Source organism: Polypterus senegalus, chromosome 13 (genome assembly GCF_016835505.1).
Source record: "Polypterus senegalus isolate Bchr_013 chromosome 13, ASM1683550v1, whole genome shotgun sequence".
NCBI lineage: Eukaryota > Metazoa > Chordata > Cladistia > Polypteriformes > Polypteridae > Polypterus > Polypterus senegalus.
This window is the reverse complement of record NC_053166.1, coordinates 20,089,644-20,161,732: the sequence shown is the minus strand read 5'-3', so window position 1 is coordinate 20,161,732 and position 72,089 is coordinate 20,089,644. Positions and strand designations below refer to the sequence as shown.

The 72,089-nt window shown below is 41.8% G+C and overlaps 1 protein-coding gene across 4 annotated transcripts; it reads right to left on the bottom strand.

Annotated features, from left to right (window-relative positions):
- Positions 1-18,592: 18,592 nt before the first annotated feature.
- LOC120542369 (toll-like receptor 2 type-2) lies at positions 18,593-62,862 on the bottom strand. Of its 4 annotated transcripts, none has more exons than XM_039774774.1 (2): positions 62,280-62,862; positions 18,593-20,814 (listed from the first exon to the last, which is right to left on the bottom strand). In XM_039774774.1, exons 1-2 carry the CDS (start codon positions 62,282-62,284, stop codon positions 18,978-18,980), a joined length of 1,842 nt encoding a protein of 613 aa, XP_039630708.1. In that variant the 5' UTR covers positions 62,285-62,862; the 3' UTR covers positions 18,593-18,977. The 4 variants fall into 4 exon arrangements, with proteins under 4 accessions (XP_039630708.1, XP_039630710.1, XP_039630707.1 ...); XM_039774776.1 differs by having other exon boundaries at positions 62,294-62,862; XM_039774773.1 differs by lacking the exon at positions 18,593-20,814 and adding an exon at positions 39,830-42,273 and having other exon boundaries at positions 62,280-62,463.
- Positions 62,863-72,089: the final 9,227 nt, after the last annotated feature.

Sequence of the window (72,089 nt, the reverse complement as noted above, 5' to 3'; positions counted from 1 at the left end):
TTTTCTTTCACAATGAGGATGATTTAATTGGAGCCCAGCAATATAAATTAGATTAATAGTATTATTCAAAAACAAGGACTACAGTTTTGTAGTCATAGTAAAGTGTTTTGTTACCACAAAAAACATTTCACCGTATATTACTGCAAAAAAATAATGTCAATGCACAACTTGGAAAATCTGAACCCACTGTGTGATTTTGTCTAAGTTCTCTTCTGAATTTCAAAAGAAGACACTTGTGAGGACACTGAGACATTTTATCGTATCTCAGGAGAGAAATCTGAGAAGCATGAGACAAAATAACAAGTCTCCATTTTCTTTTTTTCTGATATTATTGTTGTCCAGGAGAAAAAATATATTAAGATTTTTTATTTCTACCGTTGGTTATATGGACAGATATTGTTGTTAATTATTTTGATTAATTAGTTTCTACTTTGATTTTGATGTATTTGAATACATCTCTATTCTCATATGTGATAGCTCTCTATTGTATATTGTGGGTTCAAATCCCACTACTGACACCTGTGTGACCACGAGAAAGTAACTTCATCTGCCTGTGCTCCAGTTAGAAAAAAAAAACAAAAAAACAATCGTATCTCAGATCTTGTATGTCACATTAAATAAAGACATTGGTCCAAAAATAATAAAGAACATGAGGTCTTGAAAGAGATTATAACAAGACTAGAAAGAGATCTCCCAAAACATACCATGCTCTTCAAACCAAATTTTTAATTTTGGTTTAACCTCAGTTGTATCTTATGTTTTCAACACCCGTTGCACGCCCTACCTACCTGGAAAGGGGGCAGGCGGGATGGGGGATCATTTCTCCGAATTGCCTTTCACAATATTTCTCCCATTTTTTCCCTACAATGGCTTTTTTAGCCGTTTTTTTGTGTCTTCTTAGGGAGTCAAGACTAGGGGGACTGTCAAACAAACAGGGCCTGTTAAAGCCCACTGGGCATTCCTTGTATGGTTCTGGGTTATACAAGAAATAAAATGTTGATGTTAAATTAAAATAAGAGTCACCAAAACCTTCTGTAATTAATTAATTGAAGCCTTCTTGTATCTTTAGCTTATTTCGCACTTTTGTTTTATTAAGGAGTGAAAAAAGGGGCATGGTACACACACACTGAACCACTCAACAGTCGCTCTAACCAGCCTGGCTTACACAATACAGAGACAAGGCCAGGAACTGAAGCCAAACGCTAACCATTGTGCCGTCATTCAGCCTTCAGTCCATTTTGAAATGTTATTGTATAGTGTCTTACAAAATAGACTGGCCTTGAATACAGAACCCACATACTAATTTAATACAGATATATGGGTCTCCAACTGCAGTCCTGAAGAGCTACTATGGCTGCAAGTTTTCATTCTGACCCTTTTCTTAATTGGTGACCATTTTTTACTGCTAATTAACTTCTTTTGCCTTCATTTTAATTGACTTGCAAATTTGGACTCAGACCCCATAATTGCTTCATTTTTCCTTAGATTTTAGCCAATCAATAATGACATATAAAACGAGCCAACACACGATCACTAACCTGTGTCCATCATACAAGATCTGAAAATAAAGAAAGGTGATGGTCTCAGCAATATTGATCTGCACAGATCCATAAAACATTTTGACATTGCTCTTATTAGAAAGAAAATCAGCAATTTCAAAAATGTCAGCTTTGGCCTGAATGAGAACAGCAACAAACCATGGAATAAACTAACAAGTTAAATGGACAACAAGACTCAGTTTCTAATTAAGAAACTGGCTGGAGTTTGAGGCCCCAACTTATCCGGTCACCTGCTGGCCACCTTCACATGTCATCTCTCTTTGTGTGACGTTTAAGGAAAAAATAAAGCAATGTAGAAGGTTGAACCTTAACCCTTAAATACTGTTCATATTTTATGCTTTCACAGTCAGTTTTGACCCGGGCCAAGGATTCCCTCATAATAAGTGTCTATACCGAATTTTGAACTGCAGATCTGTTTAGAATGCATAAATAGCCTATCTGACATTAATAAATGGATGATTAATCCATAATGATTTAGAGATCAAGGAGAGAGTATGTTTTAGTTTTTTTGTAGAAGAACATCTACTACCACACAATATCATGTCCTGTTTTACCTGGCCACTTTAACAAGGCCAGTCCACCATATCTTTGCATTTTGGGAGGAAACACATGAAGGCACGGGGAGAACATGCACACTCTATGCAAGGAGCACCCAGGACGTGAACCTCAGCCCTCTTGTTGTGCTACCACTGTGACTCCTGCATTTTAGGATCATGTGAAAAACTAGTGTGGCATACAGCCAGGGCCCTTGCCTGGCTAGGTCACCTCCACGCTGGAAAGACCGGGCGAGGGAGCAGATCCAGAATATTACCTGCCCCGGAGCGCTAGGTGGCAACCCCCCTTGGGTAGCAAAGGTGCCTCGGACTCCCTCAGGGCTCCATGAGACCTGGAGTTTGAAACAGCTCAATTGGGACCCATTGGCGACGCCAGCTGCTGCTGAGCCCTTATTGGCAGCTCTTCCGTCACACCCAAAAGTGCTACCGGAAATGCGTCAACGAGCACCTGGAGTACTTCTGGGTGTGGCAGAAGAGCTGCCCCTAAGGACTCAGCAGTAGCGCAGCACCCACTGGATATGCTCTCTCCCTCAGTCCTCCCAGCCAGGCAAGGGTCACAGCTGTACGCCACAGTAGCTACACCTCATGAATGTTATTTCTTTTTTTAACACATGTGGACATAGCAAAATTTGATTTTCATTAAAACAGTAGCTACCGATATAACAAACATCATGACACATTTACGTAGTCCATTGCATCATCTAAATTAACATAAATATAAAGTTCACATGTGAAAACAGAAAGCCCACTGGCATAAGCACTGAGAAAGCACATACTGTATGTGCAGTACAGAAGAAAGCCCAAATAGGAATTCATCTGATATCTAATACCTTGTCCACTTAACTCAGTGTCACACATGGGCACCTTCCAGGATCAAATAAGGTACACAATACCCTCTGCTCTTTTAATCTTTCCTCATAACTAATCCCCTGTAGCACTGGAATCAGCCTAGTCGCTCTTCTCTGGACCTTTTCTAGCGCTGCTATGTCCTTTTAGTAGCCTGGAGACCAAAAATGCACCCAGTACTGATGAGGCCTCACCAGTGTGTTATAAAGCTTGACCAGACCCTCCTGTGACTTGTACTTCACACATCAAGGCGCTATATAACCTGTCATTATGTTAGCCTTCTTAGTGGCTTCTGAACACTGTCAGGATGTCGATAGCTTAGAGTCCACTACGACTCCTAACTCCTTCTCATAAGGTGTACTCTCGATTTTCAGACCTCCAATTGTGTATCCGAACCTCACATTTTTGCTTACTGTGTGTAACTTTACATTTACTGAACATTAAATGTCATCTGCCACAAATCAGCCCAAGCCTGTATGCTATCCAAGTCCTTCTATAAACCCAGACAGCATCAGGTTCAAGGCAGGAACCAGCTCAGGACAGTCTGTCACAGAGTCCGCTTACGGAAAAGTCAGTTAACTTCACAAGCTTTGAGGATGTTGGTAGGAGAAGCCACAGAGCAGCAGGGAAAACATGCAGACTCCACACAGATAAGACCACCTGCAGGATTCAAATCTAGGAAACTAGACCTGTGAAGCAGCAGTTGCCCGAATGCAGTTGTGCTGAGTGGATATCACACTCCGAGCTAAATTACTAACAATAATATTAGGCAATAAAAATAACCACCACTGCATATTAAAGATCTTTACCTTATGAGTGTCCATTTCTCCGCTGGAAAGCTTTACTGGAGTGCTGGGTTTCAGACAGGAGAGCTGCGTTTTCCACAAGATCCAGACTTGGTTTTGAGTTACAATGTCATTGAAATATTCATGAATGCCTCACTAGAATTCTCAAGTTTCCAAAGCATTCAAGCCTAAGTTCTTTCATTTGGAGGGCTATACTAAATTAGTGATAAATATGACTGAGGATCATCACTGGAGCAGCATGAATAAAATCTACCATTTATCAGAAAATCAACATGAATGTCAGGGTGCTTGTTTGAATGTCATCTGTCATGTTGGGATTTTGTACAGACCTTTGCTGGAACACATTATCCCAGACAGCATGGACCCTCTGAAGTTTGGTTATAAACACAACAGGTTTACAGAGGATGCAGCACCCCCTGCTCTGTAAAGCACCTGGGAACATCTGGATTGAAAGCGCTCTTATGTCAGCTTGTAATTTGTAGATTACACTTCCGCCATCCAGACCGATTACCAAGCTCCTTGACCTGGGTCTTAGCACCTCCTTGTACATTCGGATCTTGGTCCTTCTGACTGGTAGACCCAAGTATGTTACAGATTAGTAGACACACCTGCTCCATGCTGACTCTGAACACTGGCACTACCACTTCTGTGTTCTTTGTACATCCATGACTGTATGCCAGATGTTGCTCCAACCCCATCATAAGGTTTGCAGATGATTCAACCATCAGAGTCTTGATCACAGATAATGAATGATCCAGCAGCCACACCACATTCACTTCAGAACAGGTCATCCACCTGAAGCTAAGCATGTCTGGGCCTGGCCAGTACTTAAATGGGAGACCAGCTAGGAAAAACTTTGGGTTGCTGCTGGAAGAGGTGTTGGTGAGGCCAGCAGTGGGCTCTTACCGTATGGTCTGAATGTGGATCATAATGCCAAAGTACAGTGATATGAACAATGTGCTGTAAAAATTATGCCATCCTTCAGATGAGACATTAAGCCGTGGTCCTGACTCTCTGTGCTCATTAAAGATCGCTGGGCATCCTCTGTAAAAAGTTGGGTGTATCCCAATGTCCGGGCTAAATTAACCATCATGGCCTAGTCATTCTGGACCCCTAATCATCCCATGTCTCTAATTGGCTATCTCTCTCACTACTTTACCACCTGATAGCTAATGTGTGGCGAGCGTACTGGCACAAAATTGGCTGCCATCGCATCATCCAGGTGGGTGCTACACATTAGCTGTGGTTGAAGTGGCTACCCACTCACTAGGAAGAACTCTGAGTAGTGAGAAAAGGTCTATTTAAATGTAAAGAATTATTATTATTATGAAGAGGAGGAGGAGAGTAATAGAGGTTGAGAGCATGCGCTGAAAGCACAGTGCCGCACCCGCCACACATCAAACCGCCTGGATTGGGACCCGAGTGCAGTTGGTGACACCTCAGCACCACATTGGAACAGTGTAACAATTTTTCACGGTGGCTGGAGAGCCAGTCCTGCCAGCAACCACCAAGTTTTCCCTGTAAGTTGGAGGACCTGCTTGCAGGGATGGATGCAGATTAACATTATTCTCAGCAATTGATGAAGCAATTACAGGTTAAAGGCTTTGCTCAAGGGCCCAACGGAGTAGAGTCACTTCTTCCGAATGCTAGCACAGATCTCTAGCCTCACAGCCACCACTCCACCCATTTTATTATGAAGAGACAACATCTTATTATGAAAAGGAAATTAGGCTCCTTTTACAGTGGTGTCAGAACAATAGCCTCTCTCTGAAGGTCAGCAAGACTAAGGAGGTGGTCCTTGATTTCACGTAGCAGCAGGTAAATCACAGCCCTCATTTACATTTGGGGAGTGAAGCTGTGAAAAGCATCAACAGTTTTAATTTGTTGGGGGTGACCATCACCAATATCGAGTGGACAGGCCACCAAAAACACCCATTAGCAATTTTACTTTCTCAGACACCTAAAGAAGGCCTAAATGTCTCCAGCAGCCCTCATCAACTTTTATAAATGTAGTGTGGAGTCCATCCTGAGAAGCTGCATGGTGTGCTGGAATGGCAGCAGTTCAGCGAGGCATTGCAGAGGCTGGTAAACACAGGGCAGATCAGCATTGGCGCACAGATACCATCTCCAAAGGACATATTTGCCAAGTGCTGTATGGGATTAGCTCTGAGCCCTTTCTTATTTGCAATGGTGATGAACAGGTTGACAGACGAGATTAGACAGGAGTCCCCGTGGACTATGATGTTTGCTGATGACATTATGATCTGTAGCGATAGTAGGGAGCAGGTTGAGGAGACCTGGGAAAGTGGAGATATGCTCTAGAGAGGAGAGGAATGAAGGTCAGTAGGAACACCAAAACAGAATACATGTGTGTAAATGAGAGGGAGGTCAGAGGAATGGCGAGGATGAAAGGAGTAGAGTTGGCAAAGGTGAATGAGTTTAAATACTTGGGATCAACAGTACAGAGTAATAGGGATTGTGGAAGAGAGGTGAAAAAGTGAGTGCAGGCAGGGTGGAATGGGTGGAGAAGAGTGTCAGGAGTGATTTATGACAGACGGGTATCAACAAGAGTGAAAGGGAAGGTGTACATGACGGTAATGAGACCAGCTATGTTATATGGCACTGACCAGAATGCAGGAGACAGAGCTGGAGGTGGCAGAGTTAAAGATGTTAAGATTTGCATTGAGTGTGATGAGGATGGACAGGATTCAAAATGAGGACATTAGAGGGTCAGCTCAAGTTGGATGGTTGGGAGACAAAATCAGAGAGGAGATTGTGTTGGCTTGGACATGTGCAGAGGACAGATGCTGAGTATATTGGGAGAAGGGTGCTGAGGATAGAGCTGTCAGGGAAGAGGAGAAGAGGAAGGCCTAAGAGAAGGTTTATCGATGTGGTGAGAGAGGACATGCAGGTGATGGGTGTAACAGAACAGGATGACGAGGGCAGGCAGATATGGAAGAAGATGATCCACTGTGGCAACCCCTAACGGGAGCAGCCGAAAGAAAAAAAAGAACATTAGAACATTAGAACAATCTAGACGAAAACAGGCCATTCAGCCCAACAAAGCTCGCCAGTCCTATCCACTTGTTTCCTCCAAGAAAACATCAAGTCGAGTTTTGAAAGTCCCTAACGTCTTACTGTCTACCACACTACTTGGTAGCTTATTCCAAGTGTCTATCGTTCTTTGTGTAAAGAAAAACTTCCTAATGTTTGTGCGAAATTTACCCTTAACAAGTTTCCAACTGTGTCCCCGTGTTCTTGATGAACTCATTTTAAAATACAAGTCTCGATCCACTGCCCTAATTCCCTTCATAATTTTAAACACTTCAATCATGTCACCTCTTAATCTTCTTTTGCTTAAACTGTAAAGGCTCGGCTCTTTTAATCTTTCCTCATAATTCATCCCCTGTAGACCTGGAATCAGCCTAGTCGCTCTTCTCTGGACCTTTTCTAGTGCTGCTATGTCCTTTTTGTAGCCTGGAGACCAAAACTGCACACAGTACTCAAGATGAGGCCTCACCAGTGCATTATAAAGGTTGAGCATAACCTCCTGTGACTTGTACTCCACAGATCGTGCTATATAACCTGACATTATGTTAACCTTCTTAATGGCTTCTGAACACTGTTGGGAAGTTGATAGCTTGGAGTCCACTATGACTCCTAAATCCTTCTCACAAGGTGTACTCTCGATTTTCCGACCGCCCATTGTGTATTCAAACCTAATATTTTTACTTCCTATGTGTAATACTTTACATTTACTGACATTAAAGCTGAAGCTGTGTTTGATTAGCATAACAAATCAGAACGGACCCCAGTCACCCTGAAGGTACATTGTTCTCCCTCCTTAATCAAGCAGGTGCTATAGAACCATTAACAGCAGAAATGTGAAATTTAACAGTTTCGACCCCAGGTAATAAGACTGCTGGACTGTCATATGTGATAATCTGTCTGTAATCAGAAACAAGTGCCATATCTTCTGTAATACTTGTGTACGTAATGCTTGATGCTTAGTGTTATTTACTTTGATTATTATTAGCTTTTCTCGAAGGCTTTGATGCAATTCACAAATCATAACTGTCACTGTCACTACTCTTAATGCAGCTCTCAGTTCAGGCATTTCTCTTAACACTAAGTCACCAAAACAATCAAAGCCTAATTCACTTGAGTCGAAACATGCAAAGTCACTCAGTCACTTCAACATTGTCACCAATGAATAAAACCCTTTTACTGAGGATTGAAGACTCAGACACCAAATGTTTTGATATTTTCATCAAAACCTTACTGACTTTAGAAAAAAAGAGTACTGCAGAAAATGTGGAGTAAAAATGTTCAGACACAAAAATGAAATGTTAATGATTTATTGGCAAATGTATACAATATAACTGATGTAACTGAGAAAAGGAAAATGATAAACATGGAACTGTGCATCGTAAAACAGACAAAGAAAAATATGCAATCAAACTTGGAACACAACACCAATGACTGTAAAGTACTGTATACTAAATTCCTACTGCATATATATGCATATACATGTATAAATCAAAAATTATTATAAACTGCTGTCACGCACATGCGAGCAGGAGGATGTTGTATGGACCAAGCAAAGGCAATTCCACGCCAGGCCAGGGGGTGACGGGGTTCACTAAACCTTCTCCTGTTGTCTCTACAGACCAGCCGCGAGAAAACCTGTCAGACTCATCACTGAAAATGTCACTTCCGGCACCGGCATCTAGGGCGGTGTCACTTCTGGTTCCGGTGCCTAGGATTACATCAGAAGAAGGTCACTTCCCCTACATCACTTCCGGTCTTTCCATTTAAAACCACCATCTTCTCAAACCTCAAACAGTTCACTTTTGGACTCCATCAGAGACACTTCTGTCAACTTTTCAAACTCATTGCAGCCAAGGAACAATGCATGGGTGGCTGTCCCAAACCTTTATGAGTGTGTTGAATCTAATCTTTTCCACTGCTAAATATGAAATCCCACAAGGCGCAGCCAGTCTCTCATCTCTATCAGGCCACATCATCATGTCTACATCACACCTTTATGAGACACAGAGAGTAAAATATTTTAGAAGATGTCCTCACAGCCAGTATTCATCTGGCGGTCAAACACGTTCCATCTCCAAGCAGAGTAGAATTCCTCACTTGGGCTAAGGAATGCTGAATAAGGGGGCAGGAACACCATTACCATGTATTCAGGGATTTCAAACCATCCCATCATATGGCTGAAGTGGTGAAAACTCACGTTTGACCAAATCACCACATGACATGGCATGTTGGCCCTCACAAACCCAGTTCTATTCTTGTCGAAACCATCCAAGAAATGAAGGAGCCGGTCTGTGTTTCAGGGCCCAATGGCTTCCACATTCTGAATTTCCAATTGAAGGCCAGTTTTATTACAAAACAATGGCAGCGTGCGACTGGCCTTGGTCTTTAATACATATATGAAGAAAGTTGATGCCATGTGACGGTGCTTTATGAAAGGCACCATAAAACTATTTGCTGTTTAATAGATTCCCTTGTTTTTTAAGTAAGTTTCTAAAGCTGATATGGTGATTGGCACCTGTCACCTGCCCTGGCATAAGTGGGTTTGCGGCTCTCTGTGTATGAAAACCTGCTGGGTTTATCCCACCCATGCTTGCATCGTCCCTGGCACTGGCTACAGATGCTCTGTTAGCCATGTTTGAATATGTGGTGTGAAAGAAATAACAGGAGAAGGTTAGCATTTTGAAGCAACGTGAGGCCAAATCCCAAATAATTCTAAGCGATAAATTGAAAGAAAATGCATGTCATGATGCAGAAAGCGAGTCATCCTGACTTCTATCTTAGGCAGAGTGACTAGAATGGTGGCTCTTCTGAATTTAAGGCATTCTGGGAGGAAGAGGCGGGTCTAAGTGGACGAACTCTGGGCATGACATCAAACGCAACTGTGTCAATCATCTTTTCTGCAGAAGGGGAAGAAGAGCGGTTGTTAGTACACAAGGGTCGCCTCCTGATCCGGCAGAGAATTACCATCACCCAAGCCTTCAAACTGTTTCCCACATGCACAGGACACCAGTTAACACATCACACTACTTGGACCCTGTTGACTTCCTTCTTTGTAAACTGTTGGTGAGTATCACCTGAAATTCTTACCTGGAAAAAAACAAAATGGCGCCAGTGTACCTGTTAGCTTGCCGTCTGCAGTTGTTTCTTTTTGCTGTGCTCATTCTATCTGTGATGATCTCTGCTTGTTTTTCCATTTCTGTAATACATTATGACCATCAATCTCTTATGGATATATATTCCATTGTCATTGGTTCATGTGCTGGATTTAAGGGCAGTGATTACTCTCATTGTCTTTTCCGGTGTTGCCCTGTTTTACTCACAATCTTGTCGGGAGGTGTGTGCTGCTCGTCTTGCATTCAGCAGCACCAGAGGAAGCGCCATAAGAAGCGTCGGGGTAAACAAAGTGGTGTTTTGGTGAGGATTAAGCTGAAACTGGTTTTGTTTAATTGAGCAGTCGATGTACGGATCTGAGAAGACTGTGACAAGAGGAATCTTTTTGTTACCCGCTGGTCCCTTGAGTTTAGATATACTGGTATTCAACCAGTGGCCACGGATCAGCCAGTTGGATCTCTCCGATGTCTCCCTGGATTCCTGTGGCTTCGTAGTGGTGGAGTTAACTATGGTACACTGGAGTATGTGAATTTCCCCTTGGGATTAATAAAGTATCTATCTATCTATCTATCTATCTAACCTTCGCCTACTGGAATCTCCACAACAGTCAGTGAGCGATTGCTCCGGTATTAAAATCACATCATTTAATGCTAGATCTTTATTCTCCTGCTTTCGGCTGCTCCCGTTAGAGGCTGCCACAGTAGATCATCCAAAATTGTTGTCCGCCTATTGATTTGGGCAAAATTTTACACTGGATACCCATCCTAAAGTAACCCTCCCCATTTATCAGGGCTTGGGACTAGCACAAAGAAACACACTGGTTTGTGCATCCCCTGCGGCTGGGTTACCGCTAGATCTTTATTACATTACTGAAATAAATATCACTTCACTCACTACATTTGCATGCACATTTATTTGCTTAGCATTTACTTCTATCCAAAGTGACTTACAAAAGAGGTCAACATAATCAAGTAAACATTGGTCTGTGGGCTCCTTTGGGAACAAGCCTGACTGGACAAGGTTTTGAAATTGATCATCACACATGAAGAGCTCATAACAACATACCAGTCAAACTACTTTGGCTACAAAACCTAATTGTCAGTTAGACAGTAATTCACCAAACAAGAGTCTTCAAGCACTTCTTGAACATAGTCAGAATTTTGAATGGAGGTGGGCAGCTAATATCACCAGCTGTGAGCTGAAAAGAGCCTGGATTGAGATTGAGATGCTACTGGTCACCGTTCATCAGCAGACCTGGGTGGTTTACATGGATCATAGGACCTTACATGTGTCTCCATATACATTGGTGCTGACCCTTTCACTACTCTGTGACTTGAACATAATATGTGCTGATTGAGCACCAGATGTGCTGTTTTATTTTTCATCATCTGCAGACATTTGGTAATACATGCCAGCAGAGAATTGCAGTACTCCAGACTTCAAAAGACCAAGGTATGGACCGGGTCATATATAGTCTGATCTTATGGATGTTGTATTAAGTGAGTCTACAAGATTGAGAAAACCATTGTAGTGTAGGCAGTGAAAGTTTGCTTGCCATTGATCCCCACTCCAAGGTGGCATACTGACTTGACAGTTGTTATTGAGCTGAGCTGAACAGAAATGGTGTGCTGAATAGATAGATAAACTTGAATAACAAGAAGGTCCATTCCTGCCAGGTTGAGTTAGAGATGGTGCTCCCTCATGCAGTTTCAATATCAGGGAGATGTGAAGAGATTCTAGCTGATACCATGTGGTCCTGTGGAGGGAAAGACAGGTACACCTGTGTATTATCAGCATAGCACAGATAAGAAACTCCATGAGACTGGATGATAGGGCCTAGTGAGGAGGTATATAGAGAAAAGAGTAGAGGGTCCAGCACGGATCCTTGAGGCACCCCAGTGCTTGCATGGTGCACCCTTGACATCTCCTCTGGCCAAGACACACTGCAGGATCTCCTCGAGTGGTAGGAGAATCCTGATGAGGGGCCATCCTGACATCATGACTCCTGAGCCTTCCTTCTGGCTATTTAAGCCAGAGTTGAAAGAGTTCAAGCAGAAGAGCATTGTTTTTGCTTGAAGTTATTGTGAGTACAGTACTGCTATTATTCTTTGGATTTTTGTGGTTGCTTTCACTTTCTTGCTTCTGTTTAAGGATTATGATTCTGGGTTTGAGTTTTGGGACTTGTTTGCAGTACGACTGACTTTCAGGCAGTTCCCTTTTGCTCTTTTGAGCTTTTTCTGCCTTATTTTCTGTTTTTGTCAATGATTTCTTGTAGTCAAACAAAAACTCTTTATTTGTTCTTTTGTACACTCTTTGGGGGTTTACAGTCATCACTCCACTTGTAGGGCATTTCCTATATTTTGAGACTTTTCTAGTTTTTTTTGCCAGTTCTCCTTCTTGGGGCCTATTAGGCCGAAGCCAGCAGTTAACAGTGAGGAGTAGGTGGGTTTGGGGTGAGTCTCCTCAGGCAGGCTGGTGAGGTACCTGGGCTGTCTTCATGGTATTTTTAGGAGACGTCACCCCATTTTGTTATGTTACATTCAGTGACACATACTGTGCTTGCTGAGGGATTGCTGAGTGTCACCTTCAACAACAACAACATTTATTTATATAGCACATTTTCATACAAAAATTAGCTCAAAGTGCTTTACATAATGAAGAACAGAAAAATAAAAGACACAGTAAGAAAATAAAATAAGTCAACATTAATTAACATAGAATAAGAGTAAGGTCCAATGGCCAGGGTGGACAGAAAAAACAAAAAAAAAACCCCAGACCACCACCATGTAGCCATACCCCCGAGATGGCACAGTAGAGATGTATATTTTAGATGCTAGGAATAACAAACATCAGGTTCTGCTGCTCTAGCTAAATAGCCGGGTGCTAACTGAGCTACTTACCTGTGACCGAACACACCGTGTATGCTGCCAGTTGCAAGTGCACACAAAATCCCAAAATGGTTTAAAATGATGAAAATGTCTATAATGTTCCTCACTGCTACTGATGGATTCTATGTATTCATTCGTTCAACTGGTTTCTTCTATTGTAAGTTAAAAAGGAAAGAACAAATTGAAATTCATCCATAAAAAATATGGGGGGAGGTCTATGTTCTCATTCATACATGCGGAATTGCTGTAACTCGAGGCTTAATAAATACTTGGCTGTATTTATTGTTTTGTTATTTTTTGTTTTCTTTGAATATTTGAAATGAGAAATTATGGATGTTTAAAATTTCTTTTTGTATTTATTTATTTTCCTTGACTTTAATAATGCCATTTAAGTTTTCATTGTAACCAGGATTTATAAGTGTTGTGCCAGGCGGGATGAAAGGTGTGGAAAAGGCGCTACTACGAGGTGTGGCAGAAAAGTAATGAGACTGATTTTTTATTTACCAAACTTTTTATTTTTTTCAAACATCAATGTTATCCCCTTCAAAGTAGTTCCCTTGGGCAGCTACACACCGATGGAGACGTTGTTCCCACTGTTGGTAGCAGCGCTGGAAGTCTTCAACCGGCATGGTCTTCAGCATGTCCGTTACACTCTTTTGGATGTTTTCTAAAGTCCCGAAATGACGTCCTTTGAGGACATTTTTCAGTTTAGGAAAAAGGAAAAAGTCACACGGACTGAGGTCAGGTGAATAAGGGGGCTGGGGAACCACAGGAATGCCTTTTGAGGTCAAAAATTCTGTTATGTAGAGGGCAGTGTGACAGGAGGCGTTGTCATGATTAAGCATCCATTTTGTCTGCAAAGTCTGGTCTCACGCGAATGACCCTTTTTCTGAGCCTTTCAAGGACGTCTTTATAAAAAAACTTGGTTGACAGTTTGTCCTGAGGAACAAATTCTTTGTGGACGATTCCCCTTTTGTGACGCACAACCAAAAACAAACTTCGCTAATAGCAGTCACAAAAATCACGTAGTTAACGGAAGGAGTTGAAACTCGCACTGAGCTATGGGAGGGTACTGATACACGTGCTCTATCAAGGACAACAGCGCAGCGTTGCCAGATCGCTTGCAGTGTTGCCAGTCTCATTGCTTTTCTGCCACACCTCGTATATCAGCGCCGACCCAACACAGACTGACACCGGAGGCACACACACAGTCCCACACTAAGCACACACAAACACAAATCTCTCTTCTTCTAAATCCTCCACTCCTCTCTGGCAGTTTTGTCTCCCTCCTCCCAACTCTGGCTCCCGGAGTGGTGGCTGCTGACACCTTTAATAGTCCACCCTGAAGTGCTCCAGGTGCTTGATCACCCGTTTCCAGTTGCACTTCTGGGTGTAGCTGAAGAACTGCCTAGACGGGCTCAGGAACCCCTGCAGTGTCCCCCTGGCAGCCAACCGGGTTCCCCACAGGGCTGTAGAGAACTCCATTTCCCATGGAGCCCTGCGGGAATCTGAGGCACCACTGCCATCCAGGGGGGACCGCCATCTAACGACCTGGGGAAGGTATTGTGCAGTTCATGTCTGTTCCCTCAGATTATATACAGAAGGGGTGTCCCAGCCAGGCATGGGCCCTGACCATCCTCCACAAAGATAACTCCTTGTCAGGAAGGGAGGCCAGAATAATGGAAGAGATGGGGTAGACAGCCATTTTAGAATGCATACTCCCCAACACAGCAACAGGGGGCTCCTACGTCCCTGCTCACATGTACCTGCCTGTAGGGCATTCTGGACTCCTTTGGGAAAGCCCTGCCAGGTGTCACAGGTTCTTCTTGGGTGAGCTACAGAGATGAACCTCCCCTATTTTATGAAACTTCCACCTGACCTGAAACTACCTTCTCCGGATCTTGCCCCAAATTTAAAAAAGTCCTTCCAGATTCCAGCTTAAAATGAGCCTCAATGAGTCAGCATTGGGAGGCAGAAGGTGACACTCACTAGGAGTAGCAGAGGGAGTAAGCAAACTATTATTTCATTCTAAAATTGTGTTAATATTTATTATGTTCATCCTGACGGTGTTTGTGACAAATAAAAACCCTTTACTTGAACCCGGGTCCATGTTGGGTGATATTGTATCTAAGGTTTGTGGGCTCAGTAGTGCCCCCTGGTGGTTACACAGTCTACATGAAACTAAATAACAACATTTTGCTCCTTCCATAGTTGCCTGATTGTGTGGTTTGATAGGCTACTGGGTTGTTTCTTTAATCTTTTGCATGAGGGGAAATAAGTCTGAGTAAGACCCTTTATTCTGGGCAATTTTCCACAGCATTTGCATCATATAACTTTTACAGTTTTCAAACAAATTAGTATATTAGGTAATATGTCTCTTTTAAAGTAAAATAAAAAAAAAATCAAACCTACTCTTTCACTCCTTTATCAGTGGTGGGGACACAGAGGATGAGTGAGCCATGGGCTAACATGATGAAGATGAATGAAGATATATGCAAGCAGATTGAGCATGAAATTAGTGGAGAAGGAAGAAGAGCAACAAGACTCTGGAGGTGAGAAGATGGCATATGGATCTGATGACTAGATGTGAAAGCAGTCCATCTGCCCCTCTTCACTCAAGAAAGCACCCTGGCACTGTTGGGCAAGGTGGGCTCCGATCCTATTCTGTTTGGTTACTGACAATAAAACTCATTCAACAAGTTTATAAAAAATTGTAGATTTATTAAAGATCAAAAACTGAAATCCCTCTTAACCGAGGCCTTGCTCATCAAGGCTTCCCAGTTTGGTTGTATCCAGCAGGGGGGTTCATACTCCCAGGCAATGGGGTTCTTTAAGAATTGCAGCCATAATGAACTCAGTATATCCCTCCCCAGTAACGATGTTAAAGAAATGAAGACACGGTAATACAGTGCTATAAAAAGAATATACAGGGTAGGATTCAAAAGTAATGAGCCTCATTTTGTTCTGACTCAAACGTATCTCGCCGCGCGCCCCACTTGCCAGCGACGGCGATGGTGGGTGTTGGCTTCACAACGCAACGGAGCTCCTACGGAGCGGTAGGATCGGCCTTGACGGGAACCCCTGTGCGGTAGTGCGTTACACGGTGGAATGGAAAAATCGTTAGATCAACTGTACGCGATCAAGTTCTTCGGAGTGAAGGGGATCATCCAATACTAGTTTGTCCAACAAGGACAGACCGTGAATGCTGCTTACTACTTGGAAGTCCTGAAAAGGCTGAAAAGAAGCGTCGCGCGCAAGCGAAGGAACATCAAGGACAGCTGGAAGCTTCACCACGATAACGCATCCAGCCAAACCGCCTTCATTGTGAGCACCTACCTGGCCCGGGTGAACGTTCCGGTAGTCCTCCAGCCTCCCTACAGTCCGGACGTGTCGCCTTCTGACTTCTTCTTGTTTCCGCGCTTAAAATCAGTGCTGAAAGGAAAACGATTCGACTCGATCGAGGACATCCAAACAAATGTCAAGGCAGCCCTTGCAACCATCCCGGAACAGGCCTACGTGGACGCCTTCGCATCATGGAAAAGCCGCCTACAAAAGTGTATTGATGCAGGAGGTGCCTATTTTGAAGCCTATTAATTAGTTGTACCGATTTGCTCAATAAATTTGTCTTTTTGAACAAAGGCTCATTACTTTTGAATCCTACCTTGTATTTCAATTGGTGTAAAATGTTATATTCACTCCCTTTTATTGCTGAAGGAAACCCAGAGAACAGTACAATTGTATTATAGTTCTTCATCAGGGTCTTTGATGATTATATGTCTATCTTCAGGGGAGCCAAAGGCATTTTCCTAGTCAGCAAAGGATCTCTTCAGTAAACACATTCCATGTTGTTATTTCATTTATTTTATATCCTTAGAGCTGCTAGTTTGTTTCAAAAACAACCAATCAAACAAGACCACATATTCTTGCTGACCATTACTACATATTAAATGAACTCTCATTAAGTGTAAGAACATACTTTCATTGGCTAATACTGTACATATGAGTAAACATCTTAGTAAATTAAATTAATATCCAGTACCCATAAACCAATTTACCAACGTTATGTAACCCTTGTTATTCTTGGCATTTAATTGCCCTTGATGTGTATTTAGTGTGTGGACAACCAGCATTACTACAACCTGATTTTCTTTAGTTCTTGCATGTCTTACACCCTATTCACACGTAAGCACATACAGATACATTATTTTTTACGCGTGTAAATGCATGTGCTTTTTTGATTCTCGACATTTGTTTTTAACATACATGTGTTATAAATTCTGGACTTTGATCATTTTTTTCTCTCTGAAAATATTTTTTACAGCAATGTTTTATGTAGCGTTGCACGCATGCATGTCAAAGGATCCCCTCATGAGCTCATCCAGGTGGTTGGTGGTTAAAGTGGTTCCCCTCTGCCTATGTCAGGGGTGTTCAACTCTGGTCCTGGTGGGCCGCAGTGGCTGCAGGCTTTCATTCTAACCCTTTTCCTAATCAGTTTTCACTGCTAATTAACTTCTTTTCCCTTCATTTTAATAGACCTGTTTTTCAGGATTCAGTCCTCTGAATTGATTCATTTCCTCATTAAATGGCAGCCAAACAGAAATGAGGTGTGAAAGGAGCCAACAGATGACCAGCTAAACTGGGGCTTCAAACTCCAGCCAATTTCACTCCAACCAGTTTCTTAATGAGAAATCGAGTCTTGCTGTTAATTAAACCCAAGAATTGGGTCATTGAATATCAGGACTTGTTGCTGCTCTCATTCTCAGGCCACCTTCAAAATGTTTCTTTAAAGGGCCCAAGTCACGTCAATTAAAATGAAGGCAAAACAAGTTAAATAGCAGCAAAAACAGCTCACTTATTAAGTTGATAGATGAAAACCTGCAGTCACTGCGGCCCTCCAGGACTGGAGTTGGATACCTCTGGTTTATGTGAACAGTTAAGAGACGGCCGGGATGCCCCTGATATGGATGGATGGGGGAATGCAGCTTTTTTAGGACACTGCCTCCCCCAAGACACTAGATGGCAGCTCCCCTAGAGTGTAGTGGTGCCCTGGATTCCAACAGGGCATCCTGGGACTTGGGGTTTGGTATCTCAGCCCTGTTGGGTACCGTGGGTGAGCCAGGGGGTGCTGTGGAAGGACTGTAGGAGAAAAGGTTTTCCCCTAGCCCGGAAGTGTGGGCAGGCCATGTGAGAGGAAACACAGAAGTACTTCCGGGTTAGCTGATGTAAAAGTACTGGAGAGACCTCACAGAGGCGAGCCTGAGTCAGGAGGAGGTGGACAACACTTACTGGAGGAGGAGAAAAGAGAGAGAAAGAATTGGATGGTGTGCTGATTTCCTTGCCTGTAAACATGTGGCTGTAGTGCTTGGAGGGCACAGTGCATGAAGAAAATAAGTCAAGAATACTTCTTAGTGCTTTTTCCCTGTGCCCTGCATGTCTATCTGTTGAGTTTAAGGAGCAACAGTGGCCCCCAGCATCCACAACAGCTTTGAGTAGCCAGAAAAGCACTATATAATTAATTAGTTTAATTATTTTAAAGACTGTTTTGGCTTCTTTTTCTGGTTCACGGATGACTTATATCTGTTTGGCCTCTCATTTATTTAAGGTTGAACTTCAGACACAGAGATGATACTGGCCAAAATCCACACTGTCTCAACGTGAACTAGTGGGGCAGTTCCATTATAGTGTATCTACATTAATATCAGTAGGCATCTTCCTCCTGCAGATGTGTGGAAAATATGAAGAATGTCGCATTTGTTTAAAGGGGCCAAATAATAAAAATGATTTGGTTATTGTGCTAAAGATGAATATGTTATTTGGATGTTGAAATACCACAATTCAACGTGGGCTTAATTAATAAGCTAAACTGCTCAACTGTAATTATACATATATGTAAGCTGAATGTACATGCATTTAAAGACATTAGATTATGGTGAAACACTGATCACTGGGTATTTTTTACCCCTGGAAACAACATTATCATTAAAAGAACAAATAGGCAATTTACTAAAATAGCAGAATCCATATTGGGCCAGAATTAAACATTTTAAAACACCAGAACCTATCAAAATGGTGGCCATACTTAAAGCAATGCAAAGCGGCCCCTTGGCTAATGAGCGTGGTGTGTCTCACAGGTTGTTCTTGTTGGATTGTTAAGTACGATTCCTAACTTTTCAAAGCGGTCCGCAGCTTATCCCAGAAGAGACATTGCTCCTCCTCTTCTTCTGGCCACTCTAGGTATGTCTTCTTATTCATGAGCTTGTGCAGCTTGCAAAACCTGCGAGGGATCACCTCTTTGGGAATGGGCTCTAGGAGGACCAGGATTACAAAGTCGTTGCTCTCATCAAAGAAACGGCGCTGGGAAAACTCCAGCTCATATTTGCACCACTCACTGTTCACAAAATGTTTGGAAATGATGAACAGAGTCTTCCGGCTTACTTCGATGGACTCGATAACATTGTCCATGATCCACTTCCCTGGCTGAAAGTTCCGTTTGTGAAGACAGAGCTTGAAATGCTCTTTATCATCCTCCAACTGTGGAACTAGAATTTCTTCAACCCATTGGCAATCTTCCTCACTATAGGAAATGAAGGCATCGTATTTAATTTTGGAGGTATCAACCTCCTTGGTCGCTTTACGTTTAGTTTGAAGCCACTTCCAAGCCATTCTCAGGTACCAAAATGCATGAGTCTTGTAGCAAACCACTATCAATATGACCAAAATGACCAAAGTTCCAATGATGATGACAGATAGCATGATATTCCGATAGCACTCAAACACAGATTGATGGACATCTTTTACTCTCTTTCCCTGGTACTGCAAAGGGCTTCCACAGAAGTAGTCATCTGGCCAGTCTTGAACAATGATGTCCTTAATTTCTTCTACTTTGGAAATGAGAGTGCACACACAATCATAGCTGTTTCCACCTGCCTTTAGGAACTGGAGCTTCTTAAAATCTTGGACATCACTTTTCTGTAAGCTCCTCAAAAAATTGCCTTCAATATTAAAAACTTGCAGCCCAGGAAAGTTGTGCGCTGCAGGCAACGTCATCAGCTTGTTGTTAGAAATATACAATTCCTTTAGCATGGGAAGGTGAACGTCAAAAGTAGATAGCCTGTTTTTGCTTAAATCAAGGATTTCAACATACTCTGGAAGGTACTTTTCTGCGTATTTCAGATTTGCATTAGAAATGTTGAAGACCTTGAATGATTGTTCCCATAGACATTGAAAAGATGGAGGATCTGAAAAGTCATGTTGGCTAAGATCAAGGTGGATCAGTTTGGGAAGAAATCTGAGAGTCTGACATACTGTTGCATAAGATTTCAGATAATTTTTGCGCAATTTAAGAACCATTAGTTTTGGGTAACCTCCAAGGCATAGAGACAGTGTAAGAGCTGTGTCTTGAAGTTTGTTCTCAGATAAATCCAGATAAGTCAAATTCAACAGCTCTTTGCTAACTTCACATGGAATTAGGAAAAGGCTGCAGCGAATGAGGGAAACACTGACAAGAGGCGCCAGGAAGCCTTTCAAATAGTCCAGGGAGTAGAAGTCATAAAATTCAGAAATGGTCAAGTTAATAATGGTGACTGTCCTCAGTGCTATGTCTGGGTTAGAAGTTTGCACATTAATGAATCCTCTTCCAGCATAATCAGAATCTTCGAGCACAAATTCTTCCAAAGAGCCTAAAAGGAAGCCGTCATAAATAGCTTGGATAAAGTCATCTGAGATGGCCACATTTTTCAAGATCATCTTAATGCGGGCAGCAGAGTTTAGATTAATCATGAATTTTTTGAATTCTATAGGAATTTTGTCTTGTGCATTCCCAATTATTTCAAAAGAAGATGCAGTGGCACATGCCATGATATTATTCATACCATTTCCTTCCATTCTGCATCTACAGTAATTGGTGGAGCCTTCGAAAGAACAACTCCATTGCCCACTAGACACTTTGAAGCAGACGAGGAAGCATGTCATTCCAAAGAAATAGATTTTCATGACTGATCTGTAAAAGAAGAAAATAATTTCACTTACTTTCATACTGAATATTAAAAGCACCTGATTATGCCTAAGGATGTCATTTTAAGTGTTCTCGGGGAACAACATGGAAACATCTAATTGAAGTTATTGTGTTGCTTTGAGTCGGATGGGGCTGATCTGCTGCAATCATTTTCCACTAATGAACACTACTACTTAACTCTTTTAGGGCGGATGTTGACTTCTGTCGACAATAGGACTGAGGGTGATAATGAGCTGTAAACATGGAGAAAACACATTGTTACTTTATAGGTAGACCTTCTTTGCATGGAGGAATGCTCAACTCATTGACTTGACGTCAAATCCCTGCATGTGTATGAGTACTATAGAGTAAACAACATCCAGAGTGGCATCAACATCTATCGCTAGAGCGAAGCAAATGCACAAAGCGAAATACTCGGTGGACAATGTTTTGTGTATATTTTATTATTATGAATTTAACTCTGACTTGTCAGACTTCAAATTTAGTTCAAGTGATCTGGAGATCAAGATCTAAGACGAAGGTGAAGTGCTGGTATCAACTTATCAGTCCCCAGCTGATCCGCTGCTACCACCGCAACCCCCACACACCCGCTAATGCTTCCATGGCGGCCAGAAATGGCTAACACGCAGCGACACAGCTCTGCACACAGCAACAGACATTTTATGTTGGTTTATGTGAGAAACTATTGATTTGTGTGCTTTTCAGAAAACTGAGTTTTTTTGGAAAAATATTCAGCCCTGGGAGAAAAAGAAGAAGAAAAACTCAGCCCTAAAAGAGTTAAATAAAAATCCCCAGGTCAACGCAGTTGACGAGATCCAGAAAACCGGGTCTGAATCTTGGCCTAGTACTCATATTGCATTTTTCTCTCTAAATCCCAAAGAAGGATTTTTCTCTGACGACTCCATATGTGTACAGTGGATTTAGGAAGGTGGGTTCAGCCACCTTCAGTTTCAGCACACTTTGTTGTGTTGTAGATTTGATTTTAAATGCATAAGATTGCAAATGACAAAGAGATAATATATTTTCAGAAGTTTTACAAATGTATTCAAAATCATAAACTGAAATCTCTGCTTCACATAAGTACTGAGACCCTTAATTTGGTCCCTTAATCAGCAATTCCAGCTTTGAGTGTTCTTGGGTAACTCTTAACAAGCTTTGCACACCTGGATTTGGACAGTTTACCCCATTCTTCCTGGCAGATCATCTCAACCTCCTTTAGACTGGATAGGAAGTGTCTGTGAACTGCCATCTTTAGGCCTCTTCTCTGATGATCAATGGGGTTAAAGACTTTGGCTAAAACAGCCAGTGTTCTCTTGGCTGTATGGTCAGGTCATTCTTGTGCTGAAAATTGAACCATCGCCCAAATCTATGGTATTGTGCAGTCCAGAGCAGGTTTTCTTCAAGAACCACTCTGAATTTGGCTACATTCATCCTTCCATTAATCCTGGCCAGTCTTCCTGTCCCTGGCTCTAAGAAGCACCTCCATAGTATGATGTTGCCACCACCATGCTTCACTGTAGCAAAGATATTAGGCAGGAGATGAGCAGTGCCTGGTTTTCTTCAGACATAGTGCTTAGAGTTCTGCCCACAGGGTTCAGGTTTTGCCTCATCAGACCAGAAAATCTTTTCCTTCATGTTCTCAGAGCTCAAGCAGACTGCCATAAGCCTTTTACCCAAGAGTGGCTTCAGTCTAGCCACTCTACCATAAATACCTAATTTATGGAGTGCTGATGAGATGGTTGTTCCTCCAACAGGTTTTCCCATCTCTTCCAGGATGAACCCAGGACAAAACTCTTGGGTAATTAAAGCAAACAGGATGCACCTGACCACAATTTGGAGTGCCACAGCAAAAGATATGGAAACATATATGACATATATGAGAGATTTCAGTTTTTAATTACTAATAAATGTGCAAACGCCAGAAATGACTCCACTCCGTTGGGCCACTGAGCAAGGCCTTTAACCTGCAATTGCTCTGTCCTGGGTATGACGTTAATCTGCGTCCAGCCCTGCAAGCAGGTCCTCCAACTTGCAGGAAAAACTTAGGAGTTGGTGTCAGGACTGGCATTCCAGCCACTGTAAAAAAAACTCACACTGTTCAGTGCGGACCTGAGGTGTCACCCGTTGCACAGCTGCACTCGGATCTCAATCCGGGTGGTTTGCCGTGTGGTGGGTGGGGCAATGCGCTGTAATCAGCATATGCTCCAAAGAAAACATGTTTTCACTTTGTATTTATTATTGGTTATAAAAATGCCAAATGTATCCATTTAAAATTAAATTTGTCACACAAAACTGTGTGCAGAAAGTGAAGGGGTCACCACAAAGCCAGTCTCCAGGAAGAGAGTAGTAGTCAGTCATCATAGGGGGTTGAGATGCAAGTTTGCTATAGAGACAGAAGGTCTTGCACCGTGTGTTGTCTTCAAGGTGCTCAAGCGGGAGACCTCCTGTGAAGGGTGGATAAGCTCTTGACAAGGACAGGGGTGGATCCATCTGTCATGATACATGTTGGAGGAAATGACACACATAAGAGCAGGCTGTCAGTTCTGTAGCCCACATTTAAACAGCTAGGTGCCAAGCTGAGGAACAGAACTGACAAGGTAGTCTTCTCCGAAGTTCTGCCAGTGCCACATGTTAGTCCACATAAGACTGGGGAGATTAGAAGACTTAAAATGTGTTTCAAATTTTGGTGCAGAGGTTTATTGGGCATTGGAACTCCTTCTGGAACAGATAGGACTTGTTCCACCTTGAAAGGTTATATTCAAACTGAAGGGGCACTAATGTATGGGGGAGTCATATGAGCAGGTTAGTTGGGGGCTGTTTAAATTACAAAATGGAGAGGGCAGGTAGTTGAGGACAGGCCGGATTTAGAACTGTACATATCATATATATTCACGTATAAATTGGGGAAAAATCGATCATAAAATCAGACACCGACTTATACGGCCATTCAAAAATGCAACACTTACATTTTTACATCATCTTGCCTCCTCCGATCCTGCACAAGTTTCTCACACATATCGAATTTTGTTGCAGTACCACAGTTGCAAATTTCTTTTGCCACTTCAAGGACTTTTAATTTAAAACCAGATTCATATTTTCTCGTGATCAAACGCTCCATCGTAGATAAGGGATGCTCTTACAATAAAGATGTATGAGGGTGTGAGATACAAAAAACACAAGACAGTGCAAACATTGCTTCGGAATAGTTTGGATATTACCGTGTGGTCATGTAGGCACAATAGAGAAAGAGAGAGAGGTTAGGAGCACACACTGATACAGCGCATTGCAGCTCCCACATACAAAAAAAGGCAGTGTGCTCTGTGGTTACTCTCTCAGGTGTGCGTTAGCATATCATAATCTCTTGGACTAATAATGTGAGTTTCTGCATGCGACTTATACGACTGACATTATAAAATACCAAAAATGATACAGTAAAGTCAAGTCCCGACTTATCCGCGGGAGAAGTTAAATGCGAGTATATACGGTAAAAGGAATTAACAGTGGACGAATAATAAACATGCACAGTCACTTAATTTCTAACCCAAGGTTAAAGTGCCAGAGTAAAATAAATAACACATTAAAAATTGCTTGTGTGAATAGCAGGAGTATCGAAAATAAAAAGTGATTTGAGTTGAAGTATTGTTTTGACATTATAGCAGTAACCAGGCTAAATAACAAAGATGTGCGATTTGCACATTTTTAGGAAGGACAGACAGAAAACAAAGGAGGGGTTGCCATTTATGTAAAGCAGAATTTAAATGCAAGACTTCTTCAGTTGGATGATGAGCAACATCTTAGTGAGGACGTCTGGATTTGTTTGGAAAGCATTAGTAATTGGCACCTAATTTTCGGAGCACGTTATAGGCCCCCAATGCAAACAGTGAGTAGGGTCTTAGCCCCCTTTAAGAATGTGTGTCAGCATCGTTCTCTGAAGCTCCTGCAATCTAGTTTAACTGTAAAACTTATCTTATTCACTGATTCAGTTGTTGAAGTAGAATCAAATTACTGTCAATGCTATGTTTTCTCGACATCTCATTTCTCCTCACGATGCATTTTAAACTTTAAATAATTTCTTAGCTAAGCATCTGTTCCCTTCTGCATTTCCAGCACCTCTCCTTCCCATCACAACTGGGACCACTAGGGTCAGATGACTATAATACAGTCAATTCTCATTATTCATGGGGGTTTGTTCCTGAGGCATACCGCAGATACCGAAACATTAATCTTATTGGAAAAACATGGTTAGGTTTTGGCAGGACACCAGCACAGCGGAGGATTGGCTGGAAGTGAACTGTGTGCTCTCGCTCCTCAAGGCCTCTACAAATTCACCTTTAGGAGCCTTGTTACAACTTTTACTTCCTCTATAGTCAAGTTCAGCCATTTTCAGGGTGCTTTGCCAGAGGCTGCAAGAAACTCCAGCAAGATCAATCTGAGGACTTGATTAAACCATCCTGTCGGTAGCAGCAATTGGTTGGGTGTACAAGGGACAGAAACTTAATCAGTACAAGCTTAGGCTCCATACTTACTGGGAATTCATTGTTCATGGGAAACAATTGAAAGCTCTGGTACCATTACAAAGGGGGTTCATCTGCTTACTCAAGCCTCTCATTGATGCATGCAGTGTGGCATTCTTACGAACGCAGACTGCTGCATGTTAGGCCTCTTGAATCTTTCTTGTTCAGACTGAGCATGATCACGAATAGTCATGAATAGACTGTGGGTGTCACAAATGGGTTACACCTTGAGCATGGGAAAGGCCCTATATGAATAAAATGTATTATTATTATTATTATTATTATTATTATTATTATTATTATTATTATTATTATTACTTTTACAATAGTGTAGTGTTTCTTAAACTTTTTTTCTCACTGTCCAGTCTTGCCCATCTTGTATTTGAGAACCAGTGTATGATGACCATCAGATTGGTGTTGGGGGGGCCTTCCTAGGAGAACAACCACAGATTGTCATAACGGGTAGGGAGGATACTCCTCCTTGGAGAATCACTGGCAACAGTCATCCTGGGGAGGGATTCCTGGCCCCCCTTTGAAGAATTGATGCCAGCATTCGTAGCAAAGCACGCAACTGTTTATAATGCCTGTGGCGACCCATAGCAAGTCATTTTGCAAACCGTACACGACCTTGTAGCGGGGCTACATAGTAAAAGTGTTTTCAATGTTTGTGCTGAGTGCGTTTTGTTTCCATCGTCCCGTTTGCTGTTTATAATGTGTGCGTCAGTGAATGTTGTCCCCGTAAATACAGAGGGGACGGATGATGGAGGGAGACCGCAGCTCCAAGATGGAAAGCACCTGTTCACAATCAATTATATCCGGCTCTTTACTATTTAAACAATCAGGTGGGAAAAGAGAAAAAAGGAAGGAGAAAGACAGAGATTTCATTTTTACGACAACAAACCACCATTACCAGCTATTTTTTACATCGCGCTTTTGTATCCAGTTTGTTTTTCATTCCACAGGATTAACTTCCGTTCAATTATCGTCAGAGACCCTGGGGTTGGACTTCATTATCTACCATACGCCGAGGATACACGGTGAAGTTCTTCCATTTTTCCGGGAGATTCAAACACATCCATTCCTTGTTGACCAGTCATCCGTATTCAGGACAGTAATATATGTATAAGTAGTATACGGACTCAAGTTCACGATCATTGTCATTTCCATATTCATTCATTGTTATTTGTGTTGTGTGTGGTATACGTTACAAGGGGAAGGGAGGGTTTATTATTGCATATATGGTGTTTTCACATTGCTGCTTTGGTGGAATATATATATTGTGGAGCCGACCCGGACACAGACAGGCGGACATGTTGTTCTTCACCACCACACGTTTTATTTACAATAATATTTACAATAAATGGTCACTAAGACCCAGTCCAAAAGTGCACAAACCCCAACACACAGTCCTGGCCTCACAATGCCTTTTCTCGGGTCGCCTCCACACTCTCTCTCGTGCCTTGTCCTTCTTCCACCCGACTCCAGCCCTGAATGAAGGGAGACGGCCCCTTTTATACTCTCCCAGATGCACTCCAGGTGGTTCCCGGCATTCCCCTCTTGGCCACGCCCCAGCATGGTGGAAGTGCCGGCTGTCCTCCCGGCAGCTCTCCGAGAATCCTTCTAATTCTTCCCCCCAGCACTTCCTGGTGTGGCGGAAGTGCTGAGGCAACAGGTTACCAAAGCATTGGGGCGCCTCCTGGCGGTGACCACGAGCCCCTGCAGGGTGGGGCTTCCATGCCCTCAACTCGTGGCCCCCAAAGCAACCAGGAAGGCGGCCCCCACGTGATCCAGGGTGGGCGCAGACCCACATCCAGTCCCTCACGGCGTCTCCCCTGGCCCCTGGCATCCCTGACAGTATATATAAATATATATATATATATATATATGTATATTGTCAGGGATGCCAGGGGCCATGACCCGCCGACGCCAGGAGGGACCGGAAGAGGGTCAGAGCCCTGCCTGGATCACGGGGTTTGCCTTCCGGTTGCTTTGGGGCCACGGGTCGAGGGCATGGAAGCCCTTCCTGTAGGGGCCCGTGGTCACGCCAGGAGGCGCCCAATGCCTTGGGGACTTGTTTCCCCAGCACTCCCGCCACACCAGGAAGTGCTGGGGGGAAGATTTATAACGCCGCCCGGAGAGCAGCCGGGAGGACAGCCAACGAAGGAATGCCGGGAACACCAGGTGCTCATCCGGGTCAGCTATAAAAGGGGCCGTCTCCCTTCATTCAGAGCTGGAGTCGGGTGGAAGGAGGACGAAGCAGTGGAGAGTGGAGGCGGCCCGAAGAAAGGCATTGTGGCCAGGACTTTGTGGTATTTGGGGTTTGTGCACTGAACTGGGTCTTTGTGACCATTATTTGGGGGTCTTTGTGACCAATGAACTGTAAATAGTGTAAATAAACGTGTGGTGGTTGTGAAAAACAAGATGTCTGCCTGTCTGTGCTCGGGTGCCATTGACAATATATATATATATATATATATATATACTAGCCAACCCGCGGCGTAACATACGGCGCATAATCAGGCCAATTTTTAAATGATTTTTAAGCACAGAGGAAAAAATAAACATTTGAAAAATCCGTAATTTAATAAACCACCAAGAAAAGTAACATTGCAACAATGCACGCTACGAACCAACATACAATTGTCCGTGACTGAGAACCGGAGGAGCGCAGTCGCACCTTCTCTTTCCAAAGCAAAGGACGGGGTTGAACGGCGCTCGTTGAGTACGCACTGCCCGCTTATGTGCCCGCCCACAACTCCCTACCTGAGTCGCTTTTGTTTGTGTACGGTCCACACGCACCTGTGAGTCACGTTGACTGTTAATTTTCCAAACACTGCCTCAGTCGGTTTCCACGTTGATTTTTCATTGTTCTTTGCGGTTCCGCTGCTTTTTATATATAATCCACCAAGTCACCCGACCATGGGGGCGTTTACAAAGGGCAGGGACGTAATCAGTGCGAGTGTATGACCCGCACGTACTGGGAATTTCTCTCGTGGGGAACAATTGGAAGCCACGGTCTCCATCACGAATGGGGTTCAACGGCTTACGTATGGCTCCCCACGCCAGGTAGACACACGTTGATCCATTCAGTGTAGCGAGCGTGCAGTACCGGACATACAAGTGCATCACAGACCTGTTAATGCTCAATCTCACGTGGCTGAAAGCCACTTGTCCCTCTAAGAATTTGGACGCCGACCGCTGTTGGGTCGTGTAACTATTTAGAGTCTCATTCGTTTTCAGAAATAACCAGCCAAATCGCTCCACCAACTAAGAACTGCCATGCACTACCACCCACAGAATCGAGAAAGAGCTATCAATCTGTCAATCCTGTCCGTGTCCGGGCTGGGTGAGGTTTCCTGTGTTGAGTCAAATGAAGTGAAAGGCTCCACACCTGGTGGTGCCCTTCCGTCAATTCCTTTAAGTTTCAGCTTTGTAACCATACTCCTCCCTGAACCCAAAGACTTTGGTTACCCGGTTGGATCACCTGTTGCGGGGCCTGCATTGGTGAAGCAGATGAGACGGTAATGAAACAGAGGCACAGGGCTTATTGGTTTTTAAAGACTGCTTCCTTCACTGGGTTTTAACCAATGCACGGAACGAACCAACACACAATCGTCCGTGCGGCGCTCAGGGTGGAATGGGAGGAGAGGAGAAGGACATCCACTCCGCTCCCTCCGTCATGCTAGTCTGCTGATTTCTTGCTCAGTATACACTGCCTGCTCATGTGCCCTGAAATGATGTGTTCCTTTTACGCCAGATGTAACAGGACATTTGCCTTCCAAAAAGTTCAACTTTTGTCTCATCAGTCCACAAGGTATTTTCCCAAAAGTCTTGGCAATCATTGAGATGTTCCTTAGCAAAATTGAGACGAGCCCTAATGTTCTTTTGCTTAACAGTGGTTTGCGTCTTGGAAATCTGCCATGCAGGCCGTTTTTGCCCAGTCTCTTTCTTATGGTGGAGTCGTGAACACTGACCTTAATTGAGGCAAGTGAGGCCTGCAGTTCTTTAGACGTTGTCCTGGGGTCTTTTGTGACCTCTCGGATGAGTCGTCTCTGCGCTCTTGGGGTAATTTTGGTCGGCCGGCCACTCCTGGAAGGTTCACCACTGTTCCATGTTTTTGCCATTTGTGGATAATGGCTCTCACTGTGGTTCGCTGGAGTCCCAAAGCTTTAGAAATGGCTTTATAACCTTTACCAGACTGATAGATCTCAATGACTTCTGTTCTCATTTGTTCCTGAATTTCTTTGGATCTTGGCATGATGTCTAGCTTTTGAGGTGCTTTTGGTCTACTTCTCTGTGTCAGGCAGCTCCTATTGAAGTGATTTCTTGATTGAAACAGGTGTGGCAGTAATCAGGCCTGGGGGTGGCTACGGAAATTGAACTCAGGTGTGATACGCCACAGTTAGGTTATTTTTAAACAAGGGGGCAATTACTTTTTCACACAGGGCCATGTAGGTTTGGATTTTTTTTCTCCCTAAATAATAAAAACCATCATTTAAAAACTGCATTTTGTGTTTACTTGTGTTATATTTGACTAATGGTTAAATGTGTTTGATGATCAGAAACATTTTGTGTGACAAACATGCAAAAGAATAAGAAATCAGGAAGGGGCAAATAGTTTTCACACCACTGTTTATCATATATATATATATATATATATATATATATATATATATATATATATATATATATATATATATATATATATATATATATATATATATATATATATTATGGGAGTGTGCAGTAGTGTTTTGTTGTTGTGTTCCATTTAATATATTTATTCACTTATTTGACATACCTGCTTTTGCGGGTTTGTGTAAACCATCGATTAAGAGGAAAATATTGTTTGTTAGAGGTATGGCTTGGTATATGTAGATTCATCTCTGGAATTTATCCAGGCCACAGGTCTTGGTAGTGTATTTGCCAGCTGGTTAAGGGGTAGGCAATTACAACCTTTTGAATATAATGGTGAGTCACAACTCTGTGTGCACCAAAAGCCAAAAACTACAAACAAATAAGCAGATGGAATCTGTAGAGAGCTGGAATTTAGTGTATTATAAAAAGTGTTTTAGCACGGGGGCAGATGCAAAAACTAACAATGATAAATTTTAACTTTAGCAGGGAAAATTTTTAACAGGTTTGGAAAATTGTAAAGGGGATAAACGGGGATAAACTTTTAAGTGTGGAGACAGTTGAGGAGCAGTGGGACAGGTTTAAAAATGTTTTACACAGAATGCAAGACAAGTTTATTCCAAAATTTGGAATTAGTAAAAAAGTTTAAAAAAAACAACTTTGCAATTTGGGAAAATAATAAGTTGAAAAAGAAGCTGAAAAAACACATGAGAACATAAGGACAACCACTAAAAAGGAAATTAGGAAAGCTAAAAGTAAGTTGGAAATACATTTTGCAGATAATGCAAAAAAATGGCTCAAAGAGATTCTTTCTGTATTTTAGTAGTTAAAGAACAGACAAGAATGAAGTGAATTGTATCAGGAATACTAAAGAGGAACTAAAATACACAGACAACCAAATAGCAAATGGTTTAAACTTACGTATTATTTTATATTAGTTTTCATATGTGAGGAAGTGGATAACTAAGGGAATACTAAGGAGGCACTGAGTGATTTCAATATTGTAGAGGGAGAAGTGCTGCTTAGATTAAAAAGACTGAGAGCTAACAAATCATAGGATGAGATAACACTTACTCTTGAGTGCTTAAGGAGGTTAGTGAGTGCAGATAGAAACCCTTGATGCATAATTTTCTAAACTCACTGCCCATTGGGGAAAATCCTAAGGACTGGAAAATAGTAAACGTTACCCATGTTATATAAGAGTGTAATCAGGCAGATCCAAGTAACTATAGGCCAGTAACATTAACATTCATCATGGTAAATTAATGGAAGGAACTGTTTAAGGAGAACATCAAGCAGCACATTGCAAATAAGGTCAGCATGAGTTCAGAGAGGGAAGGGAATCTATACTAATAAAAGGCAAAGCTCTCACTCACTCACTAGCTCACTCTTCCCGTGTAGGTAGAAGGCTGAAATTTGGCAGGCATATTCATTACAGCTTACTTACAAAAGTTAAGCAGGATTCATTTCGAAATTCTACACGTAACGGTCATAACAGTCAACAACGTCCGCCATGTTGAACTTTCTTATTTATGGCCCCATCTTCACGAAATTTGGTAGGCGGCTTCCCTGCACTAACCGAAACCGATGTACATACTTATTTTGGTGGTATGACACCACTGTCAGCCGCCATATTGAACTTTCCAACGTCACTAATTATCCAAATTCCCGTGTAGGTAGAAGGCTGAAATTTGGTACTTATTTCGGTGGTATGATGCCACTGTCGGCCACCATATTGAACTTTTCAACAGTCTTTGTTACTTATGGGGCCATCTTCAAGAAATCTGGTACGCGGGTTCCCAACGCTAACTCAATCCTACTTACGTACATATATACGTCCATAGCCTACAGCTCGGTCACCATGTTAGGCGGTGTTGGGTCCCTCATCCCCACGCCTCCCACGTTGTTGGCTGCCTGCCTATATAAGGCCGTCCGTCGCTCCAGTCTCTACATTCCCTTCCTTGCTTCGCCATGGGATTCACGTCTCCCTGCTGATAACTACAGCCTTTTTATTTAATCCACGGCTTCTCTGCTGTTTTATTGTTCATTTATTATGATTATAGTTATTGTGTAGGTATTTTAGACTTACTTTACATTATTCAGGTACCCATTTCCTTTGTCGTTCCAACCGTACCCCCATTAACATGTCTATCCAGGTGATCACCATCGATCAAAGAACTGTCACTTACTGAGTGGTTTCCATGCCCAGAGATGGCACCTACCTTTTCCATTCTCTATGTTACATATTGCACGGCCATATCAGGCTCACTCTTGATATCCGAGGAACATTGTGTCCTATGTATTGAATGACTGGGACAGGTTCAAGGTGTGGACTGATGACGGTACAGGAGATAATTATACTACACAGGAGCACTAGAAGAGTCAAATGCTTAAGCCCTTCACCTATGGTTCTGCATGTGAGTTGATGGCTGCCACTGAATTGTTCGGTTGTCGCTTTCAAATGTACCGAAATGGCCAAATATTTTACACCTTTCGACAACCGCCAATGCCTCTTAAACATCTTAGGTTCACAGGTGACGATTTCAGTAGTGGACACATTGATGTTTATGAATGTTTAAACTCTCAAAAGCTGGATTTGATGTTATCGATGAAACCGGTTGAATGCTGACAACGTTTGACAGATGCCGAATGTCTCTTCAACACAAGTCCTACAAATACTGTCGTAATTGAAACAAACCATGAAACTCAAACCGATTATGACAGCAGCAATCCAAGCTGTCAAATTTGAGACAAGATTACTGTTCACATGGCCAACTGTACATTGCATGCTCAAGAGTAAGCTCAGCGCACAGCTTGGTCATATTACAACCGGAGGGCCGAAATGACAATGTGGTATACAAAGAGATCTTAACAAATAATTATTGGTATATTTTCCCTCAGTTTAAAAAGGTTTAATTTTCTTCTTAATAAAACTTTTAAGGCAACACTTCACAAGTTGGGTATTTTGCTATATATATATATATATATATATATAGATAGATAGATAGATAGATAGATATGTGATATAATAGATAGTGTGTAGTATGTGTGTGTGTATGTGTATATATATATATATAGATAGATAGATATAGATATATATATATATAATGTGTGTATGTGTATGTACAGTATGTATGTGTATATATATAAAGAGAGATATAGATATAGATATATAACAATTACATTGACGATCATGTTGTGTTATTTTCAAGATGTTTCCTTTTCTTTTTCATTACTTCGTTAACACACTACTTCTCCACTGCGAAGCGCGGGTATTTTGCTAGTTTTTTACTAATATGCTAGAATTCAATGAAGAAGCAAAAAAATATTTGATCAGAGTGGTGCATATGATTTTATTTGATGTTCTTGATATTCGGAGAGCATTTGGTAAGGTGGCATATGAGAGGTTGGGTATCAAACTAAACGAAGTGATAGTTCAGTGCGTGGTGTGTAGGCAGGTGCAGAATTGTCTCAAACACAGGAAGCAGAATTGGGTGACGTTAAGAGTGATGTCCCTCAGGGACCAGTGCTGGGGTGGCTGCTAGTTTTATTTATATATAAAGTACAGTGTATAAATTATTTGGATTTGAATATAAACGATAAATTGGTTACATTTGCAGATGATACCAAGCTGCATGGATTTGCAGATAATCTTAAATTCTTTGAATCATTACAGAGGGACTTGGACAGCACACAGGCTTGGGCATATTTGTGGCAAATAAAGGTTAATGTAAATAAATGTAAAGAATTACACATTAAAAGTAAAGTGTTTACATTTTAACACACAGTAGGACTCTCTGAAATAATGGATAGATGTTGCTGGACTCCACTTATGTTAATCAGTTTCAAACTACTTTCAAACTCCTGTCTCTTTAAACAAATCTGTGTCTTTAAGTGTACTCATTACGTAATTACGTTAGTAATTTGTAAAGTTTGTATTTGTATCTGCCTGTGAAGCTGTCACCTTATGTGAAGGATTTAAGAGTCATAGAGGACTCGTAACTATTAACTTGCAGACGTTGTTCAGAAGGATTTACAGAATGTTAGGTTATACAGCGCCCTGATGTGTAAAGTGCAAACCAAGAGAGGCAGAGAGGCAGTATTTAAAAATGTCAGTTTCCCTAGACATAAGTACTTGGATCATTATAGAGCAAACAGGAAGCCACTAAGCAAATGTTTCGTAATTGTCTGCCACAGAATTGAATCTGCCTCATTAATTCCAAGATGACTCATTGCTCCCTAAAATTAGCTAACTCTTGCACATCTTGAAATACAAGTAGTTATCCAACCTCCAAATACTGATTTAGCCTGCTGTAGCTGGTAGACCCACTAATAATACATAACATCTGGCTAGGGTGGCACGGTGGCACAGTGGGTAGCGCTGCTGCCTCGCAGTTAGGTGACCCGGGTTCGCTTCCCAGGTCCTCCCTGCATGGAGTTTGCATGTTCTCCCCGTGTCTGCGTCGGGTACTCCGGTTTCCTCCCACAGTCCAAAGACATGCAGGTTAGGGGCATTGGCGATTCTCAATTGTGCTTGGTGTGTGTGTCCTGCGGTGGGCTTGCGCCCTGCCCAGGGTTTGTTTCCTGCCTTGTTCGCTGGGATTGGCTCCAGCAGACCCCTGTAGTTGGGGTATAGCGGGATGGATAATGGATGGATGGAACATCCTGGCTAATATGTTTTTATTGTACAGCATTGAGACATACCTCAAACCCACCCCATGCAACTCTAAAGTATATAGTGCTTTTCATGATGAATGGCACAACAAGGTAGACTCCAGATGGCACAAGTAACAAAGCAGCACCTCCTCTGTCTGGCAGACTTGAATGGACTGTTTTGTAAGGAGCTCAGGGTGCCAGTGTGGTCTCCCACAGGTTTCATGATGACTCCATTCTAAAACTGGCATCACATTCAGTTCCTAGTTTTTCTTCATCTCCCTTGCCTCAGGATGGTTAGCACTTGGTGCATTTATGTAGCGTTACAACATGTGCCCCATGTGATCTGAGTAGAACTACATGTATTGCTAAGTATGCATCTGCATTATTCTATCATCCATTTATTACTGAACCTGCTTAGGGTGTAGTTTAGGGTCACAGGAGCTAGAATTCACCCCAGTGAGAAGGGCTTGACTGTAGACCTCCAGCAGCAAACCCCTGCATGGCGACTCCAGCCACAGGGTCCTGTGATGTCATTCAGGGGTCTGGGGCTGCAGGTGTGAAGTGGATACTATTAGCCCAATATGACGTGTGCATGTCTGAGCAACATTAAATAAATGTGGGTGTATTTTGCAAAAATAAGCCTAATATCATTAATTAACAAGTGTACAACTTCAATAACAAAAGATCATGTATTATTTCTGCATTTGTACCATTGTGAAAACCTCCTTAAAACTAGATCAATTTCACGTGCATTTAAAAAGCTGAAGTCTAAAAGTACAATACCACAATTTAATACATACACTATCTTATTTCCATCTCTCAATCTGCAAGTTTATAACTTGCATTGTTAGTTTAACAACTTATATAGTAGCTTTTACAAAATGATTGGCGAACACTGCTAAAAAAGTTAATAGTAAAATAAGTCCAGCTGCATACCTACAGCAGCAGACCCCTCTGTGGCTGCCCCCTGGACCGCAAGATTGTCTACCAGAAATATTTTAGTACACACAGTGCATTGAAGATAAGAGAATTTTCAGACTTTAGATTGCAACATCGTTTCACAGAAATATTATAGTACTATGGCAGCCAGCTGAACACAAATACAATGAGCACTGCATATAAGATGAGTTTGGGGAAAGTTCCCACTCGGAGGATTTAAGAATGCAGACTTGAGATTTTCAGAGGAGAAAATAAATTGCAGTCCCATGCAAAAGATGAGGATCATTTTGGTGGCGAGCGTGACAGTGGGAAGGACGATCAGTGGCATTAGGCTTCCCGGAGTACATACACAAGATTTGTCTTTGTTGAATAAACAAGCCTGTTCTTGGGGGTAACTACTATTTGGTGGGCATCTCAGTCTTTCTATCTTGGTTTATCATTACAATATATACTGCTCAAAAGAATTAAAGGAACACTTTTTAATCAGAGTATAGCATAAAGTCAATGAAACTTATGGGATATTAATCTGGTCAGTTAAGTAGCAGAGGGGGTTGTTAATCAGTTTCAACTGCTGTGGTGTTAATGAAATTAACAACAGATGCACTAGAGGGGCAACAATGAGATGACCCCCAAAACAGGAATGGTTTAACAGGTGGAGGCCACTGACATTTTTCCCTCCTCATCTTTTCTGACTGTTTCTTCACTAGTTTTGCATTTGGCTACAGTCAGTGTCACTACTGGTAGCATGAGGCGATACCTGGACCCTACAGAGGTTGCACAGGTAGTCCAACTTCTCCAGGATGGCACATCAATACGTGTCATTGCCAGAAGGTTTGCTGTGTCTCCCTGCACAGTCTCAAGGGCATGGAGGAGATTCTAGGAGACAAGCAGTTACTCTAGGAGAGCTGGAGAGGGCCATAGAAGGTCCATAACCCATCAGCAGGACCAGTATCTGCTCCTTTGGGCAAGGAGGAACAGGATGAGCACTGCCAGAGCCCTACAAAATGACCTCCAGCAGGCCACTGGTGTGAATGTCTCTGACCAAACAACCAGAAAGACTTCATGAGGGTGACCCAAGGGCCCCATGTCCTCTAATGGGCCCTGAGCTCACTGCCCAGCAGCATGCAGCTCGATTGGCATTCGCCATAGAATACCAGAATTGGCAGATGCACCACTGGTGCCCTGTGCTTTTACAGATGAGAGCAGGTTCACCCTGAGCATGTGACAGAAGTGAAAGGGTCTGGAGAAGCCATGGAGAACATTATGCTGCCTGTAACATCATTCAGCATGAGCAGTTTGGTGGTGGGTTAATGATTGTCTGGGGAGGCATATCCATGGAGGGTCACACAGACCGCTACAGGCTTGACAAAGGCACCTTGGCTGCCATTAGGTATCAGGATGAAATCCTTGGACCCATTGTCAGACCCTATGCTGGTACAGTGGCTCCTGGTGCACGACAATTCCTGGCCTCATGTGGTGAGAGTATGCAGGCAGTTCCTGGAGGATGAAGGAATTGATACCATTGACACTTTCCTGACCTAAATCCAATAGAACACCTCTGGGACATTATGTTTTGGTCCATCCAATGCCACCAGGTTGCACCTCAGACTGTCCAGGAGCTCAGTGATGCCCTGGTCCAGATCTGGGAGGAGATCCCCCACAACACCATCTGTCATCTCATTAGAAGCATGCACCGATGTTGTCAGGCATGTATACAAGAACACAGGGGCCATACAAAGTGCTGCGTACAATTTTGAGTTGCTGCAATTCTATTTTGGCAAAATGGACTAGCCTGCCACATAATTTTTTCACTCTGATTTTTGGGGCATCTTTGAATTCAGGGCTCTGTAGGTTGATCATTTTCATTTCCATCAAACGATGTGGCATCCTTTCGTTCCTAACACATTACCCAGTCTATATCAGTATAGATATCCAGGAGGATTTCTTTTTCCCATTGAGATCTGATGTGTTTTCAAAGTGTTCTTTTAATTTTTTTGAGCAGTTTATTTGACGCAAGAGTATACTTGTTACTCTTGGTAGGGAGCTATCTTGAAAATACACCATTCAGTTGGTCCCCAGTGCTAAAAAACTTGCTTAGTACACAAGTGGGCAATGTCAGTCCTGGAGGGGCACAGTGGCTGCAGGTTTTCATTCTAACCCAATTGCTTAATTAGAAACCAATCCTTCCCAATCTCAGACCTTATTTAATCTTACAGCTTGTTACTCTGCAATGTAAGGTTCTTTTATTGTAGATTTTGTCTTTTCCATGGATATTATCCAAATGATTTAAAGCCTAAAACATCATTTTCAGTCTGTCACATTTTTCTATTAAGTTTTTTATTAAATCAAACTGCTGAATAAACACACACCGGTATAAATGGAAACAAGCTAGATGGAGAACTTCTGACTGCTTTGTCATTTACATCTTACTGCTAATAATGAGCCACTAAAATGTGAGTGCAACTGCTTAAGGTCGAAAAAAGCAATTAAGGTGGAGTAACCTTAACAAGCGAGACCACTAAAATGAAGCATCAAGATGTCACTTAAGCAATAAGGGCTTCATCAGCAATAATTGACTTCTCATTAAGAAACTGGGTTGGAACAAAAACGTGCAGCCACTGCGGCCCTCCAGGACTGACATTGCCCACCCCTGGCTTAGTAGATACACATATGTGACCATGGATGTCACACATAAATAAACTGATTTGTCCATTTAATCAGCTCATATCTAACTCATGTGAAATATATTGTAACGGATACCAAAAAGACTAGGGTGGCGCAGTGGTAGAGCTGCTGCCTCGCAGTTAGGAGACCTGGGTTTGCTTCCCAGGTACTCCCTGTGTGGAGTTTGCATGTTCTCCCCGTGTCTGCGTGGGTTTCCTCCGAGTGCTCCTGTTTCCTCCCACTGTCCAAAGACATGCAGGTTAGATGCATTGGCGATCCTAAATTGTCCTTGGTGTGTGAATGTGTGTTTATGTGCCCTGTAGTGGGCTGGCACCCTGCCCAGGGTTTTTTCCTGCCTTGCGCCCTGTGCTGGCTGGGATTGGCTCCAGCAGACCCCGTCACCCTGTAGTTAGGCTATAGCAGGTTGGAAATGACTGACTGACTGACCAAAAAGACTAAGACACACACGGGGTGTTCTGGAGCAACAACAGAGTGGTCTGCCTCTAGAGGTCTGCAACCAAATTTTGTTGATCCTGGCAGCACTGGATGCAAACCAGCAATCAGCCATGCAGGAAGCACCAATCCAGTGCAGAACTTATCTCTTTTCTAGCCTGAGTTTTCATGGTTCTCCCTTTGGTGAGACATACTTTAAGCTTTTTGAGGCTTATTGCTGTCATTTTGCATTTAAAACCTTCCGGTTTCCTGGGATCAGTTTTGCTTTGGAGTGAGATTTGTTTTGTTGGATTTTTTCACTGCTTCACTCTTTCGTTATTTTGTGCTGTCAGAGCAACCACAACCGTACAAACATGGCTCATAATCACTGTTTAAGTGGATAGGGCCTGTGTGTGTGTGTGTGTGTCTTTCTTTGTAAGTCTGTTAATAGCAGGGTGCGAGAGTAGACCAATCCAAAACGAATATGGCGAGTTCTACTAATCCTAAGATAATACACAGAAGTATCCCAAAAACAACACTATGTTTTGTTATTGAAATATTACTTTTCTTCTGCGGTGGGCTGGCGCCCTGCCCGGGATTTGTTCCTGCCGTGCCCTGTGCTTGCTGGGATTGGCTTCAGCAGACCCCCATGACCCTGTGTTAGGATTTAGCGGTTTGGATAATGGATGGATATTACTCTTCTGAAGTAATGGTTTTAGGCTTTTTTTTAGCAAAATACAGTTACATTTATTTATTTATTTATTTATTTATTTATTTATTTATGCTAAGCCTCCAAATCCACCTTTACATACACACGTAGCACTCTGCCAAGACTATCCATTTTTGCACCTCCACCAACAGGCCCCTGAATGACATCACTGGGTCCTGTGGCTGGAACAACAGAGCTCCGTCACTGGAGGTCTACTGATGCCAGCAGCATGGGGCGCAAAGCAGGAATCAACCATGCTGGAAGTACCAGTCCACTGCAGACTTCAGTCAACTGCACCCATTGATAGAGGGCCGACGTAGTGTCACTGAAATACCTAACCTGCATGGCTTTGGGTTGTGGAAGGAATGCCAGCATACCCAGAAATAAAAACACGTAGACGTAAGGGAAACTTCACTACTGGAATGCATACGGTATATGAAAACTTACAATATGTGACTATATAGCAGTCTTTATTTCGCCTTTCATAAAAAAGGGACCCATGGAGGACCCATGGCAAAATACATTAAAAAAAGTACAAAAGTAAAATACAGTTTGGTTAACCAATGATTTCAATATCATATACAAGAATCAGATACGATTTAAATAAAGCATTTTCATTATTAATATGTATTTTCAGTGATTAAAAGTGTGTTTTAGAATTGTTAGCATTCATTCTAGTCATAAAAATAAAAATATAAAAAATATATAAAATACAAAGAAAATAAATTGCAATGATTTAAAGATAAACGGCAGTGCCTGCCAAACACCCTCCTCTGTATTTTTTGAAATGCTTTTACGGGGCTGGCAGCATGGTGTTCCACTGTAGGGAATGGCAACCACATGGGCCAAAGATTAAAAAACGAAGACCAACACAGAAAATAACGTCAATGTGGGATGATGGGCACTGTAGATATAGGAGGTGCTTCAAAGAGATTTACATGAGGGCACCAGAAGAAAGATGCAGCAGTGGAGGTTTGGCAAGAATGAGGTCTACATAATCCTCGAGATTAGCTTTGCGTTTCTGAAAGTGAAATGACTCTCTTTGATTACAGTTTCAAGTCTTTAAGAAGTCTCTCCATGACGCCGGTTTGCAGCGTTTTGTCATCTGGCCACTCTACACAGGTCCCTGTTGACATAAGGGTCTGTAGGCTGCGATAGTTTTGAGGGAGGGCTTCCTTGCTGAAAGGTTCTAACAAAACCAGTAAGACAGAGTTGCTGAGCTTTTCAAATTCCTGGCACTGGGAAAACTCCAGCTCATAGTTGACCCATTCTGTGTTTAGGTAATGAGAAGAAACGACAATGAGGGTCCTGCGACTTTCCCAAACTGTCTCCACCGGGCCCCCATAGCACAAATCCAGCCCACTGTTGTAATGTTTGAGTGCCGGCGTAAGGTGGCTCGTCACCCATGCAGAATCTGTGTTGCAGTGAGCAATGAAGAGGTCATACTTTGGTATTCCGCCATCTTTCACATACTTTTTTGTGGTTGCCTCTTCTGTGGAGTCTCGCTGTTTAGAAAACCTTCGATAAACAAGCCCAGCCGCGACCGCCACGACCAAAATACACCCTGCAACAATCAAGCCTGCAATCAACTTTGCATTACAGTCGGCAAATGTGAAATGGATGTTATTCAAAGACACCCCTTGTTTACTACGGGGGGAGTCACAGACATAGTCCTCTGGCCAGTATTTCAAGTGGCTAGACAGTTTAGTCAATTCTTCAATGGCATCCTTTGTGGAACACTCACACTGGTAATGGTTCTTTCCAACACTGAGTGATTTTATCCGTCGTAAATCTGCCCAAACTTTTTTATCAAATATTTTAATGTTATTGTCACGAATTTCTAAAACTTCTAAAAGGGGCATTGATTCCAGAGTCGGGAGGTGAAGGAGTTGGTTGCTGGAAAGGTAGAGCTGTCTGAGACCCACTGGAGCGACAGTGAACACTTGGAGGTTATTGCTGCTGAGGTCGAGGATGACCACGTGACTTGGGAGGTAGTTAGTCGCATTCTCAAGGTGGGCATGTGAAAGATTAAACACTTGAAACTCCTGTTGCCAAGAACATGGACGTGAAGGGCTAGTAAAGTCATTATAGCTCAAGTCAAGGTTTTCGAGACTACCAAGATATTGTAAAGTCCGGCAAACGTTGTAGTAAGACTTGAAATTGTTCCTGCTGAGTCTAAGGGAGTGTATGGTCTTTAAAGCTCCAGGGCACTGGGCAAGATCAAGAAAATCGTCCACCAACTGGTTTTCTGAAAAGTCAGCCTCTTCGAGGTTCTGTAGTAAGCTGATGAATTTACATTCAAGTTGGGAAATCTGAGTCTTTGTCAGAAGTACTTTGGTCAACGGTTTCATTAGCCATTCATGGAGTGTGAGGAGATCAGATGCTAAAAATGATGATGGCACTATAACATCTTCCAGGATTGCAGATTTGATCTTAAAAGGGACATTAGGCAAAGCTATCGACTGAGAACTAAAAATCAGTCTACTCTGTGTGAACGCCAACTCCTCGATGTTACCTTGGGCCAAGAAAGGAAGCAAAACGATTAAAAAATCTGCCGAGATAACCACTTGCCTAAAACTGATTTTTCTCAGGGGAAGAAAGTGTAAAAGTTTCATCACTTTTGAAGCTTCCACTGAATTGCCTAAGATATCCTGTGACTCATTAAAGATGGAGATTTTTCCCAAATAGCCATTTTGTAATTCAAGCTCTTCCACTTGAAAACAAGGTAAAAGGTTGATTATGTTTCTTAAGGTGTCCACAGTGCATGTGCAATGGCTCTGGCTTACAGTACATTTTCCGTGAGCACTAGGAATCCCGAAGCCATACAAGAGGAACAGCATCCAAGGTAGAGTTGAGATCCACATATCCGGCATCCTAAGAGGGATGAAAACAAACCTGCAGTAACCCCGTAAACAAAGCAAATTTCACATGTCAAATACTCTCAGATACTCTCAGATCAACAAGTACATACACATTGAGTACATATATAAACCCTTGACACGTATTTTTAGGAAGTCACTGTGCACTGGAGAGATTCCAAAGGACTGGAAAATGGCAAATATCATCCCATTATATAAAAAGGGTGACAGGGCAGATCCAAGCAACTATAGGCCAGTAAGCTTAACAAGCATCACAGGAAAATTAATGGAAGGAATTTTTAAGGATAAGATTGAGCAACACATGACAAGGACAGGAGTTATTCTGAAAAGTCAGCATGGGGTCAGAAGAGGGAGGTCGTGTTTTACTAACATGTTGGAATTCTATGAGGAGGCAACAAAAGGATACGATCAAAGTGGAGCTTATGATATTATTTATCTGGACTTTCAGAAAGCATTTGATAAGGTGCCACATGAAAGGTTGGGCATCAAGTTAACAGAAGTGGGAGTTCAGGGTGATGTTTTTAGATGGGTGCAGAATTGGCTCAGACACAGGAAGCAGACGGTGATGGTGCGAGGAACCTCATCAGAACTGGCCGATGTTAAGAGTGGTGCTCCACAGGGGTCAGTGATAGGGCCACTGCTATTTTTAATATATATAAATGATTTAGATAGGAATATAAGTAACAAGCTGGTTAAGTTTGCAGATGATACCAAGATAGGTGGATTAGCAGATAATTTGGAATCCGTTATATCATTACAGAAGGACTTGGATAGCATACAGGCTTGGGCAGATACGTGGCAAATGAAATTTAATGTCAGTAAATGTAAAGTATTACACATAGGAAGTAAAAATATTAGGTTTGAATACACAATGGGCGGTCGGAAAATCGAGAGTACACCTTATGATAAGGATTTAGGAGTCATAGTGGACTCCAAGCTATCAACTTCCCAACAGTGTTCAGAAGCCATTAAGAAGGCTAACAGAATGTCAGGTTATATAGCATGATCTGTGGAGTACAAATCACAGGAGGTTCTGCTCAACCTTTATAATGCACTGGTGAGGCCTCATCTAGAGTACTGTGTGCAGTTTTCGTCTCCAGGCTACAAAAAGGACATAACAGCACTAGAAAAGGTCCAGAGAAGAGCGACTAGGCTGATTCCAGGGCTACAGGGGTTGAATTATGAGGAAAGATTAAAAGAGCTGAGCCTTTACAGTTTAAGCAAAAGAAGATTAAGAGGTGACATGATTGAAGTGTTTAAAATTATGAAGGGAATTAGTACAGTGGATCGAGACTTGTATTTTAAAATGAGTTCATCAAGAACACGGGGACACAGTTGGAAACTTGTTAAGGGTAAATTTCGCACAAACATTAGGAAGTTTTTCTTTACACAAAGAACGATAGACACTTGGAATAAGCTACCAAGTAGTGTGGTAGACAGTAAGACGTTAGGGACTTTCAAAACTCGACTTGATGTTTTCTTGGAGGAAACAAGTGGATAGGACTGGCGAGCTTTGTTGGGCTGAATGGCCTGTTCTCGTCTAGATTGTTCTAATGTTCTAATGTTCTAACAACATGGAATCTGTGGATTCAGACGCCCTCTATCCTCAACTAGGCTGCTAAAAGCACTTGGTACCTGCGAGTTTCCATTTCCCATGGAGAAACACAGAAGTGTGCACAATGGTATGTTTTGGTGTGACTTTGTTTGGAAAATACACACCATGTCAGTCAGTTATTATCCAACCCACTATATCCTAACTAGAGGGTCACGGGGGTCTGCTGGAGCCAATCCCAGTCAACACAGGGTACAAGGCAGGAACAAACCCCAAGCAGGGTGCCAGCCCAACACAGGGCACACGCACACACACCAGGGACAATTTAGGATCGCCAGTGCACCTAAAATGCATGTCTTTGGACTGTGGGAGGAAACCGGAGCACCCAGTGAAAACCCACACAGACACGGGGAGAACAGGCAAACTCCACACAGGGAGGCCTGGGAAGCAAACCCAAGTCTCCTTACTGCGAGGCAGCGGCGCTACCCACTGCGCCACCGTGCCGCCCCACACCATGTCACATTTTTAATAAATGTACTGCACTTCATTGACGTGATGTGAAGGAGAGGAATACAAAGAATTGATTTATTCGGTGTGGTGCGCAGATGTAGTAAAGAACACAAGTAAACACGGACATATGAACAAGGCTTTATGAAGATGTAGTTCTTGCTTTCCTTCTACAAAAAAACATTAAAACACCAAAAAGAGGTCTTTAGTGCATTTCACAATTCACTTGCAAAATGAATTTAAAGTGTTAGCTTTGTGACACTGCATGCGAAATCAAACCTTGCCTGTTTCGCTCATCACTACTACTGATGTTTATGTCACCACATTGAGATTTTATGCAGGTCTTTTACAATTTTATGTAACCTTTAAGGACCACGAAGTGTCAGGACATTCATTTAATGAGTGGATGATCTTGATGTTAATGGTTAAATGAATAAGTGAAAACTTTGAAACCGTTAATAATATTTTATTATTATTATTATTATTACTGCTACTAGGGGGCTTACTCACTGCTCGCTTCAGTCAGCAACCTCCGTGGCCTGCACTACGTGCCAGCCACTTCGAGTCTCTGCCACTCATGTTGTCAAAAGGGGGGCTGATCGCACCCCAAGGAGACACGGTCACTCCTCCGAAACCCCCTCTTAAACGGTGATACAATGGGAAACAAATACAGTTGGTTTTTTTACCTCCTCTTTGCTTGATCAGCTGCTGGCTTGCTGCTGCTGCCGTCATGCGTGCTGCAGCTGTCCTACTCTTTGTCTTTTATTTCCGGCCCCGGTGTGTGGTTAAATCTTTTGGCACAAAGTCTCGTCTCACGGGATGTGAGTTCTTGATATTTTTCAGTTTATAATTTAAAAACGGAATAAGAATCTGAAAATCTAACAACATCACATTAAAGTTCGATAAATTCTGAAAAGAACAATACCAAGCATATATATATGGAGGTTTTTAAAATAAGTCTGATTTAAAATGTGACAAAAAACATGACATAGAAACGTCTCACAAAATCGTTGCACTTTTAGGCTTAGGATTTTATATGTAGCGAGAGAGTAGATTTACATTTATATAGTAGTTTTCTCACTATTCAAAGCACTTTTCATAGTGAATGGGGAGCCACTTTAACCACTAATGTGTAGCACCCACCTGGATGATGCAATGGCAGCCATTTCTGCAGCACTAAACTTTCCACACATGAGCTATTAGGTGGTACAGTTGTAGCCAGGCTACACAGAAATACAATCTGGTGTGCTTTCTTCTGGCTGCTGGCACTGTATTACAGAAACTCGATTCAGGCATAGCAGTCGAGAGCCAAGTTTTGGAGAACCCCACTTGGTAGAATTTCCAACTACCTAGAGCAGACGTCATGTTGCTCAAATGGGACCCTTTAGCTGGAAACCTTTATTTAAAGGACAACCGCTAACTGAGAGAAGGAAGGGGCAAAGGAAGCAACAAAGCAAAAAGCTCTGCTATCTAAGCCAAGGAAGATGGCAGAGGCAAACAGAAGAAAGAAATGGCAAGGTGAAAACCTCAGAATATGTGGGGGGTTTCGGTATTCAGCCCGATGGTTCTCTGGTTGTTCCCATTGGAGACTCATTCTCTATTCCTTGGGGGCGCGGCAGGCCAGCTGCCAGGCTGTTTTCGCGGGGCAGGTGGGTGGCAGTTGCAGTGCAATGTATCTCTTGTCATCATAAGCGGTGGTCCTCCCAGGTGAACCCTGCTGTAGGGACATCAGCTACACGAACGTGTTCAGGACCACGATCAGCTGGGGACCAATCAGCTGATGTTGGTAACTCACTTTCATTTTCAATCTCTATCTCCAGATCACATGCATCAAAATTGGGGTCCGAGAAGTCAGAGATCAATTCTCTTCTAGTGCTCCTGTGTAGTATAATTATCTCCTGTACCGTCATCAGTCCACACCTTGAACCTGTCCCAGTCAATCAATACATAAGACACAATGTTCCTCCAGATATCAAGAGTGAGCCTGATATGGCCGTGCAATATGTAACAAAGAGAATGGAAAACATAGGTGGTATCTCCGGGCATGGAAACCACTCGGTAAGTGACAGTTCTTTGATCGATGGTGATCACCTCGATAGACATGTTAATGGGGGTACGGTTGGAATGATAAAGGAAATGGGTACCTGAACAATGTAAAGTAAGTCTAAAATACCTACACAATAACTATAATTGTAATAAATGAACAATAAAACAGTGGAACAGCCATGGATTAAATAAAAAGGTTGCAGTTATCAGCAAGTAGACGTGAATCCCATGACGAAGCAAAGAAGGGAATGTAGAGACCGGAGCGACGGACGGCCTTATATAGGCAGGAAGCCAACAACGTGGGAGGCGTGGGGATGGGGGACCCAAAGCCGCCTCACACAGTGACCGAGCTGCAGGCTATGAATGTATATATGTACGTAAGTAGGATTCAGTTAGCGTTGGGAACCCGTGTACCAAATTTCTTGAAGATGGGCCCATAAGTAACAAAGACCATTGAAAAGTTCAATATTGCGGCCGACAGTGGCGTCATACCACCGAAATAAGTACCAAATTTCAGCCTTCTACCTTCACGGGAAGTTGGAGAATTAGTGATGTTGGAAAGTTCAATATGGCAGCCGACAGTGGCATCATACCACCAAAATAAGTATGTACATTGGTTTCAGTTAGCGCAGGGAAGCCACCTACCAAATTTCGTGAAGATGGGGTCAGCCTTCTACCTACACGGGAAGTTGGAAAATTAGTGATGTTGGAAAGTTCAATATGGCGGCCGACAGTGGCGTCATACCATTGAAATAAGTACATACATCGGTTTCGGTTAGCGCAGGGAAGCCGCCTACCAAATTTTGAGAAGATGGGGCCATAAATAAGAAAGTTCAACATGGCGGGACGTTGTCGACCGTTATGACCGTTACGTGTAGAATTTCAAAATGAAACCTGCTTAAAGTTTGTATGTAAGCTGTAAGGAATAAGCCTGCCAACTTTCAGCCTTCTACCTGCATGGGAAGTTGGAGAATTAGTAATGAGTGAGTGAGTCAGTCAGTGAGAACTTTGCCTTTTATTAGTATAGATTGAGGATTTGTTCTGTTCTGTGTATTGTATTGTATTGACCCCCTTCTTTTTGACACACACTTCACGCCTAACCTAACTGGAAAGGGGTCTCTTTTGAGCTGCCTTTCCTAAGGTTTCTTCCATTTTTTCCCTACAAGAGTTTTTTTGGGAGTTTTTCTTTGTCTTCTTAGAGAGTCAAGGCTGGGGGCTGTCAAGAGGCAGGGCCTGTTAAAGCCCATTGCGGCACTTCTTGTGTGATTTTGGGCTATGCAAAAATAAATTGTATTGTATCATCAGTCATTCAGTTTAAATAACTGTACGAACATACTACAGTAATCCCTCGCTATATCGCGCTTCGACTTTCGTGGCTTCACTCTATCGCGGATATTACATGTAAGCATATCTAAATATAAAATGTGGATTTTTCGCTGCTTCGCGGGTTCTGGGTCTTTTTACTTCATGTACATGCTTCCTCAGTTGTTTTGCCCAGTTGATTTCATACAAGGGATGCTATTGGCGGATGGCTGCAAAGCTAACCAATCAGAACACGCAGTTAAGTTCCTGTATGCTGAATGGCTCAGCGACGGAGCGCTGAATTCCATTCCGCGGTGTTAACCAGGGAGTCTCGTCTCGCTCATTCAGCATCAACGTGTTTCGCTGTGTAAAGAGTTCACTTTTGTGCTCTTTTGTTTATCTTTGTGCATAGTCAAGCCCTTCATTATGGCTCCAAAACGATCTGCTCCTGCTACTGCTTCAGGGGCCGTGCCCAAGCGCCAACGGAAGATGTTAATGATTACTGAAAAGGTAAATGTTTTAGATATGTTGAAGGAAGGGAAAAGCTACACCGCTGTAGGACACCATTATGGCATCAATGAGGCTACGATTCTTTTAATTTAAAAAGTAGGAAAGGAATATAAGATCTACGGCCGCAGTGTCCTTTTAAACAGGGTGCAAAACGAATTGTAAGTGGATGTAATAAGGCAGTAGTGTGGATGGAATCTGCTTTAGGGATTTGGATTGAAGACTACCGGATAAACAACAACGGCGGTGCTGCACAGTCGCCTGAAGTGGCTTCTTTAGAAGGGCTGTAACGCTCTCCTTTGTTGTGCAGTAAAATTAAACTCATTGTTATCGGACAAGTCATCGTGTCATTGTTGGTGAGTAACCATAATTAATTTTCTACTTACAGTACTTAGTACATGTACGTACGTTTAGTGTCACTGTACACACATTTACTGTACTATTTTTGTTGCATTGTACGTATTTATTACTGGTGGCCTGTCTATCGGAATGGCTGTAACATATGTGATATCGGAGACACTCGATATCTTTAAAATAATATTTAGGTTTTACTGTATATAAACAGTGTGTTTACATACATAATTTCAATGAATCTTACCTAATATCTAAGAGAATACAACGGGATTATGCTGTATAACTGTGCGGGGAATATTTATAAACAGTGTGGGAGAGTTTATAAGGGCTTAAAATATATAAAAATAACTATACAAACATATGGTTTCTACTTCGCGGATTTTCACCTATCGCTGGGGGGTCTGGAACGCAACTCCCGCGATCGAGGAGGGATTACTGTACTACCAACAGTATTTCCTGGTTAAAAAATTGCAAGCAAATTTTCAAGTGCTAGGACTAAATGTGTTGCAATAATAAATAATGTTGTGGCTCCACACACTATTGCAGAGATTGTTAAAGATATAAATATATCTCTACTTTTATGTAATATATTGGTCTGGGGGTGTAGGGGGCATGTATAAATTTAAATATATAGTAATATAGAGAGAGATTTTAAGAGTGTCCCATATTTCTAATTTTCTAATCTGGCAACCCTAGGGTGAAGGTGCTGAGTGGGGAAAACATCATGGGAAACTCTATACAGTAGATGTTGGGAAACTAAGTCTGGAAGGGGGGCATTTTGAGATAAGAATTGTAAAATATTCGGGCTCTCTGGACACTCGCGGCTCGTTTCATGAACTAAGACAGGCTTTATATGCTCTGCAATTGTTTTCTATGCTGTGCAATAAAGTCTTAAATTCTGACTGCCTTTCTGAAGACTCTGCTTGCATTTTACTGAAGATTTCTCCACAACGTTAACTGGCCATAGTTAACAATTAATTAATGGAGAGATAGTGCTGGTCTCCATTTACGTTAATCATTTTCAAAGTGTTTTGTTGTCTTGTCTTTTTAAACAAATCTGTGTTTTTATTGGTATTCATTACCCATCCATCCATCTATTTTCCAAATCGCTATATCCCAACTACAGGGTCACGGGGGTCTGCTGGAGCCAATCCCAGCCAACACATGGAGCAAGGCAGGAAACAAACCTCGGGTTGGGCGCCAGCTTACCGCAGGGTACTCATTATGTAATTAGTAATTTGTTAAGTTTGTATTTGCATCTGCTTGTGAAGTTGTCACCTTATGAGAAGGGTTTAGGATTAATAGTGGACTCAACACTATTAACTGCCAGACTAAGAAGGCTAACAGAATGTTCAGTTATATAGCGCCTTGATGTGTGGAGTACAAACCCAAGGAGGTTCTGCTGAAGTTCTATAACATACTGGTGAGGCCTCATCTGGAGTCCAGGGTGCAGTTTTGGTCTTTGAGCATAAAAAGGACATAACAGCACTAGAAAAGGTCCAGAGATGAGCGACTAGGCTGAGTCCAGGGCTACAGGGGATGAGTTATGAAGAAAGATTAAAAGAGCTGAGCCTTTACAGTTTAAGCAAAAGGAGATTAAGAGGAGACCTGACTGAAGGGTTTAAAATTATGAAGGGAATTAGTCCAGTGGATCCCAGTTGTTACTTTAAATGAGTTCAACAAGAACATAAGAGCACGGCTGAAAACTTGTCATGGGTAAATTTCATTTTTATTCACACTGAGAGCCATAGACACATAGAATAAGTGACCAAGTAGACAGTAGGATTTTAGGGTCCTTCAAAACTCGACTTGACGTTGCTTTGGAAGAATTAAGTGCATAGGCCTAATGGCTTGTTCTCGTCTAAATCTTTCTAATGTTCTAATCTGCCTGTTAAGTTGTTACAGTGCTCTATGCCTGCAGTCAGTGAAGAGCACTATACAAAAATGAACCGAATTGAGGTGAATTGCATACATGCTGACAATCATAATGAAACTGGGGACATTAGATGACCACAATGCGTGGTTTTGGTGAATAATCATACCCAGTTTGTTTAATCTTTGTGCGCCGCGTGTGTACATACAGAATGTTCTCAAACCCACTTAATCCTATTTAGGGTCATGGGGGAACAAGGCAGAAATGAACCCTAGACTGGGCACCAGTCCGCCACAGGACTCAATCATATTTGCGCCACAGTGAAGCTGTGGGATGCAGGAAGAAGGAGGAGAACGCCACACACAGTGACAGTCACCAAGCCAAAAAGCTAACCATGAAGCTTCCATAGCAGTTCTCCTAACAATGCCATGCTACAGCCACACAGGTGTCAAAATGGATGGATGTCCTGCAGATTTTGTGTTACCATAAAGCATGTTACTTTAATGCCCACCCATTTTATTAACATGTTAGACTTTACCATCAAGGTTCAAAGATTTCATTTTAACGGTGCAAAAATATGACAGCAAAATTCCTATGATTAATATAATAAAAAAAAGACATTTGAGGTTTTCTTGCATAACTCAATTTCCGGCCTTGTGTTTCCTCTCACTCTGCAATGCCATAAGTTATATTTGCATAAAACATTTACCCGTACAGCTGCTTTCTGTTACAGGAACTTTGGTGATGCCATCACTGCCTTGGCATTACCAGTGAAAGTGACTCCAAATGACTTTATAAAATTAGCATCTGGTGGGCGGCGTGTCACTGCTCTGCCCGAGTCGTGTGTGAGGCGCTGATTAGATTTAACTTTTATTGCAGGATTGCCTTTTGACTTCGTAATGTGGCCTTGAGATGTTGCCCATCATCCTCTTTAATAAAACCCTTGTGTGCGTCCAGTGTGTGTGTGCCTTCTGGTGAAGTGCGCATGCGCAGGGCCACACAGCACGTGATCAGTCTCTTCCTGTGCATTCCTCGTGCAGAGAGAGAGACAGACACACACACAGGCGCGCGCGCGCGTCACACACAAACATGAGACACACACACACACGAGTCACACACACACGCACACGCGAGACACACACACACAGGCACGCACGACAGACAGACAGACACACACACAGGCGAGAGACAGACAGACACACACACAGACACAGAGGCTTAGAGACTTAAGAGCTTAAGAGACACACACAAACACATACACACACACACAAACATGAGACACACACACGCAGGCCCACGAGAGAGGCACACACACACACACAGGCGTCATAAGGTCATAAGGCTATAGCGCAAATTCTTGCAGTGTTAGTTTTCTCAGTTGTTCAAGGTTTTCTTAGTGTTATTCAATGTTTTTACATTTAGTTTACTATTACGCTGTGCTTTCTATGGTATAGTTAACTATATTTGTGCTTAAAAACTTAAAAAAATATATATTGACATACAGTTCATGCAGTCTGCAGCAGATTAATTGTATTTACATACAATCCTATGGTGGAAATTACTTTGGTTCACGACCAAATCGGGTTACAACCAGAGTTTTGGAACGAATTATGGTCATGAGCCGAGGTTCTACTGTAGTACTGTCAGACAAAATTACAGGCATTTTACAGAAATACAAACCAGTATTACTGAGAGAGAAAATTAAAGGCACACAATACAGTGACACATATTACAGCCACATACAAGGTCCCTCGCCATTTAATATAGACTGTTCATACAAATGTTTATGCACTACTGTTCTAGCGCCCGTTATTTTAACAGGCTTAATGTCTAGTATACAATAAAGTCTTATTGATGATATCACATCCTGACTGAAGTTGCCTCCTGCCTGTTGCTGTTAAGAGAGGCTCCACCATCCCATGGCCCTGACTAAGAAAAAGCAGTTGAAAAAAAGTTCAAATATAGTGTTATATACAGGGAGATTCTAATGGGTTATGATGTGCTGCTCACGTAATAATGAAGCAATAGAAATTTAATAGTTCACTTCCCAGATCCTCCCTGCGTGGAGTTTGCATGTTCTCCCTGTGTCTGCGTGGGTTTCCTCCCACAGTCCAAAGACATGCAGGTCAGGTGCACTGGTGATTCTAAACTGTCCCGAGTGTGTGCTTGTTGTGTTGGTGAGTGGGTGTGTGTGCCCTGCGGCGGGTTTGTTTCCTGCCTTGCACCCTGTGTTGGCTGGGATTGGCTCCAGTAGACCCCTGTAACTCTGCAGTTAGGATACAGCGGGTTGGATAATGGATGGATTCTTTGTATATCCTTATTTTGATTATGATTATTACTATTATGACTGCCTACTTTATATACAGTATATATATATATATATACCTGTATATATATATATATATATATATATATATATATATATATATATATATATATATATTATAGAGCTAGTTGATGCTTGCTCCAGAAGGCACAATTTAAAATAAAGATTGATTGACTGTTTTTTTGATTGACTGATTGTTTGATACACTAATATAAAATCCATCCATCCAGCCAAACACAGGGTCACGGGGGTCTACTGGAGCCAATCCCGGCCAACACAGGGCACAAGGCAGGAACCAATCTTGGGCAGGGTGCCAACCCACTGCAGGACACACACAAACACACCCACACCCACACACCAAGCACACACTATATAGTGTATAAAGTTCTGAAATATATAATCACTAATACTGTATATACCAATGATATTTTTCTCTTTCTGACAATTGTTTCCTGTTTTAAACAAAATACATGATTACAAAAGCAGCCAGCAATATAAATATGCAGACGTTTTAATTTTTATATTGCAAGTTTGCACATTCTAATCATTTAAACTGATCATCAGCTCTTAATTTTGCAGACAATGGTGATGTTTTATTTTGCAAGGTGCGGTATTGTTCTGACCACAAAAAAGTTACATTTTATAAGCAACAGAAACACTGTAATCATTCCTACTTTTGCTCTCTGATCACACTACTTCTTCCTGTGCAGCAGCCCTTTGCAGGATGCATTCAAGCACATAACTGCACCCCCTCACTCACTCAATCACATTGAAACAGTTTAGTGTCACCAAATAGATTAACGTGAACTTGTTTGGAATGCAAATGGAAATTGCAGCACCAGGAGAAAATCCGCTCAGCGTAGGACAGTATTGAGATTGGAAGTCTCTGGAGGTGAGAATCAGCAGTGATAACTACTGTGCCACCACGTTCCTGCTTATAAATACATTATATAAGACCTCAAGATGCCAGGCTATTTAAGAGTCCAAGAATTAACAAAATAAGAGTGGGAGATTGAGCTTTTTGTCACAGTGCTATGAATTGAGCTGCCTGAACTTTAAAATCTAGACTGAAGACTCACCGTTTTAGTTTAGCATACCCTGACTTGAGCTGCTGATTTACTGTGCATAATATCTGTTTATTAGTCATTTGTAAAAAAAAATATATGAGTAATTATCTGTGTTACCCATCTAAGATGGGTTGAAGCCTAGATAATCAACACAGACCTTAGCAATAACATTTGTACTGCACCATGCAATATCTGTGTCTCTGTTGTATGCCATTTGGAATGGGATTCGTAAAAGCAGTGTTAATGTTTGTGATGTGTCATCTGTTGGAATAACAAATGCAAGGCATTTTACTACTAAAAATGTTTGTCATGCGCCATCTGTTGGAATGATAAAGACAAAGCAATCAGATAGGCATGCAGACACTTATCCTTAAATTAAGGTGGATACAATATTGCAGTAGCGCTGGACAAGTTACTTCAGCCAGGGATAAATCACCAAAAGAATGAGCTGGCATTACATCATCTATAACAGGAGTGCCTATAAAAATGACAGCTCTGCACAGTCACAAACACTTTCTCCAACTAGTGCAACAAAAGGCAAGCAGCCCTTTTAAGGATGGTGAGCCACCTCAAAGAGCCATGTAAAGACCAGAGAATCCAGCCATTGCGGCACCCAGCTTGTCACTACAATATTTACAAACTGCTACTGCTCCTCCTCTATTCTGTTTCTCTGCTCGGTACCTTGATATGCCAATTTGTGCCACTGCCCTACTTTCATGCTGTTCTCCTGCCCATAGAAAAGACATCTGAGATACTGGAAACCTTTGAGTCCTCAGATGGAAAGATTCTCTCATCCTTTTGGATGGCCAAAGCAGAGACTCTACTGCAGAATGAATGTCCAGCAAAGGGTGGGCAGCTAGTTGGCGGAGGTCTCCAGGACTGTGACAGGGTCTGACTCTGCCATTATAACTGCCTGTGGACCTCCCACTGGTTTATTTTCTCCATGGTTGCAGCTAACTGGTGATTTTGTTTCCCTCTTCTCTGTTGTCAATTGACCGTAGTTCAACAATTAATAAATGGACGGCTATTGCTGGTGTCCATTTATGCTAAACAGTTTTTGTTTTCCTGTGTGTTTAAACAAATCTGTGTCTTTGTGTGAATTCATTTTGTGTTTAGTAATCTGAAAAAAATATTACACTTGCATTTTACTTCAGAACTTTTCAAAGTACTCTGCACCTGCACTCTGTGGTGAGTGCTATAAAAAATAAACTGAATTGAATTGAATGTTAAATTTTCCTTCTTTATTTTAGGTGATAAAGTCACTTAAGACTGCTGTATATTTAAATTGATGTAAGCACAGGGAAGTCCTTTTGCCTTTTTTTTACATTTATTTTGTAGACATCTTACAAAGTGAGCACCGGCAGCACAAGTGCTTTTTTCAGCGATGGGGGCTGAATGAGTGACACGAGGGACCTTTGCACAGTTCACTGCTTCAAGTAGGCAGCCAGATATATCAAGAGCAGCATTCACCCAATTTGTGAGTTGATCTTATCTGCGGCCATCTGACAAGTGGTACACAAGTATGAAATCCCTTTCTTCTAGAACTAAAATCATTTTTTATTCCTCAAGCAATAAGTAAGATTTTTAAATGACATAACGTGGCACTCTAGCGACCCTGCTCAGGCTTCAACGAGCTTAGAAGATGGTATGGCACTTATGTATGAGCTCTACTTAATATAATATTGTAATGACTCATACTGTACATTGACAATTGTACAGTAGCAAGAAAAAGTGTATGAATCCTTAGGAAATAGCCATATTTATGCATAAATGTGTCCTAAAATATGTTCTGAACTTCATCTAATTTACAAATAAACAATCATAATCTGTTTTAATTCATAAAATAAAAAATATTGTATTGTTCTTGTACATATTAAATACTACATTCATAGAGCAGGTTGGAAAAAAGTATGTGAACCCCTAGGCTCATGACTTCTTAAAAAGCCAACTGGATTTCACAAACCTGGAGTCCAACCAATGAATCAAGATTGGACTCCTTTGGTACTTTGTCTCACCGGAAAATCATTGGATAACGTTGGTTTGAAATTGTGTCAAATGAGCGGTTGCTCATGGATGCCCGAATAAGGAACATTACCTGCATTGTGAGGGAATGTTGATTACGTCACTACAGCCACGTGACGTGTTTCCCCGAGGGTGATCCGGCTCATAAGATCCTGATTGTTGGGGACCCGAGTGGCTGGACCAGGCCAAGGGATCACCCATGTAACAGATGGAGGGTCATTTCCAGAGGGTGGGACTGGATTGTGTGTCTGCCTGGAGGGTTGCCAACCGGGATCCCGAGTTGTTTCGTCATGTAGTGGGTACGGCAACACACTGTACCAGTGCATTATCCCCAACTTGACTTGACTAGTATCGCTATTAAAGATTGCAAAGTTAATACTTCATAACTTTTTCATTTATTTGTTTAGATTTTATTTGTGATAGAGCATATACTTAATTATTTTGTTATACGTGAAGTCCGGGGAGGCAGGTGAGGCTCTCATCATGAAAAGTAAAAAAAACAAATCATAATAACATCAAATAAATGTGTCCACTGGTCTGTACTATCAATTTGTTTTCTGTGTGATTCCAATAATTTTGATCATTTTTATAGTCAAAATCTCTGAATTGGCACATTTCCTGTTTAAATACGGGAGAAACGCGAGGTGTGGCAGTGACGAGCCTCACCTCACCTCTGACAGCGTAGTCCTTCACACATGGGGCTGATGCTTGCAGTTGCCACATGCCTGTTACTGTCTCTCTGTATATTGCCAAAATAATGTTTGCAGACACATTTATTATACACACTGAGTCTCCACAGTCTGGCTAATATCTTTAATGAATGTCTTTGACATTTTTAGTCTTGCTGATCTGACATAAAACTGCTGTGAAAAGGCACAAGGTGAGGCAGACAGTACCGTGTCGCCCTGAAGGGGGCGCATGTGAGCCCAACAGGCGCTCATTGCTGCTGTTCTTCTTGGCGATAATCTCCATTGACGCAGAGAGGCTTTCAAAACTAAAGGAAAATAAGGAGGACTTTTACAAGAAAGTGATTTTTGTAGTGTAGGATAGGCTCATGGACTTGATTTACAAATAAAGGTAAAGCAATAAACGGTTTTCAGTTTTATAAAAAATGGGATCAGACTAAGAGAAAAACAATCCAATATTTTAAAACTTAATTCTGACCGTAAATAAAATATTCTTTTATTTTTCTTGTTATCCTTTTGTTGAACAATCTGTATTAAAATTAATTAAAGCATCAGAATGAAGAGCTTTTAAAAACAATTCAATTTTTCAATCAAAGTCAAAACTGAAATCCGTTTTTATTCACCACTCTAAACTCTACTCATTGTAGAGTATTAATTGTGGAATTGCAATGGCAAATTTAGAACACATGGAGGGTGAGGAGCAAATGCGCTCTCTCTTCGCTCCCTGTCTCTCTCGCTGCTAGAAATGTGACATTCTTTCTTAGCCAAATATGCGCCTTACTGACCTATGAGTGTGCAAAGAATGCTGATGAGATATGAAACATAACCAGTAGTCAATATGCAGGCTGCCAACTGAATAGTGAATAAGCTACTCTTTTTGGTTTATATATTTGTAAATCTGACTCTGAAAGAGTCACCAGCCATGAACTTCACCGCACATCACTGCTAGTGAACATCTCCAGGTCAGACGGGGCATAAAAATGATCACATAGCCACACATCTTTCAAATGCACAGCCCAGGACATTACTATTGGATTTATTCAGTCCTTCTTAATAAGGGCAATTTTTTAAACTTCCATGGTCCACAGCATTCTCACAAGTCTGGGGAGGCGAATCTTGAAAGAAGGTGCTGTGAGACCTCTGAACTCTTCTGAGACTCTCCCCCAACGGGACGACACGCAGAAGCACAACTGCCACGTCTGTTCAGTGTTGCTTGTCCGTCACAGAGGCAACCGCACATTCCCAGCACCACAGAAACTACAAGCTGACTGCTGCCACACACAAAGCGCCGGTCAGCCGATGGGTGATGCAGGAAACATTATAAGTTGACCACTGACCTGGCCCCGACCCTGCCTGTTTGCGGTGTCTGTGTATAGTAGAGTGGTAGATCCTGCAACAACTCTGCTGTTACTGTTTTGAGTTGAATAAAGCTGGTTTTGCTAAAGTACTGAGACTCAGCCTCATCTTTGGGTTGCAAGACAGGGACTCATGCTTCACACTGCATTAAAGGTCGGCCGTCACCTATGACTGAAAACTTCTCAGTTTATTGATACCCCAGGCCCATCATTTCGCTGTACTGCTGTAGCTGTGTAACTTGATGTTATACAACTGTGGCTTTACCATTTACCAACACTTGCATAAGAACTTCCTCCTCTACTTAGAAAGAGAGATGCTCCCTCCTTTTACAGTCAGCTGCAGTTACCAAGTTTCTAACCACTTTCCAAATATCTAATGTTGCTATCACATACACTTTACGTTTCCTGTTTGGTTAGGAAACATTCCAAGTGGGTTACAGATTTATACCTTGTGTGTCACCACAAGAGCCTACTGGGACTGAGCATCAGCATGTGTTTCATAAGGTCTCAGTGATATTTTATGTGTTTCACCAAGTAATTGTAAGAGTCTGAGTGGAAGCGTAAGCCAAGATGTGACATCATTAGGAATCAAACAAGACCTTGTTCTGAGAAAATACCAAGTCGGGTTGTTAATTTAGCTTTCATGTGTGAAGGAAACTAATGATGAGACGTGCCAGAATATGCTCTGTTTGACATCCCAGCCTTGACAAGGCCACAATATCTAACACTAAGTTTAAAAAAGATCAACCTAGCAAACTGAAAGACTAACTTTTAATGTGTTGGAGGTCCCAGTTCCTAAAAAGAACACTTGATTGTTGTCGTAATCAACCATTAAAAAGGAAATCTTGAATTTCACAGAAAGAGCACAGTGGAAAAAAAGTATAACATTGATGTTGTTCATTCAACGTAAATTTTCTCTTTCAAGCAACTTAAGATTAGTCATTTAGTGTTGTAGCTTGAAATATTTGGTTTCAGATCTCAGTGAAAGTAAAAAAAAATGTGTTTGTACCAAAGTAAGTTATGGTGGAGGGAATAAACATAAAAATCCTATTTCAGTTAACCTAATATTTTAGGTTTTTCGTGTGCTGTGTGGGAGGGCCGTTTGTATCTTCTTCCGGTCGAACTTTCCAGCGTAATGGCTTTCCAACTGCCATAAAAGAAGAACACTTTCCTGAGTGGAGTGGACGTGGCTATACAGGTCTGGTCACTTTCTGTTTCTCAGCTGTTAATTTTAAGTATAAGAACTCGTAAAAAACATAATTTCAGGAAAGCTGTAGAAACGTTTAATAATTTTTTGTTGTATATTTAATATTTACACTGCAAAATGCTTGTGTATTTGCACTAGATTTTTAAATAAATGTAAAAAGTACAGCTTTGGAATGTGTTATGTTCATAATATTTCTAATAGCATAAAAACAGGTCACGACCAATAAACCATTTTAAATTGTAACAACTTGAAAAACAGATTTACTTCAGTATTAAACAAGTGAATTGCACCCAATCACTCTAAATGATTTGCCGCAACAAAAAAATTGTGGGTTCAATAAGACAAAAAGAATTATATTGGTTCAGATTGAAAATATTAAGTGTGAATCATTATCTTAATTATTTTAAGTTGAATGGAGGTTATACTTGTTTCAGTGGTTATAAAAGGGGATCGCTCAATTAAACATTTTTTAAAGTTTTCCACATTTACACCAATGGAAAGTTCTTATTTTCAAAAGATTCCATTTGTATGACTCATTTATTGAATGTACAAAGGGAAAATGTATTAGTGTAATATTATACTTATTATGTCCAGAATTGTAATAACAAACTGTGTAAAACAAATTACTAATTAATACACTCTAATAACTAGGTTGTTGTATCGTGTTAGCTATTATGAATTTAGAGAAAAGCCAAGCCCAAGATCTTGCCTGAAGAAGGGGCCTGAGTTGCCTCCAAAGCTTGCATATTGTAATCTTTTTGGTTAGCCAATAAAAGGTGTCATTTTGCTTGGCTTTTCTCTACACTCTAATAAAAAAGTGTTGTTACTGTGTTGTACTTGAGATTCTTGTCTATGAGAACTATTTTAATAAAGCACTGAATTCAAAAGAATTCAAATGAGTTAAAGTAATTGATTAAAATGCTGCGATACTCACACGTTAATCGATTAAGCACTAGATTGAAAAGAATTTCGGAGCCATTAGAGGCAGACATTCATTCCACATTCTGGCAGAAGAATGAACATCAGCAGAAGAGTCCATTTACTCAAACGTCTATCTAATGAGAGAATCATCAATGACAGAGTTCTTCTTCACTGGTAACGATTCAAACACAAAAGAATCCCAAGTGAAATGAAGAAGTCTCATGGATCAATAGGCGATACTTGCACATGCGCGTTAAACATGAACCTGCGAAAGCGAAGATGCTGATGTCATCCCCTATGCGCTACTTAACTGCGCTCCTGTTGACCTCCGCTGACTTTGATTTGTTTGTGCTTTGTACATCGATTTATATGACTGACAGAAAAAGTCATTCAAAAAGAACAAACCGATCGCGAATCAGCCTCCACATATAGGGACAGATGGACTGCTTCTGACCCATGGGTGAGTGGAGAGGGCATGAGGCGCGTTATGTGCGGGCACAGCAACAAAGCAGTCGGGCACGTGTGGATCTGCAGAAGACCTGTGTGAGCGTCTGATGAAGAGGTAGCAGCTTTAGTGGCCACCTACCACAAGGGTTGCTAGACATCCCGATTTGAGCTGGACTATTCAACAGGCAAATTCCGAGTCCTGCATTGCCTCTGAAAATCCCGATTGAACAAAAATTGTATGCAGAAAAAAAAATCTTAATTCAAATTTTATATTGAAAATAGTTAAAGATTTGTATCTGAAGTTAGTTCTTTCTGCTTTGAAAAACTTCCTAATATGTAGAAAAAATACATTAAAAAGCAATGTATTGTTGGCTACCTAGCAGGACACTAACAGATTAAAAAACCCGAACTTAGCATGTGTTATTGTAAACAAGAGTCCTTTTAAAATCAGGAGCCTTTGGTATGTCACCGTCTACTTATGGTTATTTACCATATGGAGCCTATTTCGGATCTGAATACATAATCTGTTCTTTCTGGAACCTTCATGTGGATGAGTCTTTTGGAACCCAAAAATGGATCCCCTAAGGTATCACTCTGAAAAAAAAAAAACACTTCGAGGCCTTTATTTTAGAGTATTGGCAAGTAATTATTACACGTAATTGTTTTTCTTTTTTAGAAATTAACCACGGAAATATTAACATGCTTGAAAGGATCGCGATTACAAATCAATGAAACAGCTGCCCTAATCTATCTATCTATCTATCTATCTATCTATCTATCTATCTATCTATCTATCTATCTATCTATCTATATCGCGTGCAAACCACAAAGAACTGGCAGCTACTTTGCATGATGGGGCTTTCCCATAATTTTCACTAATTTCACACATGTTACTAACATTAATAATTTATAAACCAGGTAAATGACAACAGATGATTAAGTCTTGCCTGAAGAAGGAGCCTGAGCTCCCTCGAAAACTTGCATATTGTAATGTTTTAGGCTAGCCAATAAAAGGTGTCATTTTACTTAACTTGTCACTAAAACAGGCATAAATATATAGTGTTAAATATGCAAATCAAGAATTCCCGGGGTTGTAAAGTGCATGCTCGCCAGTTCAGCAAAGATATTTAAATCCAGCCTTTAGTATGTGTGTTCCTCAGATATTGTTAGGATTCATAACGGGCACACATACGGTAAAAGCGCTCTGAATGGCAATCCACTGCGCTTACAAAATTAAGAGAAGAAAAATATACGTAACCAAAATCTGCATCCACCCAAAATCGAAATAAGGACGAAAAAAATAAAATAAAGCAAACAGTACTACAACAAAAGTAAAACGAATAACTTGCATCTAAAGAAAATATAGAAAAAAAGAGGTTAGGCATAAAGAAAGTACGGTGCGTCCTGGTATTTGGAAGACCGCCCATAAAGGATTATGGTCAGACGTTAATCAGTAGCACACGAAAATAATATAAAACGATATAAAAAAAGCTAATGGGAGTCTGACGGTTGTATTGAGTCCGAGTGCGTGTAAATCAGGGTCTATAATGGTTAAAGAAATGCCGCCCCTTGATTTTTCTGCACTAGTCGACCGAATAGTTCGCTTAAATAGTAGAGTCGGCCCTGTGTACCTTTGGACCCTGGTGGGACCCCCCTAGTCCCTACAAGTCACATACCGATGATTTATCGCGCACATTAAGGACTGCAGTTCTTTTTTACCAACTCCAGCTACTGATAACAACATCCGAAATATTAAGTTCTCCTCAAAGCAGTATGCTTGCATCCTTCGATTTGTGAGACTGTGTGACGAAACAGCGCGGATCTGAAGAAAACTATTAAAGGCTACTCACCGCATGACACCCACCCGTCTGTCTGTGTCGTCTGCTGCGCTCAAGGTTTTGCTCCGTCTCTTAAGTTAAGTCAGACATGACACCTCGTCCAGGAAGTTCGTCAAACTCTTCGTTTACTTTGCCTTCTCTCATTCCTTTATTTTCGGAAGTCTGGAATACTGTGAGGTAGCCGAGCGGCAATGTAGGCGGAGTGAAGTTTGGTATTTAAATTCACTGCCCAGCGGGGAGCGTTGAACAGGGCGATGAGCAAAAATCAAAGCCGAACTGGTCTCGGAAAACTGGGCTTTAAAATGGAACCTTTAACTGTTTGAAAAGAAGCTGTCCTTTCATTTTACAAGGATACGTAATCGGGACATTTTGAAAATGACATTTTAGTGCCAAACCTAACATTTTTAATCATTGTAAATGTCTTTAGCTCTTGTCAGACAAATTGAAATCAAAGAAACTGGGAAAAACGGACAGAGGCTTTAAAATGAAACATTTAGCTGGTTAGAACGAGTCTTTGCACTATCCCTTAAATTTCCAAGGACACATAAACGGTACATCTAGAAACTGAAATTTTAATGCCAAACCCAACAATTTAATCATAATAATTCGCCTATAACTCTGTTCAGACAAACTAATAAAGTTGATGTTGCTCGTATGGCAATGAATCTCAGTCGGTGAATTTGCAGCTTCATCAGGTACTGGCACGTAGAGCCTGTCAATCCAATGCCATCGGATTGTCGATCATCTGAGGGGGTCGTAAAGGTATGATAATGATGTATGTTTCATGTTATCATGGTGTTGAAACGGCACTCCTGAAAGTGTTCAACGACATCTCTCTTATTACTGACTGAGGTGATGCGGCAGTCCTTCTTCTCCTTGACCTGTCCGCTGCCTTTGACACCATTGACCATGAAACATTGCTGATGCGGCGTGAACATCTTGTTGGGTTTAAAGCGGCTGCTCTTAACTGGTTCAGGTCATATCTAACTGGTAGACACTTTTCAGTGACTTTTAATTCCTCTTTTTCATCTACTGCTCCTCTTAAATATGGTGTTCCTCAGGGATCCATTTTGGGTCCTATTTTATTCTCTATATACCTTCACCCTATTGGAGCGATTTTTAGGAAATTTAACATTTCTTTACTAGGCTGATGATACTCAGGTTTATATTCCTGTCTGCAACTCTGCAATAAATCAACTCCACAACTGTCTGTCTGAACTAAGATCCTGGATGGCTAATAATTTTCTTGATCTAAATCAAAATAAACTGCGGTGGGTTGGCACCCAACCCAGGATTGGTTCCTGCCTTGTGCCCTGTGTTGGCTGGGTTTGGCTCCTGCAGACCCCGTGACCCTGTATTCGGATTCAGCGGGTTAGCAAATGGATGGATGGATGGATGAATCAAAATAAAACGGAGGTGCTTATAGTGAGTCCATCAGCTAAAGCCCAAATTGGTCTTGGACCTCTCGGCTCTTTCTCTGTCTTCCAAACCTCAAGTCCGCAATCTTGTTGTTACCTTTGACAGTAACCTTTCTTTTAAGAAACGAGTTCATTCTGTAGTCAAGAGTTGCTTTTTCCAACTTCGTCTGGTAAGATAAAGCCTTTTTTTAACTTCTAGGGATCTTGAGAAAGCCACTCATGCTTTTATTTTTCTCTCGCCTCGATTACTGCAACTCGCTGTATTCTCGGATTAACAAATCTCTGATACGCAGGTTACAGTTGGTCCAAAATGAAGCCGCTCGCTTTCTGGTTGGGGCAAGAAAATCTGACTCTGTTTCTCCTATTTTAGCTCCTTTACACTGGCTGCCTGTCAGTTTTCGAATTGATTTTAAAATCTTGCTGCTAAGTTTTAAATCTTTACATGGGCTTGCTCCTGCCTATTTATCTGAATTGTGTGTTTTACACCAGCCATCTAGAGTGCTTAGATCTTCTGGTCAGTTGTCTCTTGTTGTCCCTCGTACCGAGTGTCAAACTAAGGGGGACAGACAGGACTTTTACAGCTGCTGCTCCTCGCCTGTGGAACTCTTTACCTCATCATATAAAGGAGTCGTCTACAACTGAATTGTTCAAAACGAGATTAGAGACTCATTTCTATTCGCTTGCATTCCGTGACTTTCAGTAATACTGATGGTTTCCACATTGTGATTATGTAACATTACTTCTATTGATTATGTATCTTATTTTATGTTCATATATTTTATTTCTATTTATGTTTTTATGTTAAATTGTTTTGTTTTTCTTTTATTCTATTATTGTAAAGCTCTTTGGCCAGAGCATTACTGTGTTGTTTTAAATGTGCTATATAAATAAATTGACATTGACATTGTATGTACACAGACTTGGGGGCGCGTTTCTGTTTCTGAAAACGCACGCCTCGGAAACTGAGGGGGTACCCACCCAGGGATCACTAAACTATGATGATAATGAGTGGGTATCGTTAATGAAAGTACACTCGAGGGGCATATCCTACACAGGTCGTCGAAGTCTAATAATACCGACTACCCACCCGTCATAGGGCAAATGGGCTTCTACCGGCGCTGCTTGAATCCATAGATGGAGTTTAAACGCGGGCAATTACAGGCTTGACACAACGGATGCTCAACGTTACTAAAATACATTTCCAATAAAGGTATATTTTTTTCTTCAAAGAAAAATAATAAGGCCAGAGCTAATGTAAATATATGAATGATCAACGAATGCGGTCATTTAACGGCTTCTAGACTTTGAACAGATATTTGTATTAAATAAATCACGGATCATTTTACTATTTCAATTTCAGCTTGAGAGAGGTCACTTTTCCTTATATATTTGGCATTCGGTATTTTCCTCTTTTACATATTAGATAGCCGCTCCTCAAGTAGTAATTTAAATGACCACAACTTGGAGCGCTTGTGTCCGCGTGCCCGAGTCGTGAACGTGCCGCTTGTCCAAAGAGCAGACTTTTAGCGGCGGGCAATTCCACAGGACCTTGGGACGTAATTTAGGGGCCTGCGGCTAAAGGTGACAGTGGCGTAGGTCTGTTTGTAAAATCATACAATTGCCAGCAAGTATCGTGCACGCTGCCATCTCGTGATTGCACACACACACATAGCGGGCAAATCAGAATCGCCAATCTTACCTAAGCGGTGCTTTTGCAGTGCGGAAGGAAATCATAGCAAACGAAGGAAACCTATGCACACACAGAGAAAACGTGCAAACTCCACGCAGGGTGCATCCGGGAGTTAAACGTCGGTCCCGTTTGTTATGTGGAACTGCGTACATGTGCTTCACCAGTGGTATAATATTTCCATCAGATATACAGTACATTGACCTTGTTAAGTTTTGCGAATTAAGATGTTTTCCAAACAAAACCTACAAAAGATTTTCAAATGTTGCAATGCAAAAAAATAATAGCGTTCACGCGTTTTACAAAAAATCAGACAAAGAAACCTACAAAAAAATGGTATGCAAGAGCACTCAGCATCAAATTCTATTTCTAACAGAATGCAGACCCTCTGCACCAATGTAACTATCACCTTTAGCCACAGGCCCCTGAATGACGTCACAGCTTCCTGCGGCTAAAGGTGCCACAAAGGGGCCAGCCGCTAATCGTCTGCAGCCAGACATTTTTGGGCCTAAACGGCAGTGTGGCAGCCTGAGCAAAACTTTACCTCACACCATCATGGCAAAATATGTTATAAAAAGTGTTTGTAAGTGTGGTTTGGGTTATATTGTAAATTAATATTATGACAAATGTACGATATGTGACTTAGGATAGGATGTAAATATATAGCAGTAGAGTTGAGAGTAAAAAATGCAGCTATTCTTTATGCTTTGTCTGTCCACCTGCCCCCACCAAAAAATCCCAATGTCAGACTTCACCCACCCTGGTGCCTGTGAGAAACTATTTTCAAATTTAATATTTTCCACTTTTCTAGTCATAGTCGCTTTCAGTCACTATATTTTGATAATATTGACAATACAGAAAATGAATTACAGATATCCCCAAAATATTTTTTACTTATTAATAAGGAGACATCTTTACCCAAAGCTCCCTTTTTAGCCTCCTCCCCTCAGGGAAAAGTACCGGATCCTCCAGGCCCGCTCCACAAGACTGTCTAACAGCTCCATCCACCAAGCTGTCAAGATGCTGTATTCCGTCCACTACCTTTTCCCCCTTGCCGCCTACCCCTGGACTGTAACAAGAGTCATTATCTACCAAGTATCCTACCTCAGCTGGTATTATATAAGGACTCAATATTACATCTGCTACTAACTGTCTGACTTTTTGTACATCTCATAAGCTACTCTATAATGCACCTTCTCATTTTTTTTAACTGTAATTGGCTTTTGCACTAATGACTATTGCACATTGTACACAGGTCTACTTTACAAGTTCTAATGTTATTTGTCTTATATGTTATACTTTATACTTTTTATATTGTACTACGAAGTTGAGAGAGAAACAGTTTTTCGATAAAAGGCTATTTGATTAATTGATTTTGAACATCTGAGATCCATTTTGTTACATTACTTTTGTCCTTTCTTTTTAAACTGGGGCACAGACAGTGAAGTGACTTGCTCATGGCCATACGGTGTCAGTAGCAGGATTTGAAAAGACAGCCTCAGATTTGGAAGTCTAATAATAATAATAATAATTTGTATTTAGCACTTTTAACCACTACAACAAACTTCACAATGCCTGCCCTGTTTTACATACCATATAATAATTGTCAAGCCTGTTTAATCCAGTTAAGAGAGTGTGGTAGTGGGACTGGAGCCTACCCTGACAGACCTGGGTGTAAGGCAGGAAACAGTCCTGAACTGGAGGCCAAACTCTCACATATGCTGCCAGGACGCAGGTTGAGATGGGCTCATATGTAGGCTGTGAGGGAAAACCTTTCATATTTATATATGCAGAACACATTCCTGTATATTTCATACTGCCTTTCATTATCTACTTATTGCGAGGGCAAACTTTAACACTCATTTTTCTTTATGCTTAGCTAATTAACACTGCAGCCTTCTGTGAGTCTGAGTAGTTTTATATTATTATGAATTACTTTTAGAGGTTAGTTTAAATTTAGTGCCTTCAACACCATCCAACCTCTGCTCCTTAGAGACAAGCTGACTGAGATGGGAGTAGACTCACACCTTGTGGCATGGATTGAGGACTATCTTACAGACAGACCTCAATATGTGCGTCTTGGGAACTGCAGGTCTGACATTGTGTTCAGCAACACAGGGGCGCCGCGGGTGACTGTACTTTCTCCGGTCCTGTTCAATCTATATACATCAGACTTCCAATATGACTCGGAGTCCTGCCACGTGCAAAGGTTCACTGATGACACTGCTATTGTGGGCTGCATCAGGAGTAGGCAGGAGGAGGAGAACAGGAAGCTAATCAAAGACTTTGTTAAATGGTGCGACTCAAACCACTTACATCTTAACTCCAGCAAGACCAAGGAGCTGGTGGTGGATTTTAGGAGGCCCAGGCCCCTCATGGACCCTGTGATCATCAGAGGTGACTGTGTGCAGAGGGTGCAGACCTATAAATATCTGGGAGTGCAACTGGATGACAAATTGGACTGGACTGCCAATACTGATGCTCTGTATAAGAAAGGTCAGAGCAGACTATACTTTCTGAGAAGGTTGGCATCCTTCAATATCTGCAGTAAGATGCTGCAGATGTTCTACCAGATGGTTGTGGCGAGTGCCCTCTTCTACGCGGTGGTGTGCTGGGGTAGCAGCATAAAGATGAAAGACGCCTCACGCCTGGACAAACTTGTTAAGAAGGCAGGCTCAATTGTAGGATTAAAGTTGGACAGTTTAACATCTGTGGCAGAGCGACGGGCACTAAGCAAACTCCTGTCAATCATGAAGAATCCACTGCATCCACTTAACAGGATCATCTCCAGGCAGAGGAGTAGCTTCAGTGACAGACTTTTGTCATTGTCCTGCTCCACTGACAGACTGAGGAGATCGTTCCTCTCCCACACTATGCGACTCTTCAATTCCACCCGGGGGAGTAAATGCTAACATTACTCAAAAGTTATTGTCTGCTTTTTTTATTTTTATTTTTTTTCATTTTTTCATTTTTATTACTATTTAATTTAATATTGTTTTTTGTATCAGTATACTGCTGCTGGATTATGTGAATTTCCCCTTGGGATTAATAAAGTATCTATCTATCTATCTATCTATCTATCTATCTATCTATCTATCTATCTATCTATCTATCTATCTATCTATCTATCTATCTAAATTTAGATTCTAGGATGCACTGGGACACATCATCAGCGACACATCCTGATGTCATCAGGTGTTTTGGGCCTTGCAACATCAGACACCCTCACTCAGGTGACCCACCCAATGTTGGTCAGGCTCTGGCTTGTGCCTGAGCAGCAATACCAGGAGGCCCTTTCTGCAGCCTCTATGATGGACTGTATGGCTCTCCTTTGTAGCAGTGCTACTTTGAAACAAAACTGCATCTCCCAACAGTCCCTTTAGGTGCTGTTGGGGTCAAAGGTAGTCAAATGAGGTTAAAAGGAGGGCAGGTGACCAAAAGAGAGGAAAAGTTGTTTTTGTTGTTGTACGTTGTGTGTTGCATTTATCATTCTGACTGCCTGCTGTTAATTCTGCCATATTTCATCATTTGTGTCCTGGATTGCATTTGTTTGTTGGGGTCTGGACCATCTGTCTACCTGAATACTGAGGACTGTTTTGGATTCATTGGCTTTCCCACAAGAAAAGGATCGCTCCTGAACCATCCATCCGTCTTCGTCCTTTCAGCAACTACTGGTAGGACTGTGTTTTCCCTTCCCTTTCTACATACAGATCGCTGGACTTAATCTCGTCACCTCCTATTTCATCCGGTTTGGTTTTTCCATGGACTTTGCTGTGTGGTGTTTATGTTTATATGTTAAATGTAATATCGCCGAAGGGGTCAGGGGTGGTATTATTGTTTGCACTTAATTAATTTAATTTCATTATATTGTTTATTGTTTAATGTTCCCAGTGTGCTTTGTTTGGTCTTTGTAGTGAGTGTGGGTGGGTCGATCCAAGGCTGGGGTTGTCCCTGGGATCTCCTCCACTAAAATAAATAAATCACCGTCACATTGACGGGGTGAACCTTAGTGGCGCTTGACCACTACACCTTTTCGCCGCTCCTTTGATGCCAAGTATTTTGTAGACTTTTCATAATGAGCACCCAGCAACGCCTCTAAAGTACACCAAACCTCAATGGGCTTACAATGAGCATTCCAGCTACTCCACTGGCACTACTCCACCAGCTTCTGGTACTTGGACCATTTTCTTTCATTAGTCTCTTCAATGAGGTCCTACCAAGGGACTGTCAGCTCCACTATGAGCACCTGCTTTGAAGAGGCAGATGTTTTAAAAGCATGTCTGGCCTCAAAGAAGTTGCTGTAACGTGGTCCGGGAACTTGAGCAGGCAGTTCACAGTCCCAACACTGAGGTGAGCAGGCCAGCTGCTGCTGTAGGCTATGGCTGAGGCTGCTCTCCCACCCTGACAAAGGTGATGTCGCTCTGGGTGCAGATGACCCTGTTGTTAGTCATGGCTTTAGAGATGGCCTCTGCCACTGACTTGAACACCTGGTCGTGTCTCCAGCAGTAGTGGCCCTCACTGAGGATGTGCTCCAGTGAGCCCTTTCTGGTGCGGAGAGGACATACAGGAGATTCACTCTTGCCCCAGATATGTAAATTTACTGGGCTGTGTAGGACGTCAAGTTAACATGCTTTAACTCTTTCAGGGCTGATGTCGACTTTTGGCGAAATTCAGGGGTAGAGGATGGTAATCAGCTGTAAACTGTGGCAAAACTTGCCCTTATGTTTTAGTTCTCTCTTTGCTACAAAAAAGTTAAGTAGCTTTGCTAGTCTAATCTCAATTCCCTGTGCATGTACAAGTAGCAAAGAGCTCCATGGACGTTTTACGTATTATTTCTGAATCTGAATCTGAATCTGAATGACTCTGACTTGTCGGACTTAGAATTTGATGCAAGCGATCTGGAGATGGAGATCAAAAATGAAAGTGAGGTACCAGCATTGGCTGGTCGGTCCACAACTGATCATGGTGCTAAACACGTTCAAGTAGCTGATACACCTACAGCAGCGTTCGCCTGGGACGACCACCACTTACGATGATAAGAGGTACAAGCCATATTGCGTTACAATGTGATTGCCATCACTGCCCACCTTTTTGTGTGAAGACAGCCGGGTAGCTGGCCCACCGTGCATTCCTGCTGGCCATCATGGCGCCCCCGCAGAGCCACTGCTGCCAGAAATGCCAAACTTGCGCCAACAGCAGCATAGTTGTATGTTGATTTATGTATGAAACAATTGCTTTGTGTGCTTTTCAGAAATCTGAGTTTTTTGGAAAAAATATTTATCCCTCAAAGAGTTCATACTATTAGTTAAACACCTGTTAAGCTGTCGACACACCCTATAATGGCACCTGTTTCCTGCTGTGCATTGGTATGATAATCAAGGACTGAACTGTTATAAGAAACCACGTGTTTATTTATTGACCGACATAGAAGGAGTGGCATAGTTTAGTTAGAAGACAAGGAAAGTGTAACTGATTTGCACACTTATTGCTGTTTAATTATTGGTGTTTAAAGATAAGGAACCCTATGAGAAAATAAAGGTTTGCAACCTGTAGAGGGCATTGCAACACCCCAATCGCCAGGCACAACCAGTCCAGATTTCAATGCAGGGTTTTTATTACAGTAACTTACCTCCATAAAGGTAGTTTCTTTGTAATAATAGCACCAGCACAAACACAAGTCTCTTCTCTCTGTTTCTTCCCTTCCCTTCCACTCCTCCAGGCGAGCTTTGTTTGTCCTTCACTTGTAACTCCAACTTGCCTGGATAAGGCAGAGAGGCTCCTTTTATCTGAGACTCGGGAATACCTCCAGGTACTACCCCCAGTAAGCACATCTGGGTCAAACAGAAGCCCCATAAAGTTGGTGTTTATGTAACCCCACAGTACCCCATGGCAGCACTCACTGAACCCAACAGGGCTACTCCATGAGGCTACAGTTCCCAGCATACCTTGCGGGTGTCCGACTGAGTATCAAAGCCCAGGGTTGCTGCCATCTAGCATGTTAGAAGGTAATACAGACTTTCTGAACTGTCTCACACCAGTCCCACCATTACATTAAACTCTCAGCCAGGTAAGGAACCTTGTCCATCATTGCATCCATTAGAGGTTATACTATATTACCAGGTCCATTGTGAACCCTCAAGTCAGAATTTTTCTGTGATAAGATGGAGTTGGATTACTGAGTTTTACCATTTAGTGTTCACACTGAACCCTAACCACATGAACCCCTAACCTTAACTTTAACCTTAACTAAGTGTTCATGACGCTATATATAGGGTGAGCCAAAAAAAAGTACCACATTTCAAACGTTTATTCTACAAGAATGCTACAAGATAAAATACATTTCATTACGACACAAGAAAGGGTATACAAAATAGATGTCTTCAAGGTGGTGGCCTCATTAGCGATACACTCTTCAAGATGATTTCTGAACGCTCGCATGAATCGTCCAGCCATTTCAAGGGGAAGCGCAGTGATTTCGTGGCGAATAGCATCCTTGGGGGCTTTATGGTTTTGAGGGCGGTGTGTGTATACCTTTGACATGAGATAGCCACACAAGAAGAAATTGCATGGAGCGAGATCAGGTGAATGTGAAGGCCACCTGACATCGCCGTTCAGGGAGATCAGCTTCCCTGGGAACATCTCTTGTAAAATCTGCATGGATCTCCATGCCGGATAAGCCGTTGCTCTATCCTGTTGAAATAAGGCATCCACCACATC